This window comes from Rhinatrema bivittatum, chromosome 13 (genome assembly GCF_901001135.1).
Source record: "Rhinatrema bivittatum chromosome 13, aRhiBiv1.1, whole genome shotgun sequence".
In the NCBI taxonomy this organism is placed as follows: Eukaryota; Metazoa; Chordata; class Amphibia; order Gymnophiona; family Rhinatrematidae; genus Rhinatrema; species Rhinatrema bivittatum.
Window position 1 is genome coordinate 5,497,701 of NC_042627.1, and position 63,978 is coordinate 5,561,678.

Consider the following 63,978-nt stretch of genomic DNA (forward strand, 5'->3'; position numbering starts at 1 on the left):
CAGTGGCAGGGGAAAAGGTTATAGGTTGGGGAGGAAATGTAATGGGAGCGGAGTAGGCTACATTGCTAGTTGAGTAGTGTCTCATCCGGGGAATGCTTGTGAGAAAAGCCAAGTTTTCAGCTTCTTTCTAAAGGAGAGATGGCATTGTTCCAGGCGTATATCTGGGGGTAATGAGTTCCATTGATGTGGTCCCGCAGTGGAGAGTGCTCGTTTTTGAATGAAGTTGTGAATGATGGCTTTGTTGGGGGGGGGCCTGGAGAGATCCCTTATATGCGGATCTGATCGGTCTGGTGGAAGTATGGAGTTCGAGAGGGATTGTGAGTTGGAGTGAGGAATGTTGATAAATGGTTTTGTGGATGATGGTCAATGCCTTGAACAGAATTCTATAGTGGATGGGAAGCCAGTGTAGGTGTTTAAGTATCGGTGTGATGTGGTCCTTGCGTCGAGAGTTTGTGAGGATACTGGCTACGGCATTTTGCAGCATCTGTAGAGGTTTAGTTGTAGAGGAGGGGAGGCCGAGCAGTAGCGCGTTGCAGTAGTCAGTCTTTGAAAACAGTATGGCTTGGAGGACTGAACGGTAATCATGAAAGTGTAGGAGAGGTCTTAGCTGTTTTAAAACATGTAGCTTATAAAAACATTCCTTTGTAGTGTTGTTAATGATCTTTTTGAAGTTCATTTTGTTGTCCAGAATAGCACCGAGGGTTCTCACCTGGTTTACTGAAGGAAAGATTGGGTTGCAGGCGAGGGAGTTATTATCATTGGGAGTGATGACGAGGAATTCCGTTTTGGAAGTATTAAGAACCAGATTGAGACTGGAAAGTAGGAGGTGGAGTGAAGGCAGCTGTTCCAGAGGTTTAGGGTGTTGGAGAGGGGATCTGTGATGGGGATTAAGATCTGCACGTCATCGGCGTAAATAAAGTGGGTAAGATTGAGACTTTCTAGAAGTTGGCAAAGGGGTCGCAGGTAGATATTAAACACGGTAGGGGATAAAGAGGAACCCTGGGGTATGCCTTGATTGGAAGGGACGGGGTGGGATTCTTTGTCGTTTATTCTAACTTTGTAGTGCCTGTTGTTGAGGAATGATTTGAACCAGGAGAGCACGGTGCCAGTGATGCCGATTTCAGCCAGACGATTTATGAGGATTGAATGATTTACTGTGTCAAACGCTGCTGAGATGTCGAGGAGAGCCAGAAGGTAGGATTGGCCTTTGTCCAAACCATCAGGATGTTGTCTGTTAACGAGAGTAAGAGTGATTCAGTGTTCAAACGTTCCAGAAACTGAATTGAGATAGGTAAAGAAAGTTGTGCGAGTCAAGGTAATCTATGAGTCTGTTTGTTAACCAGCTTTTCCATTAGCTTGGCGATGAAATGTAAGTTATTATTATTATTATTATTTATTTCTTTTATATACCGACATTCAATCGAGATATCACATCGGTTCCAGATAACCAAGAGAATAGGTTGGCGATGGGGCGGAAGATTCCCGGGTTGGCTGGGTCCAGGTTAGGTTTTTTTAGTAGGGGTTTTAGAGAAGCCGTTTTTAATGAGTCCGGGTCAGATACTTGAGTGAGGAAGCAATTTATAATGTCGGCCAGAGGTTTGGCTATGGTGTTGGGGATGGTAAGTAAGAGTTTGGTAGGTAATTGGTCTGTTGGATGTGACTAAGGCTTCATTTTCTTGATTAAAGATTCGATCTCCAGGGAAGAAGTGAGTTCCAATGATTCTAGTATCGGTTTATGGATGGCTGGGGAAGGGTTTAGGTCAGGAGGAGGGTGGGAGTTTGACGTGGTCAGCGGTGCGAGTAAATTTTTTATTTTGTTGTCAAAGAATAAGGCCAATTCTGTAGATTTGTTTTGGGCTTCTTCTTCAGGGATGATTGGAGGGACAGGAGTAATGAGGGCTGCCACATATGAAAATAAAGTCTTTGGGTCGTACAGAAAGCTATGAATTTTTTTGGCGTAAAAATCTCTCTTGGTGCGTAGAATGGTGATCCTGTAGAAGGTTCATAGCGATTTTATAAGTGGCATGGGAGGTAGGGGAGGGGTCCTTGCGCCAGCGTTGTTCTTTATGTTGCAGGTCTGTTTGAGCTTTTTCAATTCTGTTGAAAACCAGGGTTTTTTGTTGGGAAGGGCTGGATTAATTTCTTTGGAAGCCATGGGGCAGATTTTATTTGCTACAGCGTGTGTGATGTTAAGCCATGAGGTCGTAGCAGAGTCGGCGTTGGAGAGGTCCAGTTTAGTTAGGTCCTTGGCCAGGCTGGAGTTGAGGACGTCCAAGGAACATGGTTTTCTGAATTGGATAGTAGATTTAGGGATGCTGGGAGACGGTTTTTTTCTTATTGCTAATTCCGTGGAAATCAGGGAGTGATCGGACCAGAAAATGGGTTACATGAGGGGGAGGGGGGAGGTGGGCAAGAACGATTCATTTATGAATATAAGGTCCAGAGTGTGGCCTGCTTTGTGAGTGGGTTTGTTTATGATTTGATTGAATCCCATGGCCTGGAGAGAAGATAGGAGGGCTTCACAGTTCGGGGTGGGTGAAGGGGAGTCAGCATGTATGTTGAAGTCTCCTAAAATGATAGCTGGGGAGTCCAAATTGATGTGTTTGGCTATAATTTCGATGAGAGGAGAGGGGTCAGATTCTAGTAGCCCGGGGGGGGGGGGGGGGGGGGGCGTATATTAAACATATTTGTAGCTGATTGGATTTCAATAATTCAATTTCAAGTTTAGTTGTCGATTTAAAGGCTTGGTGGGATAGTTTCAGTTCTTTTTTTGCGGCTAGCAATATTCCTCCCCCTCTTTTTTTAAGTCTGGGTAGAGAGAATATGTTGTAAAGTTGTATAGGTAATTGGTTGATTAGAGCTGTATCTGTGCTTTGTAGCCAAGTTTCGGTTATAGCGCAGATGTCAGGTTGGGTGTCCGAAAGGTGGTCATTGAGCAAGTGTGATTTTTTTGAGAGGGATTAGGCGTTTAGAAGAGTTAGGGTGATTAATGAGAGACCCAGGAATTGGGTTAGAGGAGAGATCATGATGGGAATCAGGGATCTCTTTGTGCGTTGAATATTGTGCGTGGGTATTTTGTTTCTGTAGAGGAATGAGTGTGAGATAATGGGGATGGGGTGTGTTTGTAGCATGGTGCCTTTAGGAGTAATTTGGGTGATTTCTGGAAGCGAGGAAAGCTTCACCGTGCTAGATGATTGAGTGTTGTATGCTTGCTGGAATAGATGAGTGTTTGATGATTGCTGGAAGCGATGGGAGCTGGATGATTATTGGAAGGGATGAGTGCTGGATAATTGTTGGAAGAGTTGAGTGATGGATGATTGCTGGAAGAAATGATTACTGGATGATTGCTGGAAGAGATGATTACTGGATGCTTGCTGGAATAGATGTGATGATTGCAGGGCTAGATGTGAGCTGGCAATTGCTGGAAGGGATGAGTTCTGGGGGGTTGCTTGAGGAGATGGAGTGCTCGGTGATTGCTGGTGGAGAAGGGTGTTTGCTGGTTGCTGGAAGGGGTGCGTGCTGGATGGTTGATAGGTGGAGATGGGTACTGGATGCTTACTGTGAGAAACGATTGCTAAGAGTGGCTAGAAAAGTGTGGAGGAATGCTGGATGCCTGGGAGTGGCGAAGTGCTGGACGCCTGGGGTGGCTGGACGTCTGGAAGGCTTCGGAGTAGTAGTGTAAGGATTCTGGTGGAGGTTGCGAATGGCTTAGAGGGTGGAGGTTGAGGAAGGTAAACTTCAGGGAATTCAGAGATGCACGAAGGGGCTGCACGAAGGGGCGCACAAAGGGGCGGGTGACGCCTGGTGCACGGCGCCTGGGAGCGTGCCGGTGCTTTAAATCTTGGGCGGTCGCGCCGGAGTGAGGTAAGCGGCGCGACTTCGCGGTGATAGGGAGGCGTCGGTCCACGGTGAGAGGATCGGGCTGCGGCGAGGATGATGGTGCTAGTGCTCCCACGTGGTCAGCGCGGGGGCCCATGGAGGTAAGGCGAGAGTAAAGGGCCATACCCCGATGGGCTCAAGCACCAGTCGCGCGGGCCTCTCTCCCAGCTCCTACTGTCGCTCCTGGTGTTCCCTCCTTCGGGTCCTGATGTCCGCGGCTAAGAGGGCGCTTGGGAGCGTGCCGGTGCTTTAAATCTTGGGCGGTCGCGCCAGAGTGAGGTAAGCGGCGCGACTTCGCGGTGATAGGGAAGCGTCGGTCCGCGGTGGGAGGATCGAGCTGCGGCCAGTTGGCTTACAGGAAGGCCCATTTTAAAACTTCTGGCATGGTGGCTATGAAATCTCAATAAAGTGTTTCTGTCTGACGGCTTCTGATAAACTGTAGTGGTAATATAATTGTTAGTCAATGTATCTTCAACATCCAGAAAGGTAATTTTTGTGTGTGAATAATGAGCTGTAAACTCTAAAGGCCAGATTTTAAAAGGCCTACGCGCGTAAGTGGGGGTATGTGCGCCGGGCCTATTTTAAAAAGGTCCAGCGAGGCGCATAAAGCCCCGGGATGCGCGTATATCCTGAGGCTTCGAAAAAGAGGCGGAGAGGGGGTAGGATGGGGCTGTCTGGGAAGCGGGGCTGATGTAAGTCAAAAAACAAAAGAAAAAAATGATTTAAGGTAGGGGGGAAAGGGTGGGGGGAGAGGAGAAGGGAAGGTGGGGTGGAGGGTAAGAAAGTTCTGATTTTGGAGCGACCTGGGTGGGAACAGGGGAAGGCCAGGGGGCTCAGCGCGTGCAATGTGCAAAATTGTGCACCCCCTTGTGCACACCGACCTCTGATTTTATAGCAAGTGTGCGCATATTATGAAATCGTGTGTCCATGTGTGGGCGCCGGGTAGCGCACGCATACGGACGCGTGTGCGTAAGTTTGAAAATCTACCCTTAGATGAACGTCCACCTTTTTAAAACCCCAGCTACACTCTTGTCGTTGTGAGGCGAGCAGCTCTGACTGAGGGAACATAAGCAGTCCACGCTGTGAGGATCTTAACTGATGAGAAGGTTGATACAATTTCAAGAAAGCATTAACCCCTGGGCACTGAGTTTAAATTAATCAGTTTAAATACGGCCATCCCGATTTATAAACAATTCTCTGCTGTATTGGAAGCCAGAGCAAATCAACAAGTGCAGGAGTAATGTGTTCATAAGGTTTGACCCCACATAACTCAGAGGAGCTGTAGCATATTCAGAGCTCTACAGAGATTTTCTGATCCCCGAGACAGGACACCCACAGACACAGCCGATGAGATCCCATATTCAGCTGCTGCACAAAGGGTGAATGTGGGTGAATGGACCTGCAGGAGGTAAGTGGGCAGGAAGGGGTAAAAGCTGGACAATTTGCACACTTGCCTAGGGCAGCAAAAACGCTTGTGCCAGCCTTGGGCATTAGCACTGGTGCACACTTGTAAAAATGGCCCCAGCAATTCTTCCAAAATGGCTCAGCTTCATGTGACCTTGTTGCTTCTATCTGAGCGCAGGCAAAGGAACTGGACTTCAGCCTACAGCAATATTAGTTATCTAACAGAAGAGATGAAACGAAACTGTAAGCAAACAGCAGAAAGAGAAAGTGTGAGGAAGAGGTTGTGCAATGTGCTTATCTCTAGTTAATAAGTATATAAGAACATAAGAACATGCCATACTGGGTCAGCCCAGGCAAAAAGTACCTGGCAAGTACCCAAAACCTTGCTACTGATGCCAGTAATAGCAGTGACTATTCTCTAAGTCAGCTTGATTTATAGCAAGTGCGATAATAAAGAAATATTGGGGCCATCTGTTCAATACAGATGCACCATCTGAGGTCCAGGGGGCACTGCTGGCTTGTATTCTGCAGTAAAATTGGAAGGACACCCTACTTGGTACATCTTTCTCACTGTAAAAAGGCTTACAGTACTACAACAGCAGGAAGCTCCGGGACATAGAACTCCCTCACGAGGCTACTGCAACGGACACGATCCTGCTTTTGCTTCTCTGGGCAAAGTGCACTGATATGATGGCCGTCACCTACAAAAGGTTTACTATTGTGTGCTGAAATATCGTCTGTCTGTCTGCACGATGAAACTTTGTGTATGAATGTTTTGACCATGAACTGAACATGACTGCTCACCTATATAAGGTTTACAACAAGATGGCGGCTCTCCCCGGGGCGCATCCTTCATACTGCATGGACCATAAGCATTCTCCATGCTTTAACAGGACTCTACCTCGTTGTGACCACAGCAAGAGCAGCCAGTCGGTCCATGCAATACGCCAGCTGTGCCCTATGGAAGGTGAACTATAGGGAAGTAAAAATCCCTAGATTTACAGCCTAAGGCTGGGACAGTCTGGGCAATACACATTCAGGGAGACAAATTCTCTGGGATTGTCTGGACTGGGATACAGGGTAGTGAATTCCCTGGGTATTTAGCCTTGGAAACGGCTAGGATAAGTATGGGAAGTGCACCCCTGCTTCTGAAAAAAAACCCCAAAAAAAAGTGTGGAAAAAGGGGATAGCAAAAAGAACCTTGATTTCTTGGGAACACTTGCATACATGGAGTATTTGTGATACAAGAGGAGAGTGTCTGTAATCTGACAAAGGATTGCTACTTGGAAAAAAAAATGGGAGATTTACCCAGCAAAGAAATACCAGAACCAAGGATCCCTTACAAATCATTTTTACCAAGCACTGTAATAACCTAGAGGGTTTTTTTTTCTATTAGATGGTTTGTTTAATCTCTGCATTAGCTACAACTCCTGCATACAGGGAAACAGTTTATAGCAGGTAATGGACTTCTCCTCCAAGAACTTATCCAATCCTTTTTTAAACCCCAGCTACACTAACTGCACTAATTACATCCTCTGGCAACAAATTCCAGAGTTTAATTGTGCGTTGAGTGAAAAAGAACTTTCTCCAATTAGTTTTAAATGTGCCCCATGCTAACTTCATGGAGTGCCCCTAGTCCTTCTATTATCCGAAAGAGTAAATAACCGATTCACATCTACCCGTTCTAGACCTCTCATGATTTTAAACACCTCTATCATATCCCCCCTCAGTCGTCTCTTCTCCAAGCTGAAAAGTCCTAACCTCTTTAGTCTTTCCTCATAGGGGAGTTGTTCCATTCCCCTTATCATTTTGGTTGCCCTTCTCTGTACCTTCTCCATCGCAATTATATCTTTTTTGAGATGTGGCGACCAGAATTGTACACAGTATTCAAGGTGTGGTCTCACCATGGAGCGATACAGAGGCATTATGACATTTTCCGTTTTATTCATCATTCCTTTTCTAATAATTCCCAACATTCTGTTTGCTTTTTTGACTGCCACAGCACACTGCACCGACGATTTCAATGTGTTATCCACTATGGTGCCTAGATCTCTTTCTTGGGTTGTAGCACCTAATATGGAACCCAACATCGTGTAATTATAGCATGGGTTATTTTTCCCTATATGCATCACCTTGCACTTGTGCACATTAAATTTCATCTGTCATTTGGATTCCCAATCTTCCAGTCTCGCAAGGTCTTCCTGCAATTTATCACAATCTGCTTGTGATTAAACTACTCTGAATAATTTTGTATCATCTGCAAATCTGATTACCTCACTTGTTATGTTCCTTTCTAGATCATTTATAAATATATTGAAAAGCACTGGTCCATGTACATATCCCTCCAGCACTCCACTGTTTACCCTTTTCCACTGAGAAATCTGACCATTTAATTATACTGTCTGTTTCTTGTCTTTTAACCAGTTTGTAATCCACGAAAGGACATCGCCTCCTATCCCATGACTTTTTAGTTTTCTTAGAAGCCTCTGATGAGGGACTTTGTCAAATGCATTCTGAAAATCCAAATACACTACATCTTCTGGTTTACCTTTATCCTCATGTTTATTAACCCCTTCAAAAAGATGAAGCAGATTTGTAAGGCAAGACTTTCCTTGGGTAAATCCATGCTGTGGATTTAGATCTTTAGAATAGTTTCCACTATTATTCCCAGCACTGAAGTCAGGTTCACTGGTCTATAGTTTCTTGGATTGTGATTGGAGCCCTTTTTAAATATTGGGGGTTCATTGGTCGCTCTCCAGTCTTCAAGTACAATGGATGATTTTATTGATAGATTACAAATTTTAACTAATAGATCTGAAAGTTCATTTTTTTAGTTCCTTCAGAATTCTGGCGTGCATACCATACGGTCCAGGTGATTTGCTTTTCTTTAGTTTGTCAGTCTGGGCTGCTACAGGTCATCTGACTCCTCACCCTTGAAAACCATTTTTGGAACCAGAATCTCCCCAACATGCTAATTAGCCGCGCACGGATAGCCCCCGACGCTCTCACAGCACAGCTGGGGCCGTGCTGTAATTGCTCTAAGCGGCAGGAGCCGCACTATTTTTATCTTTAGCAGCTGGGGCCGCCAGCGCTGTCCCAGCGTGGCAGGAGTCGCGCTGCATCATTCTTATGTGGTCTGGAGGCAACCATCTTACCTGGGACCCTCTGGGAAAAGAGGGCCTGAAGCCCTGGACTCTCCTGTGGCAGGGAGCCTCCTTTCCTCCTTCTTCAGCGGCAAGGGAGCCGCTTCTGGCACCTAGGCCAGCCCTCAGGCCCTTTCTTCAGCTCCTTCAGCATTCAGCGTGTAGCAGGGCCACTGTCCAGGGTCCTGCACAGTTTCCTGCTTCCTCCTAGGGGTGAGGCTGGCTCTTCTCTCCACATTTAAAGGAACAGTGAGGGAGGAGGTCTACCAGTGATGTCATCGTGGGAGTCAGCTTCCATCCAGTATAAAAAGGTCCAGCTTTCATTCCTTCTTTGCCTTTTCAAGGAGCCAGTCCTTCTTAGGACTTCTCTACTATCCAGCTGCTCAAGGCTTGTGTTCTTCATTGGAATTCCATGTTTGTCTTCTTCATCCATGGTCTCTCAGCTTCTTCTTCTACTTCAGACTTCTTCATCTTCAGATTGTCTGGACGTTTCTCCACTATTTGATGTCTGCGTCTTCGTCCACTTTCATCTTGATCATCAATCAATTCAGACCTTCTCCGTGGCAACATAGCCTCAGACGTCTGGGTTTTATTGTCCTCGCTCTGAGTAGAACTCATCCTCCTAGAAGCTTTTATCCTCAGGTTCCAAACTCCGAGTCCACTTGAGCTCCGCGCTGAGTGAGGTCTCCGAGTCCCTGGATCCTGAGACCTTCCCAAACCCCTACCAGAATCCATCACTGCTACCTTTGCCTAAAGATTGGACTCTGTTCTAACCTGTACCTCGGCATCCCCCTTGCCTAGTCTTTGTTGGCCATGCAAGGCTCGCCTTGGCCCAGGCTTCATTGGAGCCAATGATATGTCCTGTATGGGGAACCACAAGCGTGGTCCGTGACCAGCCGTGTAGGGTGCGCCAGCTGGCGTGGTCCATGACCAGCCCTCATCGTTTGTGTAGGGTGTGTGATGAGGCAGTACCTATCCAGTTGCGGATCTTCTGATTCTTTGTGATGCCCTCACGTTCCTCGAGTCTGTATCTTCATTCTTCAAGCAAGTCTGAGTATCCACTCAGTCATCATTAATCCATTTGAGTCTTCATGATGTCCCCACATTCCCCGCCCTCAAGTCTCGTCTTTGTCTTGATGTCTTCATCCTTCGACCACCATTCGCCCTGTCGCAGTTGCTGCTCCGTACGGCAGGTTCGAAAGAGCAATGAGTAGTCGGAGGACCACTCATGAGACCAACATTGCGTTGTTTGGATCTCTTCTGCTGCGTACAGGTGCGGCGGTGGTCAAGGTCCATCTCATCAGCCTATACTCGGATGCCTCTCACCTGCTGCGGCGCTTGCTGGAGCTCCTGTACAGCTGCATCGTCACCCAAGGGCACACATTCCACCAGAGATGGGTCCGCTACCCACAACATTGCCCAACACATAAATATGGAAATACTCTCAATTTGATTTTCATTAATTTTAGGCTCGTTGCAGTGCATTTGATTTGACACTAAACCGGTACCATGGTGTAAAAGGTGGGGGAAAAGGAGAGGAAAAAGGAGTGAGAGGGAGGCTGAGTGGTCAGTTATATGTCACAGAATACTCACAATTTCAAGATTAGAAGCTTTCCTTATGTCTGAGATTAAGCAATAAAAAGCATACAAGATTAAAGTTGCATTAAAGAATATCTATTCATTTATTCACCTATGTGAATAAATGAGATATATCTATCTCATTTATTCACATAGGTGAATAAATATATCTCATTTATTCACATATATCTCATTTATGTGAATAAATGAGATATATCTATCTCATTTATTCACATAGGCTTATTTATTCACTCTGCTATACTACTACACTAATTGGCTGAAATGTAAATATTGCCTTGTTCAATCTCTCCCCTCTTCCAGCTCCAAGTTAATTTTCCCTGTTTTATTGTTTTATTGTAACTTTCTCACACCCTTCAATTGATTCTCTGTATTTAAAGTTCACAGTTCTATTGGGAATATTGTTATCACGTTACCTTATGCTTTTCACACATTGTTAATTGTAAACCGGGTTGATGTGATGCCAGTCATGAAACTCGGTATAACAAAAACAAAAAATAAATAAATAAATAAAATAAATATCTACACAAAATACTTCCCCTAACAGTTTCCAATGTGAGATATTTTGGAAAATCTGGAAACACAACACATTGGGAAATCAGCAACAACTTATTGGTCACTTCATTAACCGCTGGTAATGTCCAGAAAGCTTTTCCCTACTGTACATATTTTACCTGACTTTGTACAACGGCGCTTATCTGCAGATATTTGACACAAGGATGACACAGAATTTAGTTAGAGCAAATATAAATTTAATATTTCATATCCTTGGGAAATACTGCCAGGCTTTCAACAAAGGGAAAAGCACTTCAGCTTGTCTCCGCATTTGTTAGTCAGGGCTAAGTTTTTATAGATAAAAACCATCCAGAGACTGTATAAAGTATCAGGTACCACTTGTGTCCTATCCAATCAGGCAAACTGTATCTATGCTTCCCTGATACCACCTCCCACCTTAAGATCCAATTAGGCCTAAGAAGGGCCCACGTGTCTATTGAGTACTGTCAATCTTCTGTTAGTTCGTCCTGTCAATATATCAATCATTGTAGTAGGTTTGTGTTCTGTCGCTGGTTCCAGGCCTTTGATCAGAGCCCTGACCTCAGGGGATCTTCAATTTACCTGGCCTCTTTCAGTCGAGATAGGAATCTGTGAGAACAAAGCTTGGAATGTGGCCTCAGCCATCTGCCATCGATAACCTCATGACCTTTCATCATATCTGGTTAGGTCTGAATTCATTCCAGATGGCTCTCAGTAGCCATTCACACACAGGTCAGCTTAGGTTCATTGCATGCCAGCAGGTTCAGTTAAATCAGAAGAGCAAAGGCTTCTGGGATAAGCTGAGTGAACCAAAGTCCTGAACCAAAGCCTTCATACATCATTTCCCTCTTGTGCCATGTTAAATGGCACAGTGGCACACCAAAGCAGCATCACCGATGACAGTCTAGGGCAAGGCCTATAAGTGTGTATTCTAGCCACTAACCTTTGATTTGTGTTGGGTGTGTGTCAAGCATGTGTCCCTCTAGATCCCTAAATTAGGTACGTGATACTTACAGAGTCAAACAGTCTTCCAATAGCAAATAGCAGCATTAAGGCTGAAGTTACAATAAAAGTCAGTCAGCTCTGTAGTTGAACTACAAATACAACTAAATTATCATAACATTAGTCTCAAGCTTCAGTTTACATTACATAAGTATCAAAAGAACAATGTAAAAACTAACACTGACAGAAGGAAGAAATCATTCTTAGAGAGTACAGAGAAAGTAATGACAGGCAGTCCATTATAGTCGACAAAGAAGAAGAAAACAGACTAGCAGGATGAGAAAAATATTTTAACTCACAGGTAGTGTTTATAGTGCTGGGGCCAAGATAAGGAGAAAAGAACAATGAGCAATTAGTATTCCAAAAGATATAGTAATGGAATAGTTGCAGATCCCTATGACAGTGCTCATCATGTATAAGGAGTGTATTTGTTTCAAGGAGAACAATCTCATAATAAGCATCAAAAGCCACACTACCAAGAAATATTTGTGAGAGGGAGTAAACAGATTTTAGGTAAAATCTAATAGATAAGAGATATTAAAAAAAAGAAATCAGAATAAAAAGAAATAGGATTTTGAGATATTAAAGATCAGCAAAGCGGTTACCATAAGTGCAGGCTGCAGAACAAAAGAATAGGAATAGCTTATAGCAAATAGCCCAGTATGTATTTAACCTATGTTGGTGTGGAAGAGAAATATATGTATGATATCCCTCTTGAACCATGAATTATCAGATTTGAATCACACTGAGACATATCACCCTCTGCGTGATCAAAGCAGCTTTCATAGATAAAGATAAAGAAAAACATAATACATATTCATTTAGCTGATTCAGCATAGAAATACATATAAGTATTAGAAATTCCAAGACTAGACTTGAACACCTAAGTAGTGGCAGAGAACAAAAGAACCTAGATTCTGCATAAAGTCACTCCCACAGAGCAAAGAAAAAACATAAAGATCAGGTATAAATTGTAAGCATTTCAGTCCATATAGTATGTAAAAACTTCTGTGGCACAGGATAATTTCTGCAGTCAGTGCGTATATAGTTCTTGTAGTAGGATTTAGTGCTGACGGCAGAGCAGAATCTTGTAGCTCCTTATTATGTGAGATACATATGGAACGAATTAAAGCCTAAATAGAAGCAAAAGAAATCAAATTGATCAAATTAAACAATAAGAAAATGCCATTATGTCATGTACTCCCTGTATCTAATTTGCACAATAATCTCACATTATTTCAAAACATCATGCAATGGTCCAAACCACAAACATAAATACTCAGACATTACATTAAAACATATATTTCACAGAACTGACTACATAATGCATGCATTCATTCATTCTTCATTCTCAATATTACACATTTAACACATAACAGAAAATTGAAAAACTTTTGAGCTCAAAAAATAAAAAAAGTACTTTAAAAAGATTTAAAAAATTGGATCGATCCACAAAAGAAAACAAAAAATCAGGATTAAAATAGATCTATTGAAAAAATGAAAAGGAAACAAACTGGAAAAAAACTATAATCTTCATCTCCCATGGGACAGAGACAGATGTGCTTTGTTCCTTTGTACCCTGGAAAGAAATCTTAGCATATGACAATTAATATAATGATTAAAATTAAATTTAAAAGTGACATTACAGTTTCCTTAAAATTCAGCATTCTGTTATACCTTAATTCAGCACAAAGCAGTCATAAAGCTACTTTCCTGTCTATAGCCTTCCACCTCTAGGAGGCGCTGTCCCCTTTAATAAGAGCTACTTCTATGTACAAATCTAAAACCTCCCTTTTTTTTCTGTACTATGAACTCCTAACTCAAATCCTAAAAAAGAGAAACCTGAAACAGACAACTTTGTACTTAATTAGAATTTATTTTATGTCTTTCCTATACTCCATTGAGTTTGTAATACCAGATCCTGTAAATTCTGCAAATGACAGTGGGAGCCTGAAAGTCTTCCAAATAAAAGGATGGACTTTGTTATACCAGAGAGCAATTAATTCCCTACGGTGCCCAACCTTGGGCCCTCATTCATATGCATTAGCCAAGACCTGCAATTATATGTGAGGGATTTCCCTGTTTTATTTTGTTGTTTCAATCTATTTCTCCTTTCGGATCTGTATACCTAAGCTCCCATCAAAAATAAAAAACCCAACCATTCCCTCTTCCAAACGTTAGCATCTAGTGAGGTATAAGCAAAACTGAGAAATATCTATCATCATATCGCCCGTATGACATAGTGAGGGCAAAGGTAGCGCCGGCGCCATTTTGAAGATTGGCAATACGGTCCGCGTGCAGGAGGTCCTGGACCCCCGCTGGAATTTTGGCAAGTCTTGTGGGGGTCAGGAGGCCCCTCCAAGCTGGCCAAAAGTCCCTGGGGGACCAGCGGGGGTCCGGGGGCGATCTCCTGCACGCGTGACGTCGGGAGCCAGGAACCAAAATGGCGCCGGCGCTACCTTTGCCCTGTCACATGATAAGGGCAAAGGGCCACCGGCGCCATTTCTCTTAACGCAGCCGTGGTCAGAGAGAGGGAGATCGTGCCGGGACCCCCCCCCCCCCCCCCACTGGACCCCAGGTAATTTAAAACATTTGGGGGGGGGGGTTCGGGAGGGTGGGGGATTTGTTTTAAAGGTTCGGGGTGGGTTTTAGGGTTTTTTTGGCGTGCCGGTTTTCCCGCGCCCTATTTAACGATACAATACAAATGCCCCTGACGATAAATCGGGGGCATTTGTATTGTATCGTGCACTCTAACGATTTTGGATGATTTTAAAATTATCTGACGATAATTTTAATCGTTCAAAAACGATTCACATCCCTAGTCAGAACCAAGAGCCTGGACAGCTGAAACCAGTTCTCCTTCAGAGGATATGAGCTTATTGGAACTATGGGACTTGCCAACAGAAATCAATTATTCTACAATTAATTTTTCACCAAAGAATATCTTTATATTATTTGTTGTTCCAGTCTTCTGCTTCTTTGGATTGGTTGGGAATGGGATTGTCTTCTGGTTTCTTGGCTTCATAATTAAAAGGAACAAATTTACTGTCTATATCCTGAATCTGGCCACATGTGACTTCCTCATTCTCATCAGCCACTCTGTGACATTGCTTGTTATTGCCTTGGAGGGGAAGGTTGAACCTGTCTATGTTCCTTCACATGTTTACAAGTTTAATTTTTTGTAATAAATAATTTAATAAATATGCAGGTATATTATGTTTTATTTATCTAGTTGATTGACACAGGTACATCCATGATTGAGCATTTTATTGCCTGCACTATCTGGTCATGTGTTGGAAGCCCGTGGCAAATGGCATCCTTATCCAGAAGGGTTCTGAAGGGCTCATATTCCTCTGACAGATGCGGCATGAATTTTGCCAGATAGCTCACAAACTCACTGATAATATCCATAGGCTGTGGCATATCATGTATAGCTTTGACCTTATGCAGGTCCACTTTCAGTCCTTGTGAGTACAGGGTGTGCCCATGGACGCTGATTTCCTTCACTTTGAATTGCAGTTTCTTCACATTCAGCCTTAGTTTCATCTGCCAGCATTGATCCATTAGGGCCAAGAGCTTGTCGTCATGGTCATGCTCTGCTTCCTTATCAGAGGCACTGCCACCCACAAACAGGATGTCATCTGCTATTGACTCGATATCACTGAGCCCTATTAACAGTTCCTGCTGCTTCCGCAGATACATCTCTGGTGTTACCGAGACTCCAAATGGTGGTTTGAGCCATCTTTTCTGCCTCAGACGTCCAGACCATTGTTATGAGAATGCTCTTCTCATCTAACTTACATTGCAGGAATGCATCCCATACATCAATAAGCGAAAATACTCTAACCTTAAGCATCTTGCATAAGACATCTCCTCAGTGCTAGGTTTAGAAACTTTGGATCAATATAAATTCGTAACTTCTCTGGCTTCTTTACTACAACCTGCTTATCCATTAAATTGGTTCAGTCAACAGTTTGAGATGACCATCTGTTTCATGCCTGTCCAGCTGTGCTTTTGCTTCTGGCTTTGAGTATTGGTACATTGCATGGAGCACATTGGATTGGTTAATTGCTAGGATTGAGCTCAAAATGAACTTTTCTGGAACAGATTTCACTGGTCCATGAAAAACATCACATGCCTTGATTAGCTGTTGTCTCAGCAACAGAGGTGCACTGATATTCTATGCAATTTAGCTCAAGAAGAACGGTGAACTGGATCAGCCCAAGGAACTCACATGTTGAACCAAATAGCAGTGTTTTCTCATTGGCTTTTACTACCTCAAACTCAAGCTCATGAGTTTGTCCACGTTTACTGCAATGCCTTTAAAAAAAATTCCCAAGGGTGTCATGAGCTTCAGTTGGTGCCACTTGGATGTAATTGTTCCCTTGGTGCCAACCTCATCTTATCTTCCAGACACATGACATTACATGTCACTTAGAGTCCACCTGACAGGATTGTAGTTTATTAGTTAATCTGAAATTCACAAATCATTTGTGTCCTTTTGTTTATATAGTACCTGGGCATTTCTTTGAGAAGATCACATTTTAGTGTATGATCTGATTCTGATATCTCCTCCAACTTATGTAGCTTACTTGATGTGTTTTGCCTTTTACTCAATAGGTACACTCTCGCAAAATAAAATGGGTTACTTATGTTTTTTCGTATGCTGGACATTGTTCATTCTCTCACTTATGTACAGTGCCACAAAATCTATGAGCTGCAAGTGCGTTATCCTGCTGTTGCTTATTTTATTTATTTTATTTATAGTTTTTCTATACCGGCATTCGAGATTAGAAACCCCATCATGCCGGTTTACAAATAACAAGAGGGTGTGCACAAAAACAGAACATAAACAAGTGCAGAGAAATAAAAGTTACATTACAACAGGGTCATATAACTGGGGAGAGAATTAGAGTAAGATAGTTTGAGTAGAAAAGATGACAACTGCTTATTGCAGTTGTTATCTATACATCACTGAGGTTTATCTGTTGCATTAAAGCTGCCAGCCTGCTGGTCCCGTTCCATAGTTCTCATTTGCAAGCCAGTAAGCTCTGCAGTGCGACACATTTCATTAGCTGTATTCAAATTGAAGTCTTGTTCTCTCAGAAGATGGCAACTTGTGCACTCATTGGCAATGCCAAGCACTTGTTTATCCCAATCAGTTCATCATTCAGTGAGCCATACTCGCATGTTACTGCTTTCTCTCTCAAACGTGATAAAGTTGTCAGTGCATTCACCTTCACCTTGTTTGCAGCAGCCAAACATGCATCTTTCATATATTACAATTTTTGCAGGCCTAAAATAGACGTCCAGTGAATACATCAAGGACAGCTTTTATATCCTTTCTCTATTCCTCTGTGAGGCTTAAATTGTGCTTACAAAAATGGCAGCATTCAGTGCCCAACAGGTTCCTCAATGTAGCTGCTGCAGCTTGGCTGGCTTCTCATTTAGGCCTGTGGTTCAGAGCTGTATCCAGGCAATTTGGTGCCAATGGCCAAGTAAAAATCTGCATCCTCACCATACTCTGATCAATGTTTGTACAGCAATGCCCACGGCCAGTGCAAGAGTATAAGGTGCCCTAGGGAAACCTTACAGCCTTGCACCTCCTACCCCCATCACACCCTCCTCACACACAGTTAAACATGCATTTATAATAACAGATTTTACATGAAAAGAACATTCAAAGCACAGTCTTCTGAGCTAAAAATACCACTTACAATATGTATATTATATTTACATGCACTGCTGAGGTGCCAACCAGAAAACCCTGCAAAAAAGCAAGAGATACTTGGAACCTGTATGGCATTAGGCCTCCTGCAATGTGACTTGGGCATGACCCTCAGAGCAGCAACAACCCTACCTATGAAAGTTAATACTATAAATATTACACCAGGCCTAAAATAGTAATAAACCCCCTATTAGGAAAACAGAACAATCCAAGCTGCTGTAGATCCCTACGTAGAAACTACACACTATCAGAATAACTCACTTCAGTCACACATGCAAAACACAGATAGACTTTTAAATATAAAGAGCCCAAACAGTATAAAGAGAAATGTACAGACAAAAACTGAACTGGAAACTGCAACAAGCCAAATTCTGTCTGCACTGCAACAATGTAAAAACAGAAACATTACCATTTCTCAAAAAACAAAATTAGTAAAACATACCAATAAAAAGAATAATTCAAAACAATTAATAAATAGAATAACATTCAATAATTAAAAACTCATATAAAAATCTTCCAAACATCAATAAAATATTTCAAAACAGACACACCAATTAACACTCAATAATTGAAATAAGGATTTAAAAAAAATTCCCCATTATCCATAACTTTTAATTTGCAGATGCCCTGAAATTGTCACGGATTAGTGGCAGAGAGAAACTGGGGTAGCTGTGCAAACACATGCTCTCTCTCAGTCTCCCATATACATACACACATGACCCCTCTCACTGTCCCACATACATGCACACATGCTCTCTCTTACTCACTCTCCCGCACACATGCTCCCTCTCCCTCTCTCACACACAAGCACACATGCTCCCTCTCACTCTCCCATACACATACACACATGCTCTCTCACTCAGGCTCCCACACACAAGCACACATGCTTTCTCTCACTCATTATCCCATACACATGCTCTCTCATTCACATCCTCCTTGACTTAACAGGCAGCAGCAGTCTTCTTCTTCAGCCCCCTGGCCAAGGGAGTGACTTCTGCCTACAGGGTTGAGCCAGCTCTAGCATTGGACTACTTCCGTCAGGGTGCGCTCCTCTTTCTCATCGGAAGCAGCTCCTGAGCTCGCTGTACTCCGGCCTCTCTACTTCAGATGTAGGGAAGCAATGCAGGTTCAGATACTCTGGACACCATGTTTCATACGCAGAAATAGACAACTGCAAGGTGCTAGTGAACGGGTGCCATGTTGCATTACCCAGCAAGCAACACACAAGATTCCAGGAACAAGAGAGTCAGGAAGTAGAAGACAGTGAGATCTAAGACTCAGCCACAGGGTGGCATCAATGTATAAGTCAACATTTGTAATAAATACATAGGGGAGCCTGAAAGCCTTTCCAGTCTGTTGGGCATTAGGGAGAGAGTTCACACCTCGAAGTGCCAGGCTTCTTAAAAAATGAAAGAGCCTCAGAATCAAACAAAAGAAAGTTTAGGAAGGAACCTCAGAACAGTGAGTCAGGGAGTAGCCAAGGAAGTTATTTCTCCCGAGTCCCGCTACTTATGGTGGTGGTTTTGCTGCTGCTCCTCAGTGGGAATGGGAAAGAGAGCGCAAAATTGGAGAGCTGGAAGGCACTGAGACACCAGGCTTTCTTACTGAATAGTAACGGGGCCTCACTAGACAGTGCATGCTTTGCTGTGTTAACACTTCATGCTCCTGTCTGAATAGGCGCTAGAGTATTTGCTGTGAATTTTAAATTCTTTGATCCTAGGGGCACACAAAACCTGTAGAAATCTTGAAAGGGTCCAGTAGTGCTGAGAGGTTGAGAACCATTGCCCTAGAACACTTCTCACCCTCCTACGGGGAAGTGGAGATTGGAAAATAGAATAAACTGAGCTCCTGTCATAATGCCTCTGTATCGCTCCATGGTGAGACCGCACCTTGAATACTGCGCACAATTCTGGTCACCGCATCTCAAAAAAGATATAATTGCGATGGAGAAGGTACAGAGAAGGGCTACCAAAATGATAAGGGGAATGGAACAGCTCCCCTATGAGGAAAGACTAAAGAGGTTAGGACTTTTCAGCTTGGAGAAGAGACGACTGAGGGGGGATATGATAGAGATGTTTAAAATCATGAGAGGTCTAGAACGGGTAGATGTGAATCGGTTATTTACTCTTTCGGATAGTAGAAAGACTAGGGGGCACTCCATGAAGTTAGCATGGGGCACATTTAAAACTAATCGGAGAAAGTTCTTTTTTACTCAACGCACAATTAAACTCTGGAATTTGTTGCCAGAGGATGTGGTTAGTGCAGTTAGTATAGCTGTGTTTAAAAAAGGATTGGATAAGTTCTTGGAGGAGAAGTCCATTACCTGCTATTAAGTTCACTTAGAGAATAGCCACTGCCATTAGCAATGGTTACATGGAATAGACTTAGTTTTTGGGTACTTGCCAGGTTCTTATGGCCTGGATTGGCCTCTGTTGGAAACAGGATGCTGGGCTTGATGGACCCTTGGTCTCACCCAGTATGGCATTTTCTTATGTTCTTATATTGGAAAGTATAAAAAGTTTGGTTGGTGACAAACAGATAAATCTCAAACAGAATCAGTTGATGGTTAGCGCTGATGGACATTTTATCGTTAGGAAGCATGTGACAATGAAGAGATCATTATTATCTATACAGACACATGCATTCTCGCTATTCCTCACTCACATCTCTGGAGGCGAGAGAGGGACACAAGAACTGCCGGGGACTGAGGGGGCTGCACCGGGAAGGATTAACGGAGAAACACGAAAAGGAGGACCTGCCAGTGACAGCGGCAGAGAAAGTGAGTCTCTTCCCTCTCACCACTGGTCAGATTTTATTGTGCCTTTTCATTAGATTTCTTTCACTCCAGTGAGATTTTCTCCTCACTCTCTCTTACAAAATTTTTTTTCTCCAAATGTCTCTTCCTTGGTTTTCCTCCTACAGCTTCTCTCTCTTCTGTACCTCTGTTCCTCTCTCTTCACCTCTCTCACTCTCTCTCTCTTGCATGTAAAATCTCTTTTTAATGCACTTATTCAAACATTTAGACTAGATTGGATCTGGAATATGGGTGGTCAGTTCTGGTCCTTGGGGTCCAAACAGCTATGGTCTTCAAGATGTCCGACATGAATTTTCATAGAGGACCTGGGGGACTTCAGGCTATTTTTCAAGGGGAAATTCCCTGCAGAGTTTCTCTTTAAAATATTTGGGCCGGTGGAGGTACTTTTCTATCATATAAGATGTGTCTGCTTTGAAGCATGTGTAAAGTCCACACGTTAAAGCATACCCATGCATCTCAAAATGAAAATCCTGATATGTATTGACCCTCCGCAAACCTTACCCTGCCCATCTTCAAAATGCAGCTAAAAATCTGCCCGGACTACAGGGGGCGCTGCAGCTTATAACACAGAGCTGTACCATGGCAGCAGCCCACTAGGGGGCACTGAGCACCAGGTGACTTACTCTTAACCCTAGCACTCCGCCTACAGGAATTTCAGAAAAACAAAGGACTTAGGAGACTCCTTGCAAAGCCCTGCACAACATTTCATTTGGTTTCTCCTGTTTTGCTTTAAAACCGAAATGAAATAAAGCTGGAAATGTTCCCGTTTCATTTCCAACAAATTCACATCCCCAGACATTTTCGAAAGCCCATTTTCCATTTGTAAAAATGCTGGTTTACCCACATAAACACTTTGAAAATTGTCCTCCCCTCTATTAAATAAATGCTTTATAATGCCAGCCTGAGGAACAGTATAAGTTATAAATGTAACCCTTTGTCGGGGGTTTGCTGATTGCCCTAGGGCTATAAAGATATTTGTGAGTCGGGGCTGCTCTCGCCATCCCTCCCCTGCTTCCTGCACCTCCCAGGGGGTGAGCTCTTTCTGTTGGGGGGAAGGAAATCCTTCAAGGCCCAGGTGATGGAGGGTTTCTCCTGATGTGAATCTGTCTCTCTGGAGATGCGTTCTCTTCTGGGACTCACACTGGGTGTTCAGCTTACGTTTACTGATTATTTCCAAAAAGTCAGTCACTGTCCCACAAACTTTCCAGAAATGAAACTTTGCATCTGAACTATTAACATTATCTCTCTGCTGGGGCGCTTGTGTCCTTCTCACTAGCTCCTGGGCGGGAGCTTCTCACTGTCTCCTCATCTGTGCAAACAGCCCAGTCAGATGGGGAATCCTAAGGGGGAGCCCCACGCCACGAAAAGATCCTACACCTGAGTCCAAAGTTCCGTCTGATGCCCACAGCCCGGGTCCTGATCCCTTTGGGATGGAGAAGCGGTTTGGGAGTCTCCCAAGGCTTGATGGTGCAACCTCAGATGAGCTCTCTGGGAGAGAAGCCTGATCTTCCAGTTCTGCTTACAGCCCTCTGTCTCCTTCCAAGTGGGCAGAGGGGTGGGAAGAAAGCTCCACACTAACCAAAAGGGGAAACATCTAACATCTCTATCCAAAATATTTCATGCTGGGCAGGCTGTCACTGGTCTTGCTTCCTCTAGGGATCTTCAGCCCTTGCTCTCAAGATTAGAGGGGTAGCCCCTCTCCAAAGCACAGGGTGTCCCCCAGAATAAGGAAAAAAACTTATCAAAAACCTGACCAACATCTACAAAAAAACTTTCTCTCATCAAAAGGGGAGGCAGACCCTCTCAGAGTACTGATGGGGAGTCTCTTCTAAATGCAAGAAAAAGACCAAGCTGAGTTAGTGGGCCCAACCCAGCAGGGAGAAAGTAGAAATAGCTCCTCACTCCTCAAAACCTAACTTAAAAATGACCACACACTCTCCACATCTAGCACCACCTTTTGCCCCTGAGATAACCAATCATAGTTAGCTCAGTGGAGAGACTGAAAGAGAATGGAAAATCCCAATGCTGTTATTAGTCCTGAAGGTAAGGGACTAAGGGTCGGCCACATACACAACAGAAAGGATTAATGTTGACCATGAAGCACAGTAAAGAAAGAGAACATGTCACTTGGCATATTGTACCCATTCATAACCTGGATACTGTGGATGCACAACACCCTCCATTTACCCACAGAGCTTCAATCCTTGTCTGATTCTCCACTAATACCACCAGTATTGAATTTAACATTAGATGGACAAGTGGACCCCTCACCCTTTTATTCTCCCTGCACCTCTCCTGCAGAGGATGTAATTCCCATGGTCACTGCCCCGGTGGTGGGTTCATGCCACCATGATGCCCACAGTAACGAATGATCCCAGCTCCCCTCATTCACCCCTTGAACTTCCCTCATTTCCAGGCCTTTAAACTTGTATTCTCTTTGGGGGTTTGGTACGTGGGAGCTTTTGCATTTTATAACGAACTTCCAAAGGGGAACTGCCCCCAGAGATGAGATGTACCAGAGAAGCCGTGCAGCCATGTACTTTGCACCTCCCTATTTCTGGGGGCAAAACAGCCCTTGAAAATGAAATCTACACCCAATGTTTTCCTCTTCCCTTCTTGCTGCAGGTAGATGTACAAATCTAATGAATCTAAGCAGATATATTTACTTGCATTGGAGAGGGGGGGGGGGGGAGTTGTTATCCAGGGGAATCAGGTCCATTAAGTCGTTAGTTACCTGGTGAGAGATCCCTTTGAAAACTGTCCTCTTCATTTTATGTCCCCAAATTCCCTGTGCGTTGAAGGAGGAGCAATAAATTCCTTCTTGGCAGCCCAAACAGTCAGATTATTCCTGTTACCATTGCTTTGTTGGTTGGTGTCTGTGTGATTGGCCCTGCCTGAAATAATGAGGACTTGTTTTATAAAATAATTACAGTGGTGAATGCTAAAAAATTCACCGGGTGGCTTTGTTTCTTGCAGTAGACGCCACCGTGAATCTTCCATGGCAAAACTGTAACTTTTTAACAATTACCATTGTATGAAACGATGCTGTTATCGTTCTACTCCATGTGTTACTCTGTAAAGATAAAATTTAGATAAAGATTCTCCCTCGTTCTCAGTGTCACTGCATCGCTCCTCTGCTGTGTCTACCCATGATTCTTACCCTGTGCAATCTCATCCCTCTCAGCAGGAAGCAGGATCCTCTCTCACAGCCCTGAGGTCTCACGATGATCAGACTGAGCACCGCAGACCCATCACCGGTGACAGCCGGGACAGTACAGACCACTTATTCTGCAGAGGATATGAGCTTACTAGAACTATGGAATGGGACTAGAGCGTCCAGTGATGATGACGATGATTTTCTGATGTGGAATACCCGTATAATTACTCTTATTGCCCCATTCATTGCTCTCTTTGGATTGGTCGGGAATGGAATAGTCATCTGGTTCCTTGGATTCAGGATCAAGAGGAACAAATTTACTGTTTACATCCTGAACTTGGCCGTGGCTGACTTCCTTTTCCTCCTCAGCCACCTGATGATATTTGTATTTCTTATTCTGAGCAATCTGGATTACTTTGATTATGATATTGTAAATATACAAAGGGTCATCGTCATCCTGTATGTTTTTGGTTGTACCATCAGCCAATATCTCTTGACAGCCATAAGTGCTGAGAGATGCCTGTCCACCCTTTACCCAATCTGGTACCACTGCTGGCGCCCCAGACATCAGTCCCCCATCTTGTGTGCTGTCCTGTGGGCTCTTGCCTCTTTGGTGGCTGGGACAGAACATTTCGTCTGCATAGAAATGAATTCAGAAATGCAGCCTGGAATCTGCCATGCTGTTGCCTTCTTCACCTGCCTCCTAACTTTCTTGGTCTTCACTCCCATCATGGTCACATCCAGCTTGATCCTGCTTATCAAAGTGCGGAGCAGCTCGCTGAGACGCCAGCCACCAAAGCTCTACATCATCATTGTGGTCACAGTGGCTTTGTTCCTCATCTCCTCCATACCCTTCAGGGTGCTCCTCTTCTTAATTAATTATTATGATAAATTTCCTAATTTCATCTTCTTCACCTGTTCCATTCTGCTGTCTACAATGAGCAGTTGTCTTAACCCATTTGTCTATTTCTATCTTGGGAGTCGCGGTAGATGCAGAACCTCAAGATCCCTGAAGGAAGTCCTACAAGGGATCTTCAAGGATGAAACAACAGAATCGTGACATTAGCAAGGAAAGAGCCTAAATGTATTCTGCTTGAACAGAAGATTCTCCAGTGTAATGATAACTTTCTTTGCGCGCTTCTCTTGTTTAGGAGTGAGATACAATTGTGCTGTATTAAGCACCGCTCATCTTCCTCAGTCCCTGTGGAGATCATTTCCTCACCAAAATCTACTTCCCTCCAGTCTTTCTTAGAGATGGACCAATCCACTGATCTATGATCCTCCTGACTAGTGATCTGGACTGATTGACGACGTGATGGTCAGAAAGCGTCCTCTGGAATTCAGTCTGATTGCCCGAAAGAAATGAAACATCCGGATTCCAAACTTCTTATAATTTCAAACATTATTAAGCCATAAACATGGAAAATGCCAGCAGATAAGTAACACAAAATACATTTAGTCTGCCCACTCCTGAAATAATACCAGAGTCCACCCCATCGCAGAATTTACTCTCACGTCCTCACATCCAAGAATCCTCTGTGCTTATCTCATTGGAAACATTGGAAATTATTCCAGGCATTACCTCCACTTCCATGAAAAAAAGTTTCCTTATGGCATAGTCTTGACTCTGTCCCAGTTTAGACTCAAATCCTGACCTTTTGCTGTAAATGTGCTTTCATCAAAAAAAATGTTTGCTGCTTGTGTAATTTTTTAAACAATCTCTAGGATATCTGAGAGGGCAATACTGAGTAACTTTAGCTGACATATCCAGCAGGAAACAAACCCCAAAGTTTAAAGTTATCTGAGTAAGTTAAGTTTTTTACCTGCATAATTTTAAACTTGCTCTGCGCCACAATCAGCTTTAGCTGGATGGCGCCGAACATCAGTGTTACCTGCCTAACCTTATGCCCTCCCCTCAAAATGCCTTTGACCCACCTTATCCAGGTACATTTTAGCCTGGTGAGGACTTACCTGGGCTAAAACTTATCCTCTGAGGAGCAGAGACGTCTGGGTTTGTCTGGCAGCGTCTCCTACTTTGCTGGGAAAACCCACTGAATATGGATCTTATCCCCTCTAGGATCACCTATTTAGGTCCTTGAGACTTACCTCACAGAGTCTTTGATAGCCGCCCTCTGTCCTTGTGGCGACAGGACCTCTAGAACTGGACACTAAGCTCCAGATGAAGTCTCACAAATGATTTATACAGAATCTTGGCAGGCTGGAAGGAGGTAGGTGAAGTGGCTAAACTAAAAGGAGTTGCAGAATGAGCAACAAATATTCATGTTAAGTAATAAATAAAAGTAAAAGGTAAAAGATACCAACAAGATTTTCAAAGAAGATGGATGAAAAAATAAGAGAAAAAAGATTTACGTAAATCCTATGCTTTGTGGATACAACTTGTGCTTGCAAAGTTTGCTTGTTTTTTGATTATTGATGTAATATGTTTCTTGCTTTCTGTTTAAAAGGTAGTTTTGTGCATTTCGTTTAGAATTTTCATTGTAGTTTAAATTACCTTTAGAATAGTGGATTCCCCTCTCTCCTACCCACCCACCCCACTACTTCCCTTTGATTCTTATGCTGCGAACCACAGATTCCAATTTAGTATCTACTTTTGCCAATGTTCCCTGTTGGTATACTAACTCTTCCAACCTTGCTGAACCAATTTGGTCTGATTTGACAATGTCTCAGATACTGAGGTTTTTCAAGCTGTTGACAAAATTAATCCCCTTTTTTTAATCCTCTTTACAACTACAATTTGGTTATCTAAAATCTATTAGGGATTTAATAGCTCCATCGTTGTCATCTCTAATTAATCTAGTTCCTTCTTGTTTGAAACAAATGTTGATTAAGCCTTTATTAAAAATGCAAAGTTTAGATCCAACTGATCCACAGTAGCTAATTATAGGCCAATATTATCATTGCAATGTTTAGCTACATTGCTTAAAGCTATCATTTCAATTCAGTGGATTGATTTTGTAGAAGAGAATCAGATCCTCGACATTTACCAGTTTGGGTTGAGGTGGACGGTGAATACTGAAATGCTATTTGTTTTTTGATTGACACTTTCAGAAAGGGGGATGAATAATAGCAACAGTTACATTTTGGTCCTCCTTGACATATTGTTAATGTTTGATGCTATAAGATTTTGCTTTTCATTTGAAAGAGATTGGGATCTCTGGGTTCGGGTTATGATGGGTACAGAAGTTTTGCGGACAATATTTAATTTTTCATATGTGTGCTAACTAGTCTAACACCAAGAAAATAATTGAAATCTGCCTGTCTACCATAAAACAATGGTTGTATCATAATAAATTGGCTCTCAATATTGGTAAAACTGAATTTATAGCCATACAGCAGACTAATAGTAAATCTCTTACTGCTATCATCACTTTTTCTATTCTTCCACACATTAAAAGTTTAGGAGTTTGGTTAGATTCAAGACTATCATTCCATCTTCACATGAAAACAGTGATTAGAAATGGTTTTTTTTTAATTGCAGGTTTTCTATGGCCTCAAACATTTGCTGGGTTACTTTAATTTTCACTTAGTAGCTCAAGCCTCATTAGACTACTGTAGTGAGGTTAACTTGGACTTGTTCATTTCTTCCCTCAGGCCCTTGCAGCTCTTGCTAAATTCCATTGAAAGATTACTTGCAGGCATAAATCGTAGGGGTCATATCACCCCTGGTTTAACCAGGCTCAGTTGGCTCCCTGTCCAAAGGATTAATTTTAGGGTCCTCTTGATTATGGAGAAATTGTTAAATGCAACTTCATTTCCTTGGATAAATGCCCTACTTAGAATGTATCAACCTATAGAGCCGGAAGATCCTCTCCGTGTGGTTTGCTAGAAAGGCGTCCTTAAAACAGGCTCATCTAGTTGAGACAAAGTACTGTGCATTCTCAGTTGCAGCACCTGAACTGTGGCACACGCTTCCCGTGACTTTACGGCAAACTGAATGCACTGTGGGGTAGATTTTATAATTTTGCGCGAACAAAAGTACGCTGGATTTTATAAGATACACACGTATCTTATAAAATCCGGGGTCAGCGCGCACAAGGGGGTGCACATTTGTGCAACCTGCCCGCGCCGCCTGTTCCCTCCGAGGCCGCTCCGATTTCGGAGCGGCCTCGGAGGGAACTTTCCTTCGCCCTCCCCCCACCTTTCCCTCCCTTCCCCTACCTAACCTACCCCCCCGGCCCTATCTAAACCCCCCCTTACCTTTGTTGCACGATTTACGCCTGCTAAAAGCAGACGTAAATCTGCGCGCGCCAGCGGGCTGCTGGCGCGCCATCACCCGACCCAGGGGCTGGTCCGGAGGCCTTGACCATGCCCCCGGGCCTGCCCCAGCAACGCTGCATCATGCCCCCGAAACGCTGCGTCATTTTAGGACACGCCCCCGACACGCCCCTTTTACAAAGCCCCGGGACATGTGCGCATCCCGGGGCTCTGCGCGCGCCGGCGGCCTATGCAAAATAGGCCGCCGGCGCATAGGGCATTTAAAATCCGGCCCATCGTGTACTGAGATACAGGAATGAGGTTAGGATCAGTAATGAGCTGAAGGAATCACTGGGGACCTTTACATTGAACTCTTTGATTCCATCGGGCTCCAAGGAGCACCTTTATTTTGTCTTACACGGTCTATTTTCAGTGCATTGAGTTCTAAATCAGATTAAATTCTTTATTCCTTTCTAAGAACCTGGCAAGTACCCAAAAACTAAGTCTATTCCATGTAACCATTGCTAATGGCAGTGGCTATTCTCTAACGGCTTGATACTGTAAGGCCGCGGTAGAAACAGTGCGGCAGTGTCAGGCACACCCTTCCTCCCCGCACGCACAGTTCTCTTGACCTAGCGCCTGATACTCTCTTCTAATTGCATGCCGCGGCTGTGAAGCGGTAGGGAAGGGTTATGCCCGCGCAACCCATTTTACTGTATAGGCGCTGTATTAAGCGCATATACAGTAACCTGGGTGCGCTGGTACCTGTCATTTCAAATGTCATTTCAAATGACATTTGAAATGACAGGCACCAGGAAGTGTAAAAAACAAAATTTTTAAATACCTGTCGGAGGGCCGCGTGGGTCCAGGCGGGCGGCGGCGGGAGCCGGGGGGTCGCATGTTAAATCTAGGCCGCGGGCGGGTGGGCGCCTGTTCCAGGCAGCGGCGGGGGCGAGTGGACGCGCGTTAGTTTCAGACGGCCGGTGGCGGGAGCCGGGGGGCGGGTGGTCGCGTGTTAAATCTAGGCCGGGTCGCACAGACGCGCATTCATCCAGGCGGAGGAGCCGGCGGCGAAAGCAGCCGGCTCCTCCGCCTGGATGAATGAATGCGCGCCTGTGCGAACCCTGCGATTCAGCGCTCAAGGCAGTCACATGCCGTGACGTTGGGCGTCGTGACGTCACGCCTTGAGCGCTGAATCGCAGGGGTCGCACAGGCGCGCATTCATTCATCCAGGCGGAGGAGCCGGCTGCTTTCACCGCCTGGATGAATGCGCGTCTGTGCGACCCGGCCTAGATTTAACAGGCGCCCACCCGCCCGCGGCCTAGATTTAACACGCGACCACCCGCCCCCCGGCTCCCACCGCCGGCCGCCTGGACCCACGCGGCCCTCCGACAGGTATTTAAAAATTTTTATTTTTTTTTTCTGACAGGTTTTATGTGTCCCACAGCATTACATTTTCTCGATCATCTCTGTATCACTTTTTTTTTTATTGTGTTTTATTGTTTTTGAGTATCTTAAGCGGTGTCGATGGATTTGTTACTAGACTCACAGTCCTAACACCTACTAGGGGGAGGCGGTAAACTAACACGTTAAGGCCGCGGCAAAATAGTGGGTTACTAAGGAGATAATCTGAGCGCGCGTTACGGTATCGGAGGGGAATAGCTAATTCCTTCATTATACAGCATTATACAGCTAATTCGTTCATTTACATGCTGCGTGCGGAAAGGGTTATGCGTCTGTTTTAAGAAGCGCTAAGGACGCGTGAAACTGGAGACTGTATCGCTGGATCGCCTTACGCGCCCGAATTGTGCGCTCCGAGCACGTTACAGACGGGCAATCTTCGACCGAACGATACTGTATCGACCCGTAAGTGAACTTAATAGCAGGTAATGGACTTCTCCAAGAACTTATCCCATCCTTTTTTAAACACAGCTATACTAACTGCACTAACCACATCCTCTGGCAACAAATTCCAGAGTTTAATTGTGCGTTGAGTAAAAAAGAACTTTCTCCGATTAGTTTTAAATGTGCCCCATGCTAACTTCATGGAGTGCCCCCTAGTCTTTCTACTATCCGAAAGAGTAAATAACCGATTCACATCTACCCGTTCTAGACCTCTCATGATTTTAAACATCTCTATCATATCCCCCCTCAGCCGTCTCTTCTCCAAGCTGAAAAGTCCTAACCTCTTTAGTCTTTCCTCGTAGGGAAGTTGTTCCATTCCCCTTATCATTTTGGTAGCCCTTCTCTGTACCTTCTCCATCGCAATTATATCTTTTTTGAGATGCGGCGACCAGAATTGTACACAGTATTCAAGGTGCGGTCTCACCATGGAGCGATACAGAGGCATTATGACATTTTCCATTTTATTCACCATTCCCTTTCTAATAATTCCCAACATTCTGTTTGCTTTTTTGACTGCCGCAGCACACTGAACCGCCGATTTCAATGTGTTGTCCACTATGACGCCTAGATCTCTTTCTTGGGTTGTAGCACCTAATATGGAACCCAACATTGTGTAATTATAGCATGGGTTATTTTTCCCTATATGCATCACCTTGCACTTATCCACAATAAATTTAATCTGCCATTTTGATGCCCAATTTTCCAGTCTCACAAGGTCTTCCTGCAATTTATCACAATCTGCTTGTGATTTAACTACTCTGAACAATTTTGTGTCATCTGCAAATTTGATTATCTCACTCGTCGTATTTCTTTCCAGATCATTTATAAATATATTGAAAAGTAAGGGTCCCAATACTGATCCCTGAGGCACTCCACTGTCCACTCCCTTCCACTGAGAAATTTGACCATTTAATCCTACTCTCTGTTTCCTGTCTTTTAGCCAGTTTGCAATCCATGAAAGGACATCGCCACCTATCCCATGACTTTTTACTTTTCCTAGAAGCCTCTCATGAGGAACTTTGTCAAATGCCTTCTGAAAATCCAAGTATACTATATCTACAGGTTCACCTTTATCCACATGTTTATTAATTCCTTCAAAAAAGTGAAGCAGATTTGTGAGGCAAGACTTGCCCTGGGTAAAGCCATGCTGACTTTGTTCCATTAAACCATGTCTTTCTATATGTTCTGTGATTTTGATGTTTAGAACACTTTCCACTATTTTTCCTGGCACTGAAGTCAGGCTAACTGGTCTGTAGTTTCCCGGATCTCCCCTGGAGCCCTTTTTAAATATTGGGGTTACATTTGCTATCTTCCAGTCTTCAGGTACAATGGATGATTTTAATGATAGGTTACAAATTTATACTAATAGGTCTGAAATTTCATTTTTTAGTTCCTTCAGAACTCTGGGGTGTATACCATCCGGTCCCGGTGATTTACTACTCTTAAGTTTGTCAATCAGGCCTACCACATCTTCTAGGTTCACCGTGATTTGATTCAGTCCATCTGAATCTTTACCCATGAAAACCTTCTCCATTACGGGTACTTCTCCAACATCCTCTTCAGTAAACACCGAAGCTGATTTACGCCTGCTGAAAGCAGGCGTAAATCTGGCAACAAAGGGTGGGGGGGGGGGGGGGTTTAGATAGGGCCGGAGGGGGGGGTGGGTTAGGTAGGGGGAGGGCGAAGAAAAGTTCCCTCTGAGGCCACTCCGATTTCGGAGCGGCCTCGGCGGGAACAGGCAACGCACGCCGGGCTCGGCGCACGCAGGTTGCACAAATGTGCACCCCCTTGCTCGCGCCGACCCCGGATTTTATAAGATACGTGCGGCTATGCGCGTATCTTATAAAATCCAGCGTACTTTTGTTCGCGCCTGGTGCGCGAACAAAAGTACGCCCTTGCGCAAATTTATAAAATCTACCCCAATGGGCAGTGTGAGGATTCTTCAAGCGGATCCAGACCTTGGACTTTTGTTAACTATGGGTTCTGTTTCATTCCATATATAAAGGCCTCTATGCTGTCAAATTCAGTAGTGGGTGAATAATAATTCCCAGGATTAAATCTGCATGGGACAGACAGGAACATCCCGACAGCCAGATATCCTTCTTGCAGCAAAAGAAAAAATGCCACGAACTGAGTATCAGCAGATCCATGGCTCAAGAATTTTGTAAAACAGAGACCAGTGTCTTTTGCCAGTTTTTAAGGGGTCCTAGGAATCAATCTTTGAATTATTTCCCAATGTCATTTAGGAAGACCCTCAAACATCTATTCCCTACCCATCATTGCATCTGACTGATTTATTTGGTTACGCTTAAGCGTTAGGAATGAGTACAGAACTGTTCTGAGTTGCTCTGCCATTCTGTTTTGCCTCTTCTTGTAAGGGACAATCCTGCTCCCTCTCATCTGCCTTTGCATTGTAATTCATGTTCATTAAAGCAATTTTGTTTCAAGCATAATTTATCTGCAGAGATATTTCCTCAATGATAGATCTATAATGATTACTGTTTGCATGCAAACTCCTCCCGGTGCACTTTAGCACAATCCCTTTCATGCTATCAATGCAACATTCCTAACAAAGTATGTCATACCTTTCACTGGGCGAACAGTCTAATAAATCTCAACCAGCCATTAGTCAAATACATTTTTAAAAAAAAATTTGAATTTCATGTGCATCTTGAGTCTGCACGTGGTACCTAATGTCCTGAGAAATGTTTGAGTCCAAGTAAGAGTTTGTAAGTTGGCCTCTGACCCTGAAGCAATCTCGCCGTAGAACTGAAATGCATGCTGGGAAACCAGAAATTGTTTTCTGAAAACATTTGATAGATCGCTGTTTTTCAAGGAGTTAACAGGAAAAAAAAAACAACTTTTAGAGACTAGATCTTAGTGATAAAGCATTGTGGTAGTGCCATCACTCTACAAGCCGGTGCACATGATACCCCCAACAGTTGTACTCTTCCACTACAAGCAAGCAGACTGCTGCACATGAGAATATTAAATTGGATACAACTGTAGCAAAAAGTTATAATTAGATTGGCATTTTACTTCAGTCTGGATTGGGAATATATTAAAATTTCCTTTATTGTTTGGCTCACGATGGCCTTTCTACATGACAAAGATTTGCTGTATAGTGCCCTTACGGCTGACTCGGTGTTTCCTCAAACTTGTTGCGGACTTCACAGAGCTCTTTAAAGCCTTTCTCCAGATCATCAGCTGCCTGTCGGATATTGGCTGCAGATTCTGCTTTTGCCCCTTTCTGCAGATCTATTGCATCTTTGGTAATGCTGAAGGCATCCAACAGTAGGAAGATCCCTGCTAAAACACCTGTAACTTTAGCTATGCTTCGGATGCCTTCGACAGCACTTTCAGTCACTTTTGAGAGCTTCACCAACCGCACGATCTCCGCAGCACTGACAATTCCTCGCCCCAACCTGGGCATTGCCAATATCATGACTGGTTCAAGATCATGCAGTGTGAATTTGGAGAAATTCTCATCATTCCTTATCCGCTCCAGTAACTGCTGAATACCCTTCAAGCACTTATCAATATCCTTCATGTTTTTCTCGTACTGCTGTATCATCTCCTCCACTTTCTTCCTGTCCAAATAGTCATTCACCGTGTCGGAGATGGTGGCTGTGGCACTGGTGATTCCCCCAGCGGCTGCAACACCAAGTCCCACTTCTGTTAGAATCAGAGAAGTCCCGAAGCTGAATGGCGATGCTATAAGGCCAACGATGGTGGCAATACCTCCAGCTACACTCACGGCACTTCCGGTGATGCTGGCAACAGTTGCACCATAATGGAAGTCATCCAGGTTATCGGCAATTTGGTGCAGCTCAGCAATGCTCTTCTTGAAGGAATCAGTGTGCTGCTCCATGAGCTTGATAAAGTACCGCATACCGTCCTTCGTTTTATGGGCAGCTTCCACAATATCTATAGGACAGGAAGGAGAACAAAAGGGTAAATGCAAGTGTCTTCTCAAAAGGAGCCACGTGTATAGTATCCTACCTGAAGCACGTTACAGTGTTTATCATCTTCTGCTTTTCCTACAGACACAGAACTAATGTGTAAATCCAAACCCTGCTCATCTATCTTAAACACAGAATATGACGACATATAAAGATGGCAAAGCCCATCAATGCGCACATTATCATACCTACTGCAATACAGCCAGGGCCGGTATAAGGATATTCGGCACTCTAGATGAACCATGAATCTTGCATCCTCCCCCCAAACCACCACCTATTTTAGCAGTGTTGGCACAGCATCCACTTCTCCCTCTCTGCCGTATCCTGCATTCCCCCTCCCCACAGTGCCCAGAATCCCTTTTCTCTAGCCCTCTATCCAGCATTTCTCTTCTCTTCCCTCCTAGCATCAACGTTTCTCTCCCTGCTCAGCACACCAGCATCAGGCCAATATCTGTGCTCCCTTTTTGCCATGCCCAGTATTCTCTTTCTCCACCCCCTACATGTCCCCCCTTCTCTCTCCACCACCCAGCATCCTCTTTTCACAACTCTCCCATTGATATGGTTCTCCAAAATAAACGCTTAGAGCCAACAGCTGTACAGAAAAGCTTTTTATTTAAATGCTATAAAATAATATAACAACGCCTTATGGAGAGAGAGACTGGCAGAGTGCTAGGGAAAGCACTGACATAAATCCCCCTCTCTCAAATGATTTCACTGATAAGACTTTATATAGGATTTTTCTCTTGTACAATTCCAACCCCTAAACTAGGTTACATAATTGTCAACATTTCTATGATTGGTTTTCTACTATCAACAACTAATCTGAATGTAGATTTGTTCTCGCTCTGCATGTAAATTCATCCTCACCTTGTATGCTAATGGACTTGCAACTAACTACATTGTCATTTTGACCTTGTTGATTCTAAACAGTTCCTGTAGCCCTGAAGCCCTGTTCTTTTTGATTATTCAGCATTTTCTTTTTAGCCTGCAGCATCAGGTTGTCTAGCAAAAGCAAAGCAGAAATATTATATAATACTTATTAGCAGTTAAAAAATTCTTATAATCAAAAGAAAAATAACACAACTTAGGAGAACAAGAATATTGACTTGTGACATATCAAAAAGTGTTACATTTCCTTTTCATTGCTCTTTATTACAAGTTATGCCTATGATAGGGCCTATGAGCACCACAACACCTCTCTTCCAGCTTCCTCTATCTTCACCCCCACATCTACCCAGCATCCATCTCCTTTTCTCTTGTGTGATGCCTTAAAAGTGAGTAGGTGGCCCTATCCCCTCAAACGTTTGGCACTGTAGGTGACAACTGAGTTTGCCTAATAGAAGAACAGGCCCTGAATTCACAAGAACACTTGATCTCTGGGTTTACCCTGCTGTGGCAGGGTGAATGCAAGCCTATATCGAATCATTAGTAAGGTCATCTTATGCAAAACTTCCTGTTACAACACCTTAAACCACTTCTCGAACCATCTAATTTCTGTACAATACTCCAATCTTTGGATTTCTCTTCAATGGACTACTGTGACTCATTATTTCTTGGTCTTCCCGATAATACTTTACGCTCTTTTCAGTTGATTCAAAATGCAGAAGCATGTCTGCTAACTGGAGCAAATGACTCTGGTTCTGCAGACACTCCACTGGCTTCCAATTCATCAATGCATCAAATACAAAACAGCCGCCATGATATTTAACTTCCTGACTCACAATAACATTCCGTGGATTAATTCCACACCTAATATGCATTACTGTAGCCCTAATGCCATATGGGTTCCAAATATCTTTTTTTGTAGGGTATTCTGGTTGGCACCAAAGAAGTGAATGCAAGTTCTTGTGATGTTTTTTACCTCAGAAGACTGTACTTTGAATATTCTTTTTCATGTAAAATCTATTATAAATGCATAATTTTTAATTGTGTACATGGCGAGAGCAGGAGGTAGGGGTGCAAAGGTATAAGATTTGCCAGGAGAGTCACATGATGCAGTGGAGAGGAAGAGGGTTAAATCCTCTCCTGGCCCCTGATCTCATGATCCAGCCCCATCCATGCCTGATAAGCGCTCAATTTTGCATTCGCTGACCCCAGCAAGATAAGGAGAGCACCTGAGACTCCTACCTGGGTCACGAAATGACATCCCGCGCCACAAAAAAAGATAAAGAGAAACTGCGGAGTCCAGAACAGCCCGCCATGATGGAGACAGAGGGACCTGGACGCACTTCGCCTGCAGCGCTTGATGACATAAAAGCAGCAGTTTCCGAAGTGCTCCGACCGGAGCTTAAAATAATCGCGGACAAGCTATCATAGATTTCCTCAACCCTGGCCAACTATGATCACCGTTTTAGTGAGCAGGAAGAGAGGGTATCTGACCTCCAAGATGGCACTTGTACAACGTGAGTGGAGATCACCAAACTACGAGAGACCGTCGCCAAACAGGCCGAGAGGTTAGAAGACCTGGAGAACAGGTCTTGACGATCACATCTAAGATTTTTGGGGTTTCCGGAATCGCTCGATGAGCCTGTCAAAGTTTTTGGAGAACTGGCTGTCTAAAGAATTACAACTCACGATGATGCATGGGCCGCTGAGAATGGAGCGCGAGCACAGGCTACGCCCTAAAGAGGGGAAAAGTGGCCGCCCGAGAGTAATAATTGCTAAAAAATAATTTTATTTTTTAATGTATGTTATCTTCAAGAACAAATACAAACATTTGTTACAATATTCAGATATTGTAATTATTTTAACATTCAAATATTAACTAAAGCAAAAAGTTTACATCTGGTATGAAAGGTAATATTCAGAAGGATATAAAAAATATAAGCGGATTTGAGGAAAAAGAAAAGTAGGATAATTCCTTCTTTCTATAACAATTGAAAACAGAGTACATCTAGATATTTTAACTTTGCCACAAGTCCCAATTTTGCAGATTATTGGGTGTGGGAATCGAGAAAGCTCGAAGTTGAGATAATTCAAAGAATACATATTTTTGATTTTGATATACAATTTCACATTTGCATGGACATTTTAATAACATTTTCCCACCTAAAGCTTCAACCTCTGTTCTCAGGTTTCTTTTTATTTATTTATTTAAAACTTTTATATACTGACGTTCATAAGCATATCACATCGGTTTACAGGTAACAGGGGAATAAATATTTTGGAACTGAGAGGGAAGTATAAAGTTACATGTAACAAGGGTATAGAAGAACTTGGAAGAGTTGTAGAAAAAAGGTCAGGTGACCTAGGAGAGAGGATTTTAAATAGATAGAATAATAATAACTATAATATCATTGCTTGTTAATACATTTTTTTCTCCTATCTTGCGTATCTTTAGAAAAATCGGGATAAATCCAAATTTTATCACCGTGAAACAAGGATAATCGGTTCCGCATAAAACGTCTGAGGACTGTTTCTCTATCTGAAGCAAAAGAAAACGAAACGTGTAAAGCAGATCTACTCATTATTACAGTATCGAGAAAATGGCGTAAGGCTTTTAATCCCGTAGGCTGAGGCCACTCTTGGATGCTTTTCAACTTTTGGGGATCCATTTGAAAGCCATCTTTGGACCCAATGTGCCCTAAAAAAGGCACAGATTCCTGATGAAAAGCACACTTTGAGCTTCGCGTAGAGGTGGTTGTCTCGTAGTCTTCGAAGTACCTTTATCACATCTGCCTGATGCGTCTGAAGGTCTTGAGAGAAGATCAGGATGTCATCTAAATATACCACATGCACTGAAACAGTAAGTCTCACAGAATTTCATTCATCATATTCAGAAACATCGCTGGAAGGGCATGACTTAAGTACTCAATGTCCATCACGGGTGTTAAAGGCTGTTTGTCAGCTTCAACAGCTGTCCAGATGTCACTGGAATTCCTCCAGGTCAGGTCAGTAAGGCATTTTAAGGGCATTCAAGGACTGCAAGCAGGCCAAGGCAGCAGAGGATTCTGGGTCAGTTGCCCTCTGAGCTCAAGCACACATATCACTTTAAAGCCGCTTACTGCTTTTTTTTTTTACTCCATTTTCCGGTTTTCTCTTTCTTTCTGCTTTTGCTAGGTTTTTTTTTTTCAAAAAACAAAACGGAGAATTAGAGAGGTAACACTGATGAAAAGTGCCATTGGGGGGCTCCCGAAGCAGTGAGGCAAGGCCAAAAATGAAGAGTGAGAAAAATATAGAAAAGAGAGAGAGAAGTCTGTCTATGCCCCGGCGTGGAGAAAAAAGAAAAGACTGAGGGACCTCCGAGGCAATGGTTGCGTGGGAAATCCCGCATATGCTCAATAGAGCAAAGGCTCTATGAGCTAGGAGAGAGAGGTCTAGGTTGATGCCATCAGTGCACATCACCCAAGATGATGGCTAATTCAGCCTGCTTATATATGGAAAAAAAACCATCACTCATAATAATAAAACGAAAAAATATTTCAAAACTGCAGATGAATAGAACATTCAATAATTAAAAACTCATAATTGCTTTCATATTTTCCCCAAAACCCAATAAAATATTTCAAAAGGGCAGACAACAAATAACACAAAAATTAAAACTAAGGGAAAAGTTAACCAAATTATAGCTACACAATTCAAGGTTCCACATCTGGAGTCACTATTCAGGAAAAGGATCTAGGGTGTCATTGTTGATAACACATTGAAATCTTCTGCTCAGCGTGCATCAGCAGCCAAGAAAGCAAAAAGAATGCTAGGAATTATTAGGAAAGGAATGGAGAATAAAACAGAGCATATCATAATGTCTCTGTATCACTCCATGGTGCATCCTCATCTTGTGTTCATATATCATACACACACAGAATGCTGGGGATTATTAGGAAAGGAATGGAGAATAAACAGAGAATATCATAATGCCTCTGTATCACTCCATGGTGCATCCTCATCTTGTGTTCATATATCATACACACACAGAATGCTGGGGATTATTAGGAAAGGAATGGAGAATAAAACAGAGAATATCATAATGCCTCTGTATCACTCCATGGTGCATCCTCATCTTGTGTGCATATATCATACACAAACAGAATGCTGGGGATTATTAGGAAAGGAATGGAGAATAAACAGAGAATATCATAATGCCTCTGTATCACTCCATGGTGCATCCTCATCTTGTGTTCATATATCATACACAAACAGAATGCTGGGGATTATTAGGAAAGGAATGGAGAATAAAACAGAGCATATCATAATGCCTCTGTATCACTCCATGGTGCATCCTCATCTTGTGTTCATATATCATACACAAACAGAATGCTGGGGATTATTAGGAAAGGAATGGAGAATAAAACAGAGAATATCATAATGCCTCTGTGTCACTCCATGGTGCATCCTCATCTTGTGTTCATATATCATACACAAACAGAATGCTGGGGATTATTAGGAAAGGAATGGAGAATAAAACAGAGCATATCATAATGTCTCTGTATCACTCCATGGTGCATCCTCATCTTGTGTTCATATATCATACACAAACAGAATGCTAGGAATTATTAGGAAAGGAATGGAGAATAAAACAGAGCATATCATAACGCCTCTGTATCACTCCATGGTGCATCCTCATCTTGTGTTCATATATCATACACAAACAGAATGCTGGGGATTATTAGGAAAGGAATGGAGAATAAAACAGAGAATATCATAATGTGTCTGTATCACTCCATGGTGCAACCTCATCTTGTGTTCATATATCATACACAAACAGAATGCTGGGGATTATTAGGAAAGGAATGGAGAATAAAACAGAGAATATCATAATGTGTCTGTATCACTCCATGGTGCATCCTCATCTTGTGTTCATATATCATACACAAACAGAATGCTGGGGATTATTAGGAAAGGAATGGAGAATAAAACAGAGAATATCATAATGTCTCTGTATCACTCCATGGTGCATCCTCATCTTGTGTTCATATATCATACACAAACAGAATGCTGGGGATTATTAGGAAAGGAATGGAGAATAAAACAGAGAATATCATAATGTCTCTGTATCACTTCATGGTGCGACCTCATCTTGTGTTCATATATCATACACAAACAGAATGCTGGGGATTATTAGGAAAGGAATGGGGAATAAAACAGAGAATATCATAATGCCTCTGTATCGCTCCATGGTGCATCCTCATCTTGTGTTCATATATCATACACAAACAGAATGCTGGGGATTATTAGGAAAGGAATGGAGAATAAAACAGAGAATATCCTAATGCCTCTGTATCACTCCATGGTGCATCCTCATCTTGTGTTCATATATCATACACAAACAGAATGCTAGGAATTATTAGGAAAGGAATGGAGAATAAAACAGAGAATATCCTAATGCCTCTGTATCACTCCATGATGCATCCTCATCTTGTGTTCATATATCATACACAAACAGAATGCTGGGGATTATTAGGAAAGGAATGGAGAATAAAACAGAGAATATCATAATGTCTCTGTATCACTCCATGGTGCATCCTCATCTTGTGTTCATATATCATACACAAACAGAATGCTGAGGATTATTAGGAAAGGAATGGAGAATAAAACAGAGGATATCATAATGCCTCTGTATCACTCCATGGTGCATCCTCATCTTGTGTTCATATATCATACACAAACAGAATGCTGGGGATTATTAGGAAAGGAATGGAGAATAAAACAGAGAATATCATAATGCCTCTGTATCACTCCATGGTGCATCCTCATCTTGTGTTCATATATCATACACAAACAGAATGCTGGGGATTATTAGGAAAGGAATGGAGAATAAAACAGAGAATATCATAATGCCTCTGTATCACTCCACGGTGCGACCTCATCTTGTGTTCATATATCATACACAAACAGAATGCTGGGGATTATTAGGAAAGGAATGGAGAATAAAACAGAGAATATCCTAATGCCTCTGTATCTCTCTGTGGTGAGATCTCATCTTGAATATTGTGTGCAATACCGAGAAGGGCGACCAAAAAGTTAAAGTGGATGGAATGATTCCCTATGAAGAAAAGCTAAAGAAGTTAGGGCTGTTCAGCTTGGAGAAGAGACAGCTGAGGGAGGATATGATAGAGGTCTAGAAAATGAGTGGCTAGGAACAAGTTAAATGAATTGGTTGTTTATTTTTCAAAAACTACAAAACACTAGGGACACACAATGAAGTTACTAGGTGATACATTTAAAACTAATAAGAGAAAAACATAATTAAGTTCTGGAATTCATTGTCAGAGGATGTGATGAATGCTGTTAGGGAAGCTGCATTTAAAAAAGGTTTGGACATTTCCTGGCTTGGCCACTGTTGGAATCAAGATCCTGGGCTTGATGGATCTTTGGTCTGATCCAGTATGGCATGTTCTTATGTTCTTATGTTACGTATTCAAACGTGAGCCAGACCTCTCATCTGGGACATCAGTTTCAAAAAGAAACTGATGTCCTGAGGCTTCTACTTCACAGTCTCATTATGAGAGCCTAAACAAGATTTTTAACTAGCAAACTGAGCAGGCATGAACTGCAAATCACAGAACAGCTACACAGCAGCAAACTAAAAGGTTTTATTTGTGGATAATGATGTTATTCATATATAATCTGGCCTATAGCAGTTCAATGGCCTGGAGGCAGTGTGCAGGAGACTAGGGTTCAAATCCTGGCCCCATCGTAGGCTCCTGGGACTGACAGGGGTAGGGATACTATGGAGGCAGTATTCACAGCAGCTGCAACTCAAAAGGGACAGCTCTGGGTTAATTGGGGTGCAGGTGCCCAGGTTCCAGAGGGAGCTGCAGTCTATTGCTGTGATGTCTGCATTACAGAGGGAGGCGGGTGGGGAATAATCGGGGAAAAGCAGAGAAGGCGGCCCCTGGAGTCTCAGCTTGTGGGGGCAGACCCCGACGAGGCTGGAAGGAGAGCAAGGCCATGAAAATAATAGCAATGTAAGCCGGAGAGTATTTCATACATTGGATAAATATAACCGTGTCTGAAAGGCGGAATATTATTCAAATAATATCTTGTGGTGGAAACCTCCGGATGACATTCTCGGGGGTGGTACATAAGCAGCTTGGGGTTATTTTGTTCACTTGTGTGTTTTTTCTTATGGGGATACTTTAAGGATGTTTTGGAGGCTAACGACTGTGGAACAGGAGTGCGTCCCACCCCACTGTCTGAGATCACAGACCCATAGGAGGCCCGGGCTGCTGATGTGACCCAACTGCAGAGTGCACCATCAGCTCCAAAGCCCTGATTCCAAGGGAAACTTACCAAACGTATCCGATTCATCCTCCACATAATCCCACTCCCGCGGTGCAACCTGCAGGCAGAGAAACATTCAGTTATTAATCTGCACTGGCGGGCAAAGGGAATATTAACGTGCGGTTATTGCAAAAAGCAAACTAAAGTATTTAGCTGGCTAACTCAGAAGTTAGGCTCTGTCGCTGGACAATTAAATAAACTTTTTAGTGAATAGTGTGTATTCTGGAATTATTTTAAATAAAGTAAATACCTACACTACCAATGGTAAAAGGTTTTTAATGATGTGTATAAATTTAAAAATGTTAAGTGGAGTCAGAGAAAGGTTTTATACATGGTGTAGGTGCCCTGCACCTCTGTAAGGTGAACGTATAATCATCAACCTTCCTCCTCCTCCTCAATAGCTTTTAACGATTATTTTTTTTAAGAATTCTATATGTGGACTTGTGTTGTCCCTAACAACACCTGAAGGACTCTTCCGTGGCAATATGATTTTTAAATGCGTGACCGCAAAAGTTTACTCCATAATACTCAATGAGAATGTCAATAAAGGGTATAAAAACAGACTTCCCCGATTTTCTTATAAGTTATCCCAACATGTTTCAGACGTAAATGCCTTTCCTCTGGGGGTTCGATGTTTACCGGGACCAACTTCACGGAGTCTGCAACCCTCTCCTCGACGGTTTCTCCTGAGCTCAAAATATTGTGCCACAGGGCGATCTTCCTCTGTCGATCGCCGGGAAGGATAACCTGTCGGGTGAGCTGGATCCTTATATATATTGCTACTGGAGCTAAACGTAACCAATGAGAAGCTTCAACGTTGCAACGGGATTAATGACGTCACAATCGGACCTGCAAGAGAACTCGCTCTAAGTGCTGGTAATACGATACACGGACCTGAAAGAGGCACTCTGAGCTGTCAAAATTGTAAACAGCGGAAGCCCTCCTACAAACTTTAAAGGTGCAAACAATTTAATCATTAGAGCGACAAGAGAGCGGGATGGCTGGCATGTCAAAAAGCGTAGTCGCTATACTCCACTAATCATTTACAGAAGAGTGTTGAAATTGAGCTCATCGTTCATGCCTCGGGGTACGGAAGTTTTCAATGTAAATATCCAGAAGGCTTCTCGTGTGTTAAGTAACGATCGTATGTCCCCACCGCGTGGTGAGGGATTTATTCGCTCGATGATCGTCCATTTTAAGTCTGGAATTTTGTGCCCAGAATCCACTAGGTGTTGAACCATAGGTGCGGTAAGTTTCAATGTAGTAAACCGTGATTTATGTTCCCCAAGTCTTACTCAAATAGGTCTAGTAGTACGTCCAATGTATAACTTGGGACATGTGCAGATGATCGCGTACACAACATTATAGGACTGACAATCGGTGTTACTCTTTCTCCAAATCTTATATCCTAAGAGTGGAACTTCCCATAGAACACCTGTAATGGTCTGTGTACACCAAGAACAATGGCCACACATTTGATGACCCACTAAGGGGTCCTCCCTATCAAGACTGTCTATCTGGGCATGCACTGCCTGGTCTCTGATGTTTTTCCCCCGAGACATGGCAAATGTAGGTGGTTCCAAAAAAGTCATGCATTGACAATATATGCCAATGTCTATAAATGGCTGCTTTTATTGTACTTGCTGCCGTAGATTGTTGCAAAACACATGTCAACCGAGTTTCCTCCTTATGAGGTTTGTATTGTAATAGTGACGTTCGTGCACTAAATTTTGCTCTTTTGTAAGCGCAGTTAACAGCCTTCTGTGGATATCCCCATTGTTGAAATCTGCCAGCCAAAATCGCTGCCTGTGTCTCAAAGTCCTTCTCGGTGGAACAAATTCTTTTAGCTCTAAAATACTGACTCACTGGGAGCCACCGAGAAGGACTTTGAGACACAGGCAATGTTGTGTACGCGATCATCTGCACATGTCCCAAGTTATACATTGGACGTACTACTAGACCTATTCGAGTAAGACTTGGGGAACATAAATCACGGTTTACTACATTGAAACTTACCGCACCTATGGTTCAACACCTAGTGGATTCTGGGCACAAAATTCCAGACTTAAAATGGACGATCATCGAGCGAATAAATCCCTCACCACGCGGTGGGGACATACGATCGTTACTTAACACACGAGAAGCCTTCTGGATATTTACATTGAAAACTTCCGTACCCCGAGGCATGAACGATGAGCTCAATTTCAACACTCTTCTGTAAATGATTAGTGGAGTATAGTGACTACGCTTTTTGACATACCAGCCATCCCGCTCTCTTGTCGCTCTAATGATTAAATTGTTTGCACCTTTAAAGTTTGTAGGAGGGCTTCCGCTGTTTACAATTTTGACAGCTCAGAGTGCCTCTTTCAGGTCCGTGTATCGTATTACCAGCACTTAGAGCGAGTTCTCTTGCAGGTCCGATTGTGACGTCATTAATCCCGTTGCAACGTTGAAGCTTCTCATTGGTTACGTTTAGCTCCAGTAGCAATATATATAAGGAGCCAGCTCACCCGACAGGTTATCCTTCCCGGCGATCGACAGAGGAAGATCGCCCTGTGGCACAATATTTTGAGCTCAGGAGAAACCGTCAAGGAGAGGGTTGCAGACTCCGTGAAGTTGGTCCCGGTAAACATCGAACCCCATGAGGAAAGGCATTTACGTCTGAAACATGTTGGGATAACTTATAAGAAAATCGGGGAAGTCTGTTTTTATACCCTTTATTGACATTCTCATTGAGTATTATGGAGTAAACTTTTGCGGTCATGCATTTAAAAATCATATTGCCACGGAAGAGTCCTTCAGGTGTTGTTAGGGACAACACAAGTCCACATATAAAATTCTTAAAAAAAATAATCGTTAAAAGCTATTGAGGAGGAGGAGGAAGGTTGATTATACGTTCACCTTACAGAGGTGCAGGGCACCTACACCATGTATAAAACCTTTCTCTGACTCCACTTAACATTTTTAAATTTATACACATCATTAAAAACCTTTTACCATTGGTAGTGTAGGTATTTACTTTATTTAAAATAATTCCAGAATACACACTATTCACTAAAAAGTTTATTTAATTGTCCAGCGACAGAGCTTTGCTCTTGATTGTTTTTGTTTAGTACAGCAGTTCGCGGCATAGGTGTATCTTTTGATATTGATTAGGTTTAACTCAGAAGTTACCCAGCTAAATGACTATTTGGGCTCATATCCAGGTAAATGCGAGCTGGCTAATAAGTTAGGTGTCTGTCTATTTTATTTATTTATTTATTTGGCATTTTTTTTTTATATACCGACGACCGTTTGCACATCATATCGGTTTACAATTAACTTAGAAATTATAGGCTAGGCCTTTACATGGAACAGATAACAGTCTAGAATTTAGCCGGATAAGTTAAGGGGCGTTCCAGGTGCGTAACTGGGAAGAGCTGAGTTGGCCAACTTAGTTAACCAGCTACCTCCGATATACAGAGTTACCCGGATAACTTAGCTGGCAAACAGGCCAATGCTATATCGGCGAGTAGAAAACGGGCACTCAATGCTGAGAACCTGCTTTCTTAGTGTGCATCCAACCACCTCTCCTGGGCGCCCGATCTAATATTTAAATGACTTGCTGTGCTAAAAAGGACACACTAGGGAAAATTATGTGTCCCTAGCTCGTCCTTGTCATCGGACATGCAGAAGATATGGCTGGGCATCCAGCGGCTGACCTGATCTAAGCTCCCTTCCTCCAAGGTCTGGCCCAATGGGCCAAGCAGTCCAGGTCGGAACCGGGCATCCGGTACCTGAAATTGGGAATCTGAGGTCCATATTAATAAAACCTCCCTTGCCAAACTGCAAATCTCCTCCCTCCAGGCCAGGAATCCCTGCCGGAGACCCTCCTCTGGCAGGGCTGTTCCCGATTGGTCCTTTTCACTGACAGAAGGACAACCTTCTGAGAGGTGATTAGTCCTGTCATTCACTTGTGACAGTGAACGGACCAATTGGCAATAAGTGAAGGAATAAATTGTTTGTTTGTTACACACTGTTCCTTGTAAAGGCTTTGCCTAGATATTTTTTGGTTTGTAAGTTATCTGTAAACCGGCACGATGTGCAAACGGCTGTCGGTATATAAAATTAAATAAATAAAATAAAAATAAAAAAGTGAAGGAATAAATGAATAAATATTAAGTGTTGGGCATTGTCACATGTTAGTGAAAGGACCAATCACCTTTCAGAAGGCTGTCCTGAAAAGGGATTTGTCCTTTTCACTGTCAAAATCTCAGTGAAAAGGACCAATTGGGAACAGCCCTGCCAGAGGAGGGTCTCCGTCAGGGGTTCCTGGCCGGGAGGGAGGAGATTTGCAGTTTGGCAAGGGGGGTTTTATCATACGGACCTCAGATTCCCGATTTCAGGTACAGGACCCCCGGGTCAGACATGGACCCCTTATCCCATCAGGCCAGACCTTGGCAACAGAACATTACTCCTTTTTCTGAACCTCCGACTTAATATCGGCACAATATTAAGTGAGAGGAAGTCCAGAAAAGCTGTATTTTCTGCTTACTTTGGGGGCTCCTCAAGAGTTAATACCTGCACCAGGGCAGGCATTCATTTTTGAGAGTTAAAATGTGCACATGGGGTACACATTTTTTTTTTTTTTGCAGAGGTGAATAATAGTTAATTGCCTCATCAACATGAATTTACATGTGATGAGCGCTATTAGCTATGCGCTGGTTTGGACGCGCTAATTCCCGTATTGAATCAGGGGTTATGGATGTGCATCCAAAACGTGCGTCCATGGTATTGCATCGGCCTCTAAGTCTGATTGGGTCAAAGATTTCTCCTAAAGTTAGCCGCCGCCTATAGTTAGCTGACTAATTAGAGGGTCTATTTACTAAAGGTTTTCTCCCATTTAGTTATTATAGGAAAAGTGCTTAGTAAATAGGACCCTAAGATAACTGGCTATATTCAATAGTGTGGTTCAATATGCCTCCAGATTTAGCCAGATAATCTTATCCGGCTAATTTTGCTATCCAGACTGTCTGAATATAGTCCTCTGAATGTATATGGTTGTAGATGTGGCTGTGAGACACTTTCTTCAAATAGTTATTTTTATCCATTTATCCACATTAGACAGAGCCGCAGTGCAAGCTTTATACACACACACGCACACATATATAGTAGCCTCCCATAGAAGAGGTACAGCACAGGCAGCAGCAGTGCAAACACTCTCTCTCTCTTTCTCTCTCGCCCCCACACATAACAGCTCCAGCATATGGGCTGCTACAAGGGTATTAGGACCGTAGGAGAACCTTACAGCCTGGCGCTTCCCCTTCCCTCCAGAACATCACACACATGACTAATAATTTTGCATTTAGTTTTGTTTTTTAATATTCTGTTTATTTGAATCTCCAGGAAGGAATAGAAATGGAACCACAACAAGGATAACAAGAAAACAATAATAAATGTACAAAAGTAAACAATATGTTCAAAACATCAGAGCATATGAAATTAGATTCCATTCCAGAGCAACTTCACTTTTTAACATTCTTAAATGTGTCCTATTAACACAACCCTCAGTCACACCCCTTCCTCCTTACAATCATGTACAGCATTCACACGTACCCACACACTGCACACAATCCAGCTAGGTCCTCGCCCCTCTAGTCTCAACAAAATGTTCCAATAAGTTCCTTAAAGAAATTCAGGACTTGTTTCATAACCGAAAATGTCCTCTCTGATTGACCACTTCCCTTAAAGAAAGGATATTGTGAGGGTTCAGTATGTGCAGTTTCTAAGATAACCTCTCTCCAGCACTATTCCAATGCATTAATACCCCCCTTTCAGTAACTGCTGCCCCTTAGCAAAAGCATTAAGCCGACCAGATGTCTGTAGCTCTCATAATCTGCTCTAATGAGACCAAACTCTGTCTCCAATAGGCTTGTGATGTATTAAACATATGCCACAGGGCACCTTCCTGGACTTTCCACTTCAACCAAAGCTCAGAATGCCAGATATTCAAGGGATGTCCCAAGATCCTATCATTATACCCTCTGTGCAGCAACTTAAACTGTGTCTCCTTCACATGAGCTGCCGTAAAGTGTCTCTATATCCCTACAAAATAAGGCATCTTCTGCAATTTCTTCTCCTAGGTCCTTACTCCATTGTCGCCCCAGTTTAGTTAAGTAAGGAGAAGGCAGTAAAGATTTAAGGTGAGGAGACCAAACAGCAATTCTGTTAAATTTTGGGATCGTTTCAAGAAAACTCTTCTTGCTTGGTAGCCACTATACTATCCAATCTACCTTAGCTCACTTGCATGCAGTAGTGGCAAACTTGCAAAAAAGCAAAAATCTGATATTTGGGTAGGTCCCATGTCTCCCTCAGCTGATCAAATGAGTAAAACACTGATAGTATTCTCATCTACCCATTGATAGACTTTTGGGCCCAAGTGTGAAATACAGATTTTCCCCATCCTGGCTGGAAATCACGATTATTGGCAGGCCTGGCGCAACCGGTTGTGCATTCTGTGCATTTGCACAGAATGCCACACCTGGGATGGTGGCGGGCTGGCGGCACCAGGAGAGGCTGAGGGCTACCAGCTGCTTAGGCTCTGTTGGCAGCCCATGGCCTCGCCTATTGCCAAACGGCACAAGGCTTCCGCTCCCTCCCCCCAAGCAGGAAGATCAGTTGGCCGTAGTGGCGTTCTAAGGGGGGGGGGGGGCAAGTACAGGAAGGTCCCATGGCGGTGTGATTTAATGTGCTGGTGGGGTTCCTAATCCCCAACCGCAAAAGTGATGTCGCAGTGCTGCCGGTTTTTCCTCCAAGCCAGCGGCAGCAGAAGAGGCCCTGCAGTGCCGCCAACCTTTCCCTGGAGCCAGTGGCAGATGAAGAGACCGTGCTCTGTAGCCAGTGGCCGAAAGAGAGGTCTAAAATATGTGTTAAAGAGCGAGAGATTGGCCCTGTGAGTGTGAGTGCCTGTGTATGAGAGGGTGTGTGTGAGGGCGCCTGTATATGTGAGTGTATCTGTGTGTGACTGTGTAAGAGCCTCTGTGTGAGTCTCTGTGAGAACCTGTGTCCCTATGAATGTGTCTGTGAGAGAGCGTGTGTGTTTGTGTATGTTTTGTGCCTGTGAGAGCCTGTGTATCACATATAGGCTCTCATAGGCAAGCACACACACACACATGCAATGTATCTATGAGAGTGAAGGAGGGGCAGCCTGTGTATGTAAGAGAGAGAGTGTGTGTGAGAGAATGAATGTGTTATTGTGTGTGTATGTGTGTGTGTGAGAGAGAGAGAAGATAAAATGTGTGCGGCCCTACTACCCGCAATCCACGACAATCTCAGAGTTAGTGATAATCAGATCCCATGTATGAAGAACAGATTTTTAAACCTTATTAATTTTAATTATTGGGCATAATTTGATGATTCTGCTCTTTTGAAATATTTATTTTTTGGGGGGGGAATAGAACTTTTTTATTCATCAGATTTTAGAAATTTTTCAAGGTGTTTGGGAAATTTTCAATATTCTATTCATTAATTGGTTTGAAATATTCTTTTTATGAATATGACTATTATTCTGATTAATGGTTTATATTTTTTGATTTTATTTAATGTTTTTATTTTTCCATTGTTTGTTCTGCATGTACAGGCTGGCTTCTTGTGGGTTCCAGTTCAGTTCTTCTCAGCACGTTTCTGTTGATGCTTTCTGATCTCTTTATTCTGAATTTGGTCAGAGTCTGTCTGGGTTCTGCATATCTGACCGAGGTGAGGTATTTTGCTGGCATGTAATTTCTGTGAAGGGATCTATAGCAGCCTGGTTTCCTAATTAGAATTTTATTGGTGTTCTAGGGCCTGGTGTAATACATGCAGTGTTGCATTTTTGTAGATAAGATTGTTAGGGTTGTTTTGGTAGGGGAGGTTTACTGTATTGTAATGATAATTCTGTTTGTTCATGGCTTTCTGAGGGCTAAGCCCACACCCAGCACACATTACAGAAAGTCTAATTCCATAGGAGCTCCAAGGGTCTTTTTCGCAGAGTTTTCTGGTTGGCACCACAGCAGTGCATGTAAATATAATATGCAGGTTGTAAGTGATAGTTTTGCCTCAGAAAACTGTACTCTTGAATATTCTTTTTCATGTAAAATTTGTTATAAATGCATAATGTAATCGTGTGTGTCTGTAAGGCGTGTGGGAGTGTGTTTGTGCGCGCGTGTGTGGTGTGTGGGGTGGTGGAGTGTGTGGAAGGCTGTAAGGTTTGCCTAGGGTACCCCACACCCTTCCCTCTCCATGGTTTCTCTGTGTGTGTGCGCGCGGGGGGGGGGGGGGTGTTGTGTCAGTTTTTAAAAATACAGATTGCAGGACGGAGCTGGGCTTTATCTGATGAGCCCGGGACAGACACTGAATGAATTGGGGGAGGGGGCATCACAGTAATTTTTCGCACAGGGCAGCAAGAAAGCTCGCAGCGGCCCTGATTATCGGAAGAGTTAAAAAGGGAGACGCTTGCCAATCCTGCCCCAACATCTTCCTCCAGGTAACCCATGAAACCAAAAGCCGTGGCCCCCAACAGTTGGCAATTTGTTCCAGGGGACGTGCAATAAAATGCTGGGGTTCAATGGGTGGCTCCATTCAGCCAACAAGCCTTCAATATCACATTTACTGTTTTTAGAGAGCCAGGTCTTGTATAAGACACAGAAGGCAGAAAATGTGATACAATCGCATGTACAAGTTTGCATTTATAATAATAGTTTTTCCATGAAAAGGAATATTCTGAGACAGCATTATGAGGTCCACATTCAGCTGCTGTGCAGCTCTGCTAGTTAGGGGAATAATCGTAAGGCCCAATTTTAAAATGGCTGCACGCGTAAAAATCAGCGCTTACGTGCGTGGCCAGGCCCTGTGCGCAGTCGTGAGCGTAAGTGCCGATACGTGCACAAGTGCCGGGCCCTGACAAAGGAACGGGCCGGGGGGCATGGTCTGGTCGGGGAGGGGTGGGGCAGGGTAGGATGGAGACTGGCCGAGACAGCGGTCCTTAGCCACAGTCCCAGGGAAGCGCGTGCCTGCAGTTGGCTGGCACGCGCAAACTATTTCTGCTCAGGAGAAGCAGTAAGTAGAAAAATAAATAATTTGCGGGTAGGTAGATAGGGGATGGGGAGGAGAGGGGAAGGGAAAGAAGGTTAGGCAGGGGGTAAGGAAGTTCCCTCCCAGTCCGCTCCTCAACTGGAGCGAACTGGGAGGGAAGAGGGGAAGGCCCTGACTGCTTCACTGCGCGTAATTTACTAAAATTCTCCCTTGCATGCGCTGCCCGCACGTACGCGTGCTGATTTTAAAATCTGGCGCGCATGTATGTGCGGCTGGCACGTGTGCGTGTTTTAAAATCTACCCGTTATTCAGATACCTTCAAGTTAGCTGGATAAATTAACCAGCTAACTTTGAATATCGGAGTTAGCCAGATAACTTCTCCAGCTAACTCAACTCCTCTCCATTACGACCATTCCTGGCCCCTGAATTATCCAGCTAAATGTGACTTATCCAGCTGTGGGATCTGCTGATCTCAGCCGGACATTCAGTACCACTTAGCCGGATAAGTAGGACTTATCTAGTTAAATGCCGTTTTGAATATCTGGCTCTGCATTTACAGGCACTGCTGTGGTGCCAACCAGAAAGTCCTGCAAAAAGGATACTTGGAACCTATATGGTATTAGATCTATTGTGTTGCAAACTCAATTGTAAAGGTCCATATAAATCAAACCAGAAAAAACAATTTAAACAGGAAAAGTTTTGGCATTATGGAATTTTTGGACTTTTCCTGTGTAATTTGTTTTTTCTGGTTTGTTTTACATGGACCTTTGCAACACGCCTGTTGGATTGTGTTTGCCCATCGTTTCACACTTCCTTCTGAGTTTACCCCATTACATCTATTGTAACACATGTTGTGTGCAGACTTGATCATCAGAAAGCCATTGCTGAATCGAAACATGTTTACAATATAGTAAACCTCCCATACCAAAACAGTACTAACTGCCGGCACTAAGACAAAAACAACCCTACTACAAATATTACACCAGGCCCTAAAACATCAATACACCTTCAATTTGTTGCGCCCCTGCCCACACTTCATACGGACAGGGCCTTACCTTCGTGGCCTTGTACCGCTGCTGACACTGCTCTTTGTGGCCCGGACCGCCGCCCACACCTGGTGTCCCATGACTTGGAGACTGCTGCTGACTCCTCAGTTTTTCGCGGCCTGGGTGCCGCCGCCCATGCCATCTTCAGCAGGTCTGGAGGCCTGCTCCTCAGCAGCATGGACGCCGCCGGCGTCGTCTGTCTCTGGGCCCCCCTCCTGTGCGGCTGGGGGTGCTGCCGACGCGGCCTGCCTCTTCCTGCTCAGCAGGGCTGCTGTCCAGGGTCCTGCAAGCCTACCTCTGGCCTTCCTTAGGTGCCAGAGCGTGCCTCTTCAATCCTTTTAAAGGGCCAGTGGCAGAAAGTGGCCACGGCCCCACTGAAGCCTCAGTCTCTGCCTACTTCCTGGATCAGCCCTATAAAAGGGCTTCGCTCCATTCTTCCAGCGTCTTCACATCTATCAAGATGCTCCTAAAGACGTCTCTTCAATCCTGATGCTGTTCCAAGTCTGGATGTCTGTGAGTCCAGATCCTGATGCTGTTCCAAAGTCCGAATATCTTTGAATCCAAATCCTGATGCTGTTCCCAGTCCAGATGTCCATGAGTCCCAATCCTGACACTGTTCCAGTCCAGATGTCCATGAGTCTAGATCCTGTTCCATGTTCCAAGATGTTCCTAGTCCTAGGAGGTCCATTCCAAGTCCTGCAGTCCGCCCCATGTTCCAAGATGCTTCATGTTCCAAGATGTCTGTGATTCCTAGTCCAGAGATGTTCCTAGTCCCCTTCCTGATGTTGTCCCGGTCCTGATGCTCCAGTTCCTGAAGAACCCATTCCTCCGGTGAGTCCTTGTTTTTAAAGTCTGAGGTTCGGTCCTCAAGTGCTAAGTGCCAAGTTTTATCTCCTTGTATCCAGTCCTGACTCCGGAGGCCCCGAGGGGTCGCTTCGCTCCTGTGCTATGAGACTTCCTGAGCTCGCCCTGCTCACCTTGTGGTCCGTGACCAGCCTCCCGGCTGTGTAGGGTGCGTAGGGGACAGTGTGGTCCGTGACCAGCCCCAGGTGCTGTGTAGGGCGCCTGAGGGTCTTGCTCATCCCTGCCTGTGTCCTTGTTCTAAGTTCTTCATCCGAGTCTACAGTGTGGTCCGCGACCAGCCCTACGTGCTGTGTAGGGCACCTGAGGGACATGCCTTCCTCATCCTAGTCTCCACGTCCCCAAGTCTACATTCCAAGTTTACATCTTCCAAGTCTACGTTTGAAGTCTATGCTCGAAGTCTACATTTCAAGAGTACGTTTCAAGTCTATATTCCATGTCTCCAGACTCCTAAGCTCCACGTTGTACTCCTCAACAGTCCCAAGCTCCACGTCGTACTCCTCGAGAGTCCCAAGCTCCACGTCAGACTCCTCAGTCTCAAGTTCCAAGCACCTAGTCCTTGCCCGAGACTTGTCTTAGCCTTGTCTTCCTAGATCCGTCCAGCTCTGTTCCAGTGCCGCCCATTCTCGCACATACACCTCACCACAGGTACGACTCATGTCCCGACCTGAGCCGCCCTGTGGCCCAAGGGCTCCGCTCTCCCATGAGCTGAGTGATGCGCGCCGAGCCCGCACCATCGGCCCCTGAAGGCTGCGCTCGCTACACAATTAGGAAACCGGACAAACCGGTCTGCTATAGATCCCTACACAGAAACTAGATTCCTTGTGACCTCGGGCAAGTCACTTCACCCTCCTTTAGGGGGTCATTTACTAAAAGTTTTCTCCATTTTGTATCTATGGGAAATATGCTTATTAAATAGGGCCCTTAGATTGTAAACTCTCTTGAGATAGGGAAATACCTACAGCACCTGAATATAATCTGCTTTTAAGCATTGTGAGAAATGAAGTTTAAATGTTGCTATTACATATCTATAAAGAATTAGGAATATAAATAGCTTTATATGTCTAATATCCATGCTACTCTATGCTGCTAATTGTTAAATAAAAAGGCTACTAAAATAGGGCCGGAAACACTGACAGCTAGAAAGCACCCTTGTTGTTTTGCTAAGCACAGTAGAAAGAATGGAAGAATTGTTTTAAAGTGTTACTCTCTCAAGAATCTGAGGGCAAAATTGAACTTTGCTTCTAGAAATCGTTTTACACTTCTGATCTTAGGCAGCTGCTTAAAAAGGAAACTGACAAGAGATCTGTGCAGTCTGATTAACCTTTGCACAGCACTTAGAGCACTATCCTTTTTCTGCAGAAGCCGTTGGAGGTCAAAATGCCAAATTAAGAAATCCTCTATTAGGCTTGCTGAGTATAAAGGAATAAAGAGCAGAATGCTGAAGAAGCAATCCCTCTGTGAACCCCACCCTGTGCTTGCCTAAGTCTTTGTGCAGAACAGAAAATTAGAATAGCCTGGTAAAGAATAGAGCTAAAATGCTGACTGCATGGATTAGAAAAAAAGAGGAACAAGAAAGAATGTATAACTTGTAATCTGAGCAATGTAATGTGTGCCTACTGTCTGTGGCCACCCGGGCTTGCAAGTTCATGAGAATAAACTTCTTTGTATGTTCATTAACTAATCATTCCCAGAGAGGAATTTGTTTGTTTCTTACAGTAACATGAAAGATGTTCCATAAATTAATACTAATATTATTACATACTTGCAGAATACTTCCCCTCGGTCACAGACTCTCATTAAAAACAGAAAAAAGAGACCATAAAGTATAAATAGAAATGTGCAGATAAAAATCAAACTGGAAACCGCAACAAGCCAGATTCTGTATGCCATACAATAGAAAAACAGAAACATCACCAGTTCCCATAAAACATAAAAAAAACAACCATCAAACACAATAGTAAAATCATACTAATAAAAAGAATAAATATTCGAAATCGCTGATGAATAGAACGCCCAATAATTTAAAACTCAAATACAAATTTTTTCAAAATTTCCCAAATACCAATAAAATATTTCTAAACAGCAGGCACATCAAACACCCAATAATTAAAACTAATAAGGATTAAAAAAAATCCCCTGCTCTCTAAGCCTGGGTGTTGTTCGCTCCGTCCGTGGTCGGCCCGCAGGCAGCCCTGCTCACCTCGCTCACACTCCAGCAGGTCCCAACGCAGCCTGCCCCCAGTAGTGACCAGTTGCTGCCGACCCCAGCGCTCCGTGTTGGCGTCTCCTAGGCCTTCCACCTCACGGGCTGGCCTACAGGCCTGATCGGCGTCCTCCCTGGCCAGGCCCGGGCCCCTAGGCACGCACGGATCCCGCAGCCTCTTAAAGGGCCTGCGGCAAGAAACTGCTCTGCGGCGTCTCCAGATGATGGCATGTAAGAGCCCTATTTAAGAGAGGCCTCAGACCAGACTTCCTTGCCTTGGCAACAGGTCGTCACACTTGCGTGTGTGTGCGTTGCCGTCCCTTGTGCTTGTTCCTGTGCTAGTTCCTGTGTTTGTTTCAGTGTTCCCGAGTCTCCTCCTGCATTCCCGTGGTCCTTCCAGTGTTCCTGTGCTTGTTCCAGTGTTCCCGAGTCTCCTTCTACGTTCAGCAACCCAGGTTGTACTTCTCACGGACTGATCCTTGGTACTGACCTCTGCTCGCCTTTGACCATGCTCGGACTGATACCTGGAACTGACCTCTGCTTGCCTTGGACTACGCTTGGACTGATCCCCTGGCATTGACCATTGCGCTGCACCTGGACACTCACTTTGCCACTCCTGTGACCACCAGGCCTGCCTGCCTTGGCGCTGTGGTGGCCCATCCCGAGCTAGACCACTAGGGTCCACCTATCCTGCCCGGAGGACCTTCAGTTCCTGTCTTGGACCCGTGACCTCTGTCCAGTCTAGCTCGAGTGTTCACCGCCAGCCGTGCATCCCTGCCATTCGTGGGCACACATCTCCATCGTCTCTTCTGGAGACCCCCAGAAGTCCACCTAAAGCCTAGGCAGCCTGGGAATCCAAGGGCTCAACCCACGGAGCACCCGGGCCGTTATTGGTGAAACTCCGGCTTGCCTCTATCTCCTTGTGTGCTCCACCTCCTGGCCACAGGTTCCCTCTGGGTCCCCTCAGAGGGCCGTACCAATCCTGTGCCAGGCCAAGGGTCCACCTCCAGCGCAACACTGGGAACCTTTGATTTCCAGTCACTTTGAGATTATTGTGGATTAGTGGGGGCAGGGCAGTGGCACACACACATACACTCGCTTACGTAGGCTCACACACACACATGCTCTCTCACATGCTTTCTCACATACATACTTGCTCACACATGCCCTCACACACATTCTGTCTCTTGCACAAACTTACACACAGGGCTGGTGCAAGGGTATATGGTGCCCTAAGCGAACCATAAGTCATACATACCTTTTCTGTACCTTACCTACTGGCCACAACTGCAGCACTGCACTCTGTGATAGCATTAGCAGTGTCTCCAGAACAGCACTCCTTTTTTTGGAAGTGTTAGCTCTGCCATAGCATTCCTCTGTGCCTTGTGCTGACAGGATTTTGCAGCCCCAAGAATTTTAGTGCTCTAGGTGATCATCTAATTTGCCTAATGGAAGCACTTGCCCTACACACACACACACACACACACACACACACACACACACTCTCTCTCTCTCTCACTCACACACACACTCTCACACACTCTCACTCTCTCTCTCTCACTCTCTCACACACACACACACACACACTCTCTCTCTCTCTCACAAACTCAGACACACACATATTCTCTTTCTGTTGCCCTCCCCCAGAATGTGCAGACAGCAGTAGTCTCCTCCTTGAGACTGTGCAGCATAGGGAAGCCTTCTCTCTCCCGTTTGTGGGGAAAATGCTGCTTCCCTCTTCAGCCAGGAGGGCCCAGCCACTGCTTTTCCTCCTCTCTTCCGCTAGGAGGGCCCTGCTGATGTTGCTCTGGTGTAGCCCCCTAATCTTGACTCCACAGTGCCCATACCTCCTGCTTCTTCTGGCACAATTGGGCCAACAACTTCCCACCTGTGCCTGCCCTTAACACATTCCCTCTTTCAGCCCCCAGGGGCAGGAAGGAGGCAGCCCACTCACTGCAGAACTGCCACCAGAAAGAGTCTGGAGTGTAGCTTGCACATCTGAGCAAGGCCAGTGGAAGCACCAGGCGGCCACCCCCAAACCTGTGATGTTCTAGGCAGCCACCTAGTCTGCTAAGTGTTTCCACCAGCCCTGTACAGCATGGACCTCAACAGTGTAAGCTTGCCTCACGCACTGTCCCATCATGCACTGCCCCACCAGGGCGCACACCCACAAACACAAACACACACTGATGGGAAGGCAAGATGGTTGTCAACTCTTGTGGTTAGAAGGGTGCTGGAGGAGGTAAGGAGGGAAAGCAAGTTTGCTTATCTGTAAACAGCATGAATTAGCCATTCTGTGTGGGTGACATCATCCAATGGTGCTGATAGTAACCCAATTCTCAGAGCATGAGCGGGAGTTCCCATGCACAATTGCTGCCTCATGAGTCCAATCTCTTCCAGAGTTTTAGTGAGTACTCAGCTCTCCAGGGAGGCAGGTAGGTATTACAAATGGCCTATTCATCCTGCTGTCTATGAAGAACCCTGTTAACAGATAAGCAAACTTGCTTTTTCCTTTAACAAGCAGAGGCATGAATTAGCCATTGGGGAGGCCGAAGCTCAGGGTTGCACTGGGAAAGCACTTACTTAACGATATCCTGGCCCCGCCACCTGGAGATTGAAAAGGCTGCAGAGAACTGTCTCCAAGGGTCATACTGTCCAAACAATAGCAATACGTGAAAGTGTGCATAACCAAGTAGAAACTTTGCATACGTCTTCCATAAAGGTGGCCCTGAGATCAGCCTCTGAAGTTACCATGGCTTTCACTTGAGCTTTGACAGAGTCTGTAATCTGCAAGCAAACTAGCACATAACAATGCATCGATATAGGCCTGTAGCTAATTGGAAAGAGCTGATTTTGTTTCCTTTATATATAGTATTTTATCATTAATAACTTGTTTAATTTTGTTTTATTTTGCATTGTTTATATTTTCTCATGTATTTATGATTAGTTATAAACTGTCAAGATTGTCCACAGATTGACGGTATACAAAACAAGCAAATAAATAAATTAAATGAATAAATAAATGGCCCTTTCCGATCTATCAGGATGAAAGGACACAAAGAGTCGAGAAGCTTGATGATGAGGCTGAGTTCTCTTTAAGTGCTACGCTGGGACCTCTTACACTCCAAGCAGTGAAGAGCCCGTATTTTATGCACATGTGGTCTCAGAAAGGATGCAGCAAATACAATAACTTGAATAATATGGAACACAGATATCACTTTCAGAAGCTCAGGTCCTTTCAAAGATGTAGATACAAAGTGAGTCAAATGACCTGATAAAGCATAAAATCTGCCACAGTAAAATAAGCACAGCCACGGTGAAAAGCAGGACTTGGTGTGGCTGTTTATCTGTGCACAAACACGTAAGATGTGACATAAAGTGACTAAACATGCTGATGGCTCGGTGAGTTTATGTGGCTGTCAGTTTTTGCCGTCACTAATACTATTTACTGCGTCCCACAACCCTGCCACCTAGGAGAATGCGTAATCTACCTAATGGTGAACTCAGCCCTTGGATTCTGGCTATACAGTTAACAGACTGCTGTCATTATATTGCATTTCATTTGAATTATTAAAATATATTCATTGCTTAACACTTAAGGCCTAAGAGATGTACAAAATAAAACATTAATATAAAATAACAAATACAAAAAACAGTTAGAAACAAAACATTTGGAAGTTCACTAGAATCACAACTTCTGGAGGCATACTTTGATGAAACCACTGAGGGGCGCAACAATTGCTGACTTATTGCACGAGAGGAGACACCGCGAATGAACCTAACCAAAAGCCTGTTATAGCAGAAAACCTTTCAGAGAACATCTGAACTTCGTTAAACAATCACTAATTCTAAGCTCTATTGCTAGAGTATTCCCGAGACCAGGCGAGCAGCTCTGACTGAGGGAACATCAAGCAGTCCACGCTGCCAGGGTCTTCCAAGAAAGCATTAACCCACGGGCACAAGCTTGATGAATCAGTTTAAATACGGCCATCCCGATTTTATAAACAATTCTCTGCTGTATTGGAAGCCAGAGCAAATCAACAAGTGCAGGAGTAATGTGTGATCATAAGGTTTGACCCCCACATAACTCAGAGGAGCTGAAGCATATTCAGAGCTCTACAGAGATTTTCTGATCCCCGAGACAGGACACCCACAGACACAGCCGATGAGATCCCCTATTCAGCTGCTGCACAAAGGGTGAATGTGGGTGAATGGACCTGCAGGAGGTAAGTGGGCAGGAAGCACAGCCAGAGGCTAAGGGGTAAAAGCTGGACAATTTGCACACTTGCCTAGGGCAGCAAAAACGCTTGTGCCAGCCTTGGGCATTAGCACTGGTGCTCTCTGGTAAAGACGGCCCCAGCAATTTTTCCAAAATGAAGTGCAATACCTGTTTCTGCATGGTTCGGCTTCGTGTGAACTCCTTGTTGCTTCTATCTGAGCGCAGGCAAAGGAAATGGAAGTCAGTCTACAGCAGAGAACAGAGAAGTGATGAAACGAAACTGTAAGCAAACAGCAGCAAAAGGAAGTGGGTAAGAGATTGTGCAATGTGCTTATCTCTAGTTAATAAGTACATAAGAACATAAGAAAATGCCATACTGGGTCAGACCAAGGGTCCATCAAGCCCAGCATCCTGTTTCCAACAGTGGCCAATCCAGGCCATAAGAACCTGGCAAGTACCCAAAAACTAAGTCTATTCCATGTAACCATTGCTAATGGCAGTGGCTATTCCCTAAGTGAACTTAATAGCAGGTAATGGACTTCTCCTCCAAGAACTTATCCAAACCTTTTTTAAACACAGCTACACTAACTGCACTAACCACATCCTCTGGCAAAAATTCCAGAGCTTAATTGTGCGTTGAGTGAAAAAGAATTTTCTCCAATTAGTTTTAAATGTGCCCCATGCTAACTTCATGGCGTGCCCCCTAGTCTTTCTATTATCTGAAAGAGTAAATAACCGAGTCACATCTACCCGTTCTAGACCTCTCATGATTTTAAATACCTCTATCATATCCTCCCTCAGCTGTCTCTTCTCCAAGCTGAAAAGTCCTAACCTCTTTAGTCTTTCCTCATAGGGGAGTTGTTCCATGTCCCTTATCATTTTGGTTGCCCTTCTCTATACCTTCTCCATTGCAACTATATCTTTTTTGAGATGCGGCAACCAGAATTGTACACAGTATTCAAGGTGTGGTCTCACAATGGAAAGATACAGAAGCATTATGACATTTTCCATTTTATTCACCATTCCCTTTCTAATAATTCCTAATTTTCTGTTTGCTTTTTTGACTGCCACAGCACAGTGAGCCGACAATTTCAATGTGTTATCCACTATGATACCTAGATCTTTTTCTGGGTGGAACTCCTAATATGGAACCCAACTTCGTATTGCTACAGCATGGGTTATTTTTCCCTATATGGAACCTAACATTGTGTAATTATAGCATGGGTTATTTTTCCCTATATGCAACACCTTGCACTTGTCCACATTAAATTTCATCTGCCATTTGGATGCCCAATCTTCCAGTCTTGCAAGGTCCTCCTGCAATTTATCACATGCTTGCGATTAAACTACTCTGAATAATTTTGTATCATCTGCAAATCTGATTACCACTTGTTGTGTTCCTTTCTAGATCATTTAGAAATATATTATAAAGCACCGGTCCATGTACATATCCCTCCAGCACTCCATTGTTTACTCTTTTCCACTGAGAAAATTGACCATTTAATCCTACTCTCTGTTTCCTGTCTTTTAACCAGTTTGTAATTCATGAAAGGACAACACCTCCCATCCAATGACTTTTTAGTTTTCTTAGAAGCCTCTCATGAGGGACTTTGTCAAACGCCTTCTGAAAATCCAAATACACTACATCTTCTGGTTTACCTTTATCCTCATGTTTATTAACCCCTTCAAAAAAATGAAGCAGATTTGTTAGGCAGGATTTTCCTTGGGTAAATCCATGCTGACTGTGTTCTATTAAACCCTTTCTATATCCTCTGTGATTTAGATCTTTAGAATAGTTTCCACTATTATTCTCAGCACTGAAGTCAGGTTCACTGGTCTATAGTTTCCTGGATCATCATTGGAGCCCTTTTTAAATATTGGGGTTACACTGGTCACCCTCCAGACTTCAAGTACAATGATAGATTACAATAGACTTCAAGTACAATGATAGATTACAATAGACTTCAAGTACAATGATAGATTACAAATCTGGTCCAGGTGATTTGCTACTCTTTAGTTTGTCAATCTGGCCTACTACAGTTCATCTGACTCCTTACCCTTGAAAACCATCTTTGGAACCAGAATCTCCCCAACATCCTAATTAGTAAATACAGAAGCAAAGAATTCATTTGGTTTTTCTTATATAGAATCATATGATATGGTTGAAGGGGGCTGGTCTTCTAATTTCGGAATTCCAGGTTAATACTCTGTCCTTCAGGACTATTTGGGTCTGGGCACAGAGTGGGGATGGTGTAATCAGGCCTGGAGAGGGAGGGAGTATAACTGCTGCTCTAGTGGTGGCCCCTGTCAGCCAACAAGCCTTGCTGGAGGTCAAACCTGAAGGAAGCACCATTCCATTTTCCAGACTAGTGAGTGTTTTGTCTGGGGGCAAGATGGAGGAATAAAACTGGAAAAGACCAAGAGATCATTTTCTAGCCCAATCTTCTAGCCAGGATCCATTGTGCCTAAACCATCCCAGATAGAAGGGTTTTTTTAAGGCAGGCAGTTTCCTCTTGCTTCTTTGGTCTTCCAGATCAACTGTAACTAAACACTTTTGGCCAAAGGCACTATGAGCCTTTATTCACAGGTACCTGGGGTTTTTACCCCATTTTATATCCCATCTAATGTACTTTAGTGCAGTGATTACAGTAAATGTCCTCGACTAAAAGCCACACGTTCCGCAAATATGGGCCCTAAATATGACCACAGGGTGTCACTGTCCAGGGCTATGAATGCTTCCTCTGCAGCATCCCCAATCACAGACAGTCCAGGAAATAGGCAACCTTACCCAGGAATCCTCTGCATGGTAGCTCTTAAAAACCTCCAACAATGAGCAGAAGTGGCATCAACCAGCAGGATGGCAGCTTGAGAGCTGAGCTCTCCTCCTAAAAAAAATATATCCTAACAACAGTGGCACCCAACCTGTGATCACGCTGACACTTCTGCCTGGCGATTGCACTGAAAGCATGGCTACCCTTGGTTTTACCCAGTGTGTAAAGGATCCCACACGCCAAGCTGGGCACACCCTCAACGTCCCCTGCACAGATAGCAATCCATCATATGTCATGCTCAGACCACTTCCTAGTAAAGCTGACCTCTGTCCGACCACCAGAGCACCAATATCCACCCCACAGCATCAAGAAGGTTATCATGGAGCTCCTCCTAGAAAACCTCCACCTGAAATGTATTCTGCCACCACAACCCACAGCAGATGACAGATGAATCAAAAGTACTGGATAAGCTAGCCCCAAAGAAAACCTGTGTCCCTAAGCAACACAATCTCTGCCCTGGTTCATCACTGAACCACACACCCTACAACAAGAAAGAAGGCATTCAGAAAGACTCTGGCTGAAAACCGGCTCCACATTTGAGAGGCTGATATGTAACCAACACAGACAGCCTACAACAGATCTGTTATCTTCACAATAAAAACCCAAACTACTTCTCATCACTAATGTCAAATGCTGAGAATAGCACAAAAAAACTGTTTAGAATTCACAAAGGCCTTCTCTAGTTGGACAGCGAGCATGACAGTCCACCACTCTCCAACAATAAATGTAAAAGCACTGCCTGCCACCTTGCCGAAAAAATCCTGAAACTCGGTCCATATCTAGACAGCTCAAATGCCAAGAAACCTGACAAAACATCTCTGGAACCCAGCCACACTTCTTCCTCTCACCCCCAAGAAAGCTCCAGCGACCAACCTACATGCTCTCCTTTTCAAGATGTCTCTTAAGATCCTCTCTGATCTCAGCCTATCATCCAACTCACTTGACCCCCGCTCAGCTACACTAATCAAAAGAGTCTACATGGGCCTCTCCAGCTGGACTGCCCAACTGGTAAATCACTCCTTAACGTACGGTGTTTTGCCTGCCTGATGGTGTTATGCTTCTCATTGTTCATCTCCTCCTCAAGAAACCCTTCCTTAGCCCCAAGTTCCTAGACAAATGTAGGCCCATCTCAAACACTCCACTACTAATCAAAATAATTGAAATGGCAATCTTACAAATCCTATTGGAGGAAAGGAATTCCTTAGGCAACTTCCAATCAACCTTCAGAAAGAGCCACAGCATCAAAACAGTCCTCTTGGCTATAACTGACACCTTTATCAGAGCCTTCAATGCTGTCCTAACCCTACTCGATTTCTCAGCGACCTTTATTATCATTGACCATGACATCCTAATAGAGAGATTCTCTGCCACTAGCATCAGTGGCTAGTCCCTGAACTGGTCAGGTTCATTTCTAACAAGAAGAACACAACAGATTGTCCACTGTCCACTCCTTTGTGAGCAATGAGTGAAGATGAGGGCAATACTTTTATCTCGATGTCTCTTGAAAATGCTATGGAATCTCCAGTTATTGTGCAGTGTGCAATTCCGGTAATTACTGGCCAAGGCAAGTATGGCGATCTCTCCTTCACTCGGCATTCTCTCTCTTTATGATGGCCATCTTGTATAACTCCAGTCCCTCTCAATAAAGGTGTCTTTGTACGCATACACCAGCTGTTACAAATCTTCAACATTAACACCCAACCTATTAAGTAAAAGATCACCGCTAATCGTAGTTCCATTTGCCAGCGTAGAATAGAACTATTAGTGCACATATTGCATAGAACTTATCACACACCAGTTTATTATAATTCACACTGTCAGCGGGGCTGCAGTGAGCGGGGCACCTACATTCATATGTGGTGATACTATGTCAGGGTCCAGTTCTTTTGGGAAAAAGTAGCAGGTGAACTTGCTAATATCATACAAATGCCAGTTTACCTATCTCCTAGACTTGGTTTATTGGGATGGTGGGATAACTCTCTGGTACCTTGGAAATACAGGTGTTTGATAGGCCATTTATTATTGGCTTCCCGCTTTAATAGCTAAAGCTTTTGGAGGCATACTCCTGCCTTTACTATTGGAAGAGACAGATACATACTATAGCGGATTTGGAAAAGCTCAGGCATGAATCATTTTAAGTGTACTACTATCTGGGGACCATATCATGCATATATAGACTCCAACTCTTCTGCGACAAATGTTAT

At 43.7% G+C, this 63,978-nt stretch overlaps 2 protein-coding genes across 2 annotated transcripts; one reads left to right on the forward strand and one right to left on the reverse strand.

Annotated features, from left to right (window-relative positions):
* The first annotated feature begins 19,969 nt into the window (after positions 1 to 19,969).
* Positions 19,970 to 27,214, forward strand: LOC115075472 (mas-related G-protein coupled receptor member H-like). The gene is made up of 2 exons (XM_029575851.1): positions 19,970 to 20,065; positions 23,286 to 27,214. Exon 2 carries the CDS (start codon positions 23,326 to 23,328, stop codon positions 24,316 to 24,318), a length of 993 nt encoding a protein of 330 aa, XP_029431711.1. The 5' UTR covers positions 19,970 to 20,065; positions 23,286 to 23,325; the 3' UTR covers positions 24,319 to 27,214.
* A 4,814-nt stretch (positions 27,215 to 32,028) lies between these two features.
* Positions 32,029 to 59,224, reverse strand: LOC115075070 (apolipoprotein L domain-containing protein 1-like). The gene is made up of 3 exons (XM_029575231.1): positions 59,112 to 59,224; positions 41,573 to 41,621; positions 32,029 to 33,305 (listed from the first exon to the last, which is right to left on the reverse strand). Exons 1-3 carry the CDS (start codon positions 59,121 to 59,123, stop codon positions 32,509 to 32,511), a joined length of 858 nt encoding a protein of 285 aa, XP_029431091.1. The 5' UTR covers positions 59,124 to 59,224; the 3' UTR covers positions 32,029 to 32,508.
* Positions 59,225 to 63,978: the final 4,754 nt, after the last annotated feature.

Bases quoted from the DNA above. Each gene is read 5' to 3' on its own strand.
- LOC115075472 (XM_029575851.1), top strand. From the start codon at position 23,326: ATGATCAGACTGAGCACCGCAGACCCATCACCGGTGACAGCCGGGACA.
- LOC115075070 (XM_029575231.1), bottom strand. The intron at 33,306-41,572 runs GTAAGTTTCCCT...CCTGTCCTATAG, and splicing joins GGATGAATCGGATACGTTTG to ATATTGTGGAAGCTGCCCAT.